The following is a 72,089-nucleotide window of genomic DNA, read 5'->3' as shown; positions in this document are numbered from 1 at the left end:
TTTATGCTTTTGCTTTTAGTGGGTGACAATAAAAAATCAATGGATTATAATTACAGGACCTTGAAGTTTAGTGTTGCCCCAGACTATAATGAAAATCTATTTATGGTATGACAACCACAGATTAGCAATTTATCTCTCCTGAAATAGCAAGGCAGTTTATTGTGTTGCTGGTTTGCTATCACTTGCAGAAGGGACCAGATAATGTGCCAGGTTGCCCCGTGAGTAATAGCCTGGTTTTATTATACAGGATAAATCAATCACATAGCTTCTTGCGTTGGCTTAATGAGGTTAGATTAGCATGCACAGAGCTTGGGAAATAGTTGTTGGTCAACAGCCTCCAAGTGCTGACAGAGGACCCTCAATGGGCTGAATCTGGAGTGAATACTCAGCAGTTTGCTTTGCAGGAGGGTGATAAGAATCTGAGACTTGGTTTGGGAGTTGGTTTTCAAGAGGGCAAGATTTCTTTTTCTTTCTTTCTTTTTCTTTTCTTTCTTTCTTTCTTTTTTTTTTTTTTTTTGAGATGGAGTCACCCAGGCTGGAGTGCAATGGTGTGATCTTGGCTCACTGCAACCTCTGCCTCCCGGGTTCAAGCAATTCTCCTGCCTCAGCCTCCCGATGAGCTGGGATTACAGGTGCCTGCCACCATGCCCGGCTAATTTTTTATATTTTTGGTAGAGATGGGGTTTCACTATGTTGGCCAGGCTGGTCTCAAACTCCTGACCTCATGTTCCACCTGCCTCAGCCTCCCAAAGTGCTGGGATTACAGGCGTGAGCTATGATGCCTGGCCAAGAGGGCAAGATTTCTAAAATACAGTTGAAACTGCAGACAACTTTTGTAGATGAGTAGATCAGTAATGAAACAAACAAAAAAACCCCCAAACAATAATTTTTTTTATAAAAGAACTGGCAGTCTTTGTCATTTCCCTTGGAATGATGGATTTACTTAGGATAGGACATACATAGAAGGGGAATGGGTTATAGAATATCATACTAGCTGAGGGCCCCAGAAGGAAAGCATCCTGCCTCTCTATGGCTAACATTGGTTGGGGTGTGGGAGTTGTTTTGGCACAATGTCTAGTGACTCCCTGTCTTTCCAAGCTCCGTTATGTCACAAGTGCCACCTTTATTGCTTGAGCTAGGTTCATGGCAGGGGAAAGACATTATAGTTCCCCTCTGCCCTTTGTACCCTGGCTTTTCTGTAGATGTGTTAGAGCCTTCCTTTGAATATCTTTCAGACATTTGCCAATAAGAACAAGCTGAAAGTAATCAAGACCTTCTGCCTTGGGTGAGCCTTCCTCACTACATATCTCTCATGAAGCTAATATCTTAATTTGCCCCCCTTCTGTGTGTACAACTAATAAGAGTGTCATGCATTGGGCCAGGCGTGGTGGCTCACATCTGTAATCCCAGCACTTTGGGAGGCCGAGGCGGGCAGATCATGAGGTCAGGAGATCGAGACCATTCTGGCCAACATGGTGAAACCCCGTCTCTACTAAAAATACAAAAAAAATAGCAGGGTGTGGTGGCATATGCCTGTAGTCCCAGCTACTAGGGAGGTTGAGGCAGGAGAATGGCATGAACCTGGGAGGCGGAGCTTGCAGTGAGCATGAGATTGTACCACTGCACTCCAGCCTGGGTGACTCAAAAAAAAAAAAAAAAAAAAGTGCCACGCATTAAAAATTAAGCATAAGGAGTTGTGTTGTGGGATCTGGAAGAGGGAAAAGTAGACTCAGAGAGAGGGTTCAGGTGAGGTACAATATTGGTATTCTCTATTTCACGGTCAATCATGTCTTGCCTTTTGTAATGAAGCCATAATCCCTAAGGAAATTCTAGACAAGGCAGATTTGAAGACTTTTTGCCTCCATAATGCATTTCATGTTTCATTTCAAATTTCTACTTTGTCCTTTCCATTAAGAGACTTAGACTTATCAGAAAAAACAAAGGTTTTAGTTCTCATATCTCAGAAGATAGAAATTTGTTGACATTGAAGCAGAAGGGGGATAACTGAGACATAAGAAAGCATGGTATAAAAGGGACCACGATGGTGTATCAGTCAGCATTGGTTGCATTAGGGTGTGGTAATAACCCTCAAAAATTTTGTAACTTTTTCATGTCAAATAAAACACAGATACAAAAACCCACACAAAACAAATATTTATCATATTATTAGAAAGCTAATGTCCCTGTAACCAGCACTGGGGTTGGGAAATAGAGCATAGATAGTCGCCCCAGAAATCCCTTCATAAGCTTTGTCCTTTCTCTTCCTTCAAAACTAGCTGTCTTCCTCACTCTTATGGCAATTACCCCACATCTTAATGGATTAAGACAATGAAAGTGTATTTCTTACACTCTGTATCTATCACCAGAAGCTGAGGTGATAGCCCGCTTGTCATTGTCATCCATATTCTGGGACTCAGGCGGGAACTTTCTGGAATATTGCCAGGGAGCATGGCAGAGGGGCACAGTGCATTCTGGGGGAATGCACATTGGCTCAGCCTGGGTAATGAGTGGTATACATTACCTCTGTTCACAACTCATTGCCCAGCACCAGTCACAAGGCCCCACCACATACCAGAGCCCAAGAAATGTAGTCCTGTTGATATGGTTTTGCTGTGTCTGAACCCAAATCTCATCTTGAATTATAGCTCCCATAGTTCCCATGTGTTGTGGGAGGGACCTGGTGGGAGGTAATTGAATCATGGGGGCGCGTCTTTTCTTTGCCATTCTCTTGATGGTCAAAAAGTCTCATGAGATCTGATGGCTTTATAAAGGGGAGTTCCCCTGCACAAGCTCTCTTTCCTGCTGCCATGTAAGACATGACTTTCCTCCTCATTTGCCTTCTGCTGTGATTGTAAGCCTCCCCAGCCATGTGGAACTGTGAGTCAATTAAACCTCTTTCCTTTATAAATTACCCAGGCTCAGGTATGTCTTTATTAGCAGTGTGAGAACAGACTAATACACCTGTGATGTGCCCAGAAGGTGGGGCTAAGGAGGGATCAGGAATATTTGGCAAATAGAAGTCTACCACAGTTCTGGAACTGAATGCTGGGTTCAAATGTTAGCTCTAGCAGTGGCTAGCTGTTGCTTTGGATGAGTAACTTAAAATACTCAGTTATGTCATTTTAAAAATGAGAGGAAATTCATAGGGTATGATATAGTTTGAATCTGTGTCCCCATCCAAATCTCATGTTGAATTGCAATCCCCAGTGTTGGAGGTGGGGCCTGGTAGGAGCTGATTGGATTATGAGGGTGGATTTCTCATGAATGATGATATGGTTTGTCTCTGTGTCCCTCCAATCTTGAATTATAATCCCCACGTGTCGAGGGAGGGACCTGGCGGGAGGTGATTGGATCATGGAGGTTGTTTCCTCCATGTTGTTCTCATGATAGTGAGGGAGTTATGAGATCTGAATGGTTTATAAGTGGCAGGTTCTCCTGCTCTCGCTCTCTCTCCTACTGACATGTAAGACATGCCTTGCTCCTCCTTTGCCTTCCACCATACTGTAAGTTTCCTGAGGCCTCTTCAGCCATGCAGAACTGTGAGTCAATTAAATCTCTTTTGTTTATAAATTACCCAGTCTCAGGTAGTATCTTCAAAGCAGTGTGAAAACAGACTAATACAAATGGTTTAGCACCATCCCTTTGGTACCGTCCTCATGATAGTGAGTGAATTCTCCTAAGACCTGGTTGTTTAAAAGTGTGTGCACCTTCCCCTCCGCCTTGATCCTGCTTTAACCATGTGAAGTACAAGCTCTTCCTTCTCCTTCCACTATGATTGTAAGTTTCCTGAGGCCTTGAGCAGATGCCAGCCAGCATCATGCTTCCTTTACAGCCTGCAGAACCATGAGCAATTAAACCTCTTTTCCTTACAAATTACCCAGCCTCAGGTGTTTCTTTATAGCAATGCAAGAAGAGGCTAATACGGGGCCCTTGAGATAATTAAATGAATTGATGTTTGATACAGTTTGGCTGTGTCCTTACTCAAATCTCATCTTGAATTGTAGCTCCCATAATTCCCACGTGTTGTGGGAGGGACCCTGTGGGAGGTAATTGAATCATGGGGGTGGGTCTCTCCTGTGCTGATCTTGTGATAGTGAATAAGTCTCATGAGATCTGATGGTTTTATAAAGGGGAGTTCCCCTGCACAAGCTCTCTTGCCTGCTGCCTTTGCTCCTCATTTGCCCTCTGCTGTGATTGTGAGGCCTCCCCAGCTATGTGGAACTGTGAGTCAATTAAACCTGTTTCCTTCATAAATTGCTCAATCTCGGGTATGTCTTTATTAATAGCGTGAGAACAGACCAATACAACGCTTTAAAGTCTTCGGGCATAGCCTGGCCATCATAATATTTACTGAGATAAAGAATGTTTAAACATTCCCTATTCAGGTAAGATGTTCAAGATTGAAAGAGATTCCCTCTGACCACTGTCTAAGATGGCGTGGGGGAAACAATCAGGTGACTTTTGCAGTCTGCATTTATGTACCCCATGTGTAAACATGAGGTAACAGAGTGATGGGCCATTCTTTGAAGCACCTTGGAGTCTTTCTATTTTCCACTCCATGGCCTATTAGTTTGAGGTGGGGGATGGGGGGAGGGAAGGAAAGACGAGACGTTCCCATTGCTAGATACCTCTGGGGTTTCTATTTTGTTGTTGTTATTGCTTCAGAATGTTGATCTTTCGCTCTTTTTTGGATGACAAGAAAGTGATTCATGTTCAAGAGGTGGGGTCCCATCCTCTGTTTCACTGACAGCGAAACTGTCAAAAAAACCATCCTTATAAACACCAACCTGGCAAATGAGACCAAGCCTCCATGTGGAAAATCAAAGTAAGGGATTTGGCAGGGAGTTGTAAAGATGGTTTGAATCAGAGGCAGAGACAGCCCTGGATATTGGGGTGGGGGTTTGGGGGCTGCCTGCACCATCGTGCCAAGAAGGCTGGGAGCTTGGGCCAGTGAGTTTTCATTCTTGGAAGAAGGCAGGCCCTATTTATGGTGGAAGCCAGATCATGGCAGGTCTCTGGTTTAAATTCGGCTCATTGGAGGGTCCTCCAAGCTAATTGGGAAGGAGCCGGCTGTATTTTCTTTCCTGCTTAATAACAAGGGGGAATTGCTTACAGCTCTGGACTTTATTAGGGGGGAATTTGACATTGTTTTGTTGGACAGAGGCTCAATCCAGGGAGCTAATCTCTCACACCTGTTTGGCTTTGTTAAAGCGCCAAGGGGCCCTGGCTTGTTTGCTATTGGTTATTGCAGAGACTGATAAAAAGGGAAGGAACAGACCAGAGAAAGGATGCAGATTTTCCTCCTCAATCTTAACTCTAAAAATCTAGACCTAAAGATGATACAGGTGCCAGTGACAGAGTTAATAAGTCCAATATCAGTGTATGAATTAGGTCCATTCAAAAACGCCAGTGCCCAGGTGTAGTGGCACGTGTCTGTAGTCCCAGGTACTCAGGAGACTGAGGTGGGAGGATCCCTTAGGCCCAGGAATTCGAGGCTGCAGTGAGTTAAGATCCCATTACTGCACTCCAGCCTGGGTGAAAAAGATCCCATCTCTAAAAACAAAAAACAAACCTACAAAATATCCACAAAGCCCCCCTCCCACAAAAACGCCAATGCCCTAAATACTTACAAAGTATCTGTCATTTGCAAGGCATGGTCCTGGGCCAGTAACCTGTGAGTTAAGCAGAGCTCCTACCCTTCTGGGAGTTATATGTTAGTCATCCCAAGAAAACATTGGAACATGTCTCAGGATTCTAGGAAGTTGGGACTCTCAGGAAAAGGGATTCCTCAAGGAACTGATACTGGCTCCTTGCCTGGGCTTTTTCTTTCACTGGAGTAATCTCCAACATTATAGGTTATTTCATAAGTCCGGGGAACCTGGCCCTTTATCCTTTGGGGGCAATTTTACCCTAATTAGTGCTCTTAGAATAATGATTAAGAGAACCTGAAGAAAATACAAGGTGAGCATAAGACACCTGGAGGGAATGGAAAATCCCTCTTCCTGTGGGATGAGCACGTGACAAACCCTGGGGCCTTCTGGTGACCAGTCACACACATTTTCTCTTCTTGCCATGTGAGCTTTGAAGGAGGAGTCCACCAATGCTGGAGTAAGGAGCTCTTTGAACAGCTGAAGGCATAATAAAAAGGTACTGGCTCTTATGGATTGAAGAGCAAGGTGTCTTGCACTTTGATTGGTAGCTCCATCTCTGGACTTGAGGTGTCTGGGTTTGTATTTCAACCAGGGCCAGGCCCACATCATTTGTGGGGCTCAGTGAAAAATGCAAATGTCAGGTCCTGGCCAGAAGTCAGCAAGTCATGGGTTCATAACCTCCATCCACAGTAGACTGGAAACCCCCAAGGGGATTGCAACTTCCATCCCAGGATGTGCTCAGAACCAGGACTGGGATTGGGTAGGTAGAGGCTCCCTCAGAGGTGGGATTGGCTGCTGCCTTCCCCATCTGGAGATATCACAGGGTATGCTTCTGACCCTGAGCCTCCATGGGTCTGTGCCCAGCTTTACCACTTACAAGCAGTAAAAGCTTGAGAATGTTACGTAACCTCTTTATGCATCGATTTTTCAGTCAAACACAGTCATGATGATGACAGCAGCTATCTCAAAGGGGTACGGTAGAACATTTAAAACCCTAATACACTTGAAGTGCTCAGAGCAGTGCCTGCCTCTTAACCAGCAGTACTGTTAACCATTATTATGGATGCAGATTCACCAGTTGCTTTGCTGTGGTAGGGTGTATGCTTGGAGCTGTATATTTTTTTCACCCAGTTCTTCCAAAGGGCCCCGACTTGTTCTCTTTGCTCTCTTGTAACCAGTGGCAGGATATTCTAAGATATCTTCTCCAGGCTTTAGGAGGAGACCCATATTAATATAGAACGTAGAATCCTCTGCCCCCTCAATAAACACACACACGTACACACATACACAGGCACACATAGTCATACAACACAAACACAACACAAACACACATACTCCCCTCAATAGCATTAAATGCTAAGGTGAGGTTTTTTTTAAAGGGCCTCAAGGAGATGAGGGTTCTTTGGGGGTGCTTAAGGGTCCCCATGAGCAGCAAACAGGAGTAACCAACCACTGTCATCCCACCATTCCCATTCAACTACAGAAACTTTTCATTTTCTCTGAGTTGTATTTTACTGTTTCAGATAGAATTTTGCTGGAAAACATAGAGTTTTGCTATTCTGAAAAAAAGAAGTATGAAAACCAGCACTCTAATCAATGATGCTGTAGGACCTTGACTCTGCCATAGTTATTTCTCTATTGAATTTGATTACTCTGGCCAGGGGTGCAGTGGCTGAAGTGGGCACACAGACAGTTCAAACCCTGGGCTCTGATATTAAATGCCCTTTACCCAAGGACATACAGCTAGTAAGCTTGGTTGGGACTGACAACATGGCTTTCAGATTCTCTCTCTCCCCACTGAACTGCCTCCTTGCTTAAACTGAGGTCTAAGAGGGATAGACCTTGCCAGAAGAGCTGTTCCAAAAAGAGTATTTTGACTTTCTCAAGAGAATCAGAAGACTTGGGTTCTGTTCTTGTCTCAGCCATTCTCCATCGTGTGACTTTGGGCAAACTATATAAGCCTTTTGAGCCTTAATATGCTCATCCGCAAAGTGGTACTATGGTACTATGCTCATGTTTCCCACAAGAACATTACGAGGCTCACACAATATGGTTTGTAGAAAAGTCCTTTTGGAAACTATAAAACACTATCCAGATGTGTGAAAAATTTAAGAGTGTACTCTTGCCTCCTTTGTTTTCTTTTTAATTAAAATTTTTTATTTGTATAAATTTAAGGGAAGCAAGTGCAATTCTGTTACATGGATATATTGAGTAGTGGTGAAGTTTGAGCTTTCAGTGTAGCCATCACCTAATAATATACATTGAACCTATTACACAATTTCTCATCCTTCACCCCCCCTTCCACTACCCTACCCTGCCAAATGTCCAATGTCTATCATTCTGTATTTCATGTCCATGTGTACACATTATTACCTTCCATTTATAAGTGAGAACACACAGTATTTGTCTTTCTGTTTTTTTTTTGTGCTGTTTCTTGCCTGTCCTTTGATGAGTCTTGTTCTTGGTGACCCTGATGAACCTTGTAGAGCAGGTAGAAATAGCTCATGTTGCTTCATTTTTCTACCAATAGCCTTGTTTCTGTGTTTTGAGATCTGCCTCTAACCCCAAGCTAAATGATGGATTAGACATATACATGCATGCACATATGCACATACTCCTATACCTCTATTTAATTATCATCCTATAAATTATTCAAATTACCCCCTTTCCTTACATATAGGTATGCTATTGGACAGTAGTGTGATGGTAATTTTTTTGAAATAGAGCCTCACTCTGTTACCCAGGCTGGAGTGCAATGGCATGGTCTCAGATCACTGCAACCTCCGCTTCCCAGGTTCAAGCAATTCTCCCACCTCAGCCTCCGGAGTAGCTGGGACTACAGGTGTGTGCCACCTCTCCCGGCTAATTTTTGTATATTTAGTAGAGACGGGGTTTCACTATGTTGGTCAAGCTAGTCTTGAACTCCTGACCTAGTGATCTGCCTACCTCTGCCTCCCAAAGTGCTGGGATTACAGGCGTGAGCCACTGCAGATGGTAAATATTTAACAACCAGCTCTCAAAAAAATTCATGTTTATGTGGACATAAGTTTACTATAAATTTTATTGATATAAAGGATGTGTAGCACACAATTTGCAAATAATTATAAAATATTAAATATCCTTTATTATAAATTCCATATACCTGCTTGATTCTCACAAAAGCATTTTACTGATTTTTTCTTTTGCAGTTGGTGAAAAAGTACAGTTCCAGCATAAGTGCTGGTTGATATTTTCACGTCTGTTGAGAAATGAAAGAATGGCAGGGCACGGTGGCTCAAGCCTATAATCCCAGCACTTTGGGAGGCAGGCAGAACACTTGAGGCCAGGAGTTTGAGACCAGCCTGGCCAAACTGGTGAAACTCTGTCTCTACTGAAAAATACAAACATTAGCCAGAGGAGGTGGCACTTGCCTGTAACCCCAGCTACTTGGGAGGCTGAGGCAGAAGAATTGCTTGAACCTGGGAGCCAGAAGTTGCAGTGAGCTGAGATCACATCACTGCACTCCAGCCTGTGTGACAGAGTGAGACCCTATCTCAAAAGAAAGAGAGAGAGAGAAAGAGAAAGAGAAAGAAAGAGAAAGAGAAAGAGAGAAAGAAAGAGAGAGAGAACCCCCACTACTTGGGAGGCTGAAACAGAAGAATTGCTTGAACCTGGGAGCCAGAGGTTGCAGTGAGCTGAGATCACATCACTGCACTCCAGCCTGTGTGACAGAGTGAGACCCTGTCTCAAAAGAAAGAGAGAAAGAGAGAGAGAGAAAGAAAGAGAAAGAGAAAGAGAGAGAAAGAGAGAAAGAAAGGGAGAAAGAAAGAGAAAGGGAGAAAGAAAGAAAGGGAGAAAGAACAAGAAATAAAAAGAAAGAAAAAAGAAAGAAAAAGGAAGGAAGGAAAGAAAGAAAAGAAATGAAAGAATTAAGATGTATATTGAAAGGTCAATTCTTAGTCAATCATGTAAGTGATTTCTTCTCTCAATCAAGGAGTAGTTTTTGAATACTGGAAGAACATTTCCTTAACTTTTTTTTGGTTGTTATTTTGCTACTCACAATGTAAAAACCCTTGACATGATTTACTTTTATGTTTAATCTGTATTATTAATATTTTCTTCATGCCTGTCTCAAGTCTAGACAATTGCAAAACTATAAAACCATGATTTATGGCATTTTTAGATTTCCATGGTGTCAGTGTTCCCACCACGGCCTATTTTAAGCTAAAAATGTGACATAATTGAAATAAGAGCAGGGTAGAGTTGCATGGCAGTCGCTAGGACACAGTATTTCCACCATATAAACACAGTAGATGTAAACAACCTCCAGAGTATAGGTAATAGCAAAATAATAAGGAAGTGATGAGCTCATTACCTTTGTTTTTAAAACAATTTATTTCGTTTTAAGTTTATAGATTTAACTTTTAATAGTGGCCGTGTTTAACAATTGGCTCAGAAAACTCTCATAAATTTAATAATTGGCTCCTGTGAGTGGGTGTGGAACAGCTCCAGAATACCACTGTATATTTGTTTTCCTCTTCCTCGTGTATCTGGAATTTTTCAACATTCGGAGAGAGTTATTGAGTACTTCTATGTGCTAGATGTTGGGGATTCAGTGACATGGTCCCTGTCTCATGGAGCAAATAGTCTTATTGAAAAACAAATAAGCAGTGATTTAGAGCAGTGGTGTAAGTGTGTCTTTGTGTTTTATTTACAAGAGAGCAGAAGTCCTGTTTGGTGTTAAGGTGCACACTTGTTCCATTCTTTTTTTTTTTTTTTGAGATAGAGTTTTGCTTTTGTCACGCAGGCTGGAGTGCAATGGTGCCATCTCAGCTCACTGCAACCTCTGCCTCCCGGGTTCAAGAGATTCTCGTGCCTCAGCCTCCTGAGTAGCTGGGATTACAGGCGTCTGCCACCACGCCCGGCTAATTTTTGTGTTTTATAGAGATGGGGTTTCACCATGTTGGCCAGGCTGGTCTTGAACCGCTGACCTCAGGTGATCCGCTTGCCTCGGCCTCCCAAAGTGCCGCGTGAGCCACAGCGCCTGGCCCCTTGTTCCCTTCTTGTTTCCCAGTTGTCTTGTACAGGTAGCTCTTTGTGTCAGGGTTTTCCAATTTTCTGACTAAAAATTCTTCCTCTTAATAAAAAAATTGGCCAAGGAGCATGACACTAAGGATGATGAGGTGCTGTCTTGAAGTTGCCTCTTGAAGGCTGACCGTATTAACAGGTGTGGCACCTGCCTCATTTGGAAGAAAGGCCCTCTAAACACCTTATGATTTGTATGGACCCAGAAATTCCTTTTCCTTCACTGTCAGAACTGATTCCCATGCCTTCTACCCTCTAACCTGGGCAAGTGCAAATTCTGGATCCCAAGCAAAAATAAATACATGAATAAAAAATTTAAAATGCCCACATACCCTTTGTTGAGAATAAAAGAGAGTTGATGTGAGAGGGCCTCCTCATTTTGTAGGTTCCCCTGAAATCAGAGGATTTCCAAGTGATGGTTACACCTCTGCTTATGTAAAAAGGTGTGGGGCTTGATTACTTCATCCAGACACGGATGCACCTGTGCAGGTACACGAGTCTGCGCCCACAAGAACACACACACAAGGAGAAAAAGGCTCCCTTCTTGTCTTAACAGAGATTGTTCACCAAAAAGGGTTAGCAGCGAGTTCTCTGTCATCAGGTGTAATGTCCCCTGAAATGACTTGGAAAAGTTTAATTATGTGAGTGCCTTATTTTCAGCTCCTGTTATCTTTTGAACTCTGGGAGGGTGGGGGGATGGGTTACCCCGAAGCTCAGGCTCTTTCTAAAGAGCCTTTGTTTTTCTGCCCAGGTATTAAGTTGGTGGCGCAACAATCCTAGGTACATTTGGTTCACTTTCCTCCGCCCCGGCCCTACCCCCAAGCGCTATCCTGGGTCTGAATGTGGGCCTGTGTTCTGGCCCACCATCCTCAGGCCTGTACAGGGGACCGAAAGAGAATGGGCCACAGGAATGCACCCAGAACAGAGCCAAATTGTTCAAGCTGTGTGAAGAAGAAAGAAAAAACGAGAGGAGGGTGCACGGGGAGGGAGAAGAAGAAAAGCTTTCCTTGTCGGTTCAATTTCTCCGGAGATATTTGGAGGATAACATCGTAATTTTTCAGGGAGGGGCTGCAGGGGGAGCAGAAAACGAGAGAGCCGAGTTTTATCGGCACAGTGGCCCATACAGAAAGGTGACATTTGAGAGAACAATTGCTAGGTTGTTTGGCCACATTTGCTTCTATGAATGAGGCTTAAGAAAAGGTGTCTTTGGATTGCTACTAATAGTCATCTTCATCATTCCTGCTCTCTCTCTCTCTCTCTCTCTCTTTCTCAGTTCCCTTATGAAATAAGGGCACACAGGTAATAAACAAAGCACTATAAAAGATCAGATTGAGGTATTCTGTGGGCTCATTCAATGTCTAGAGCAAGCTTTCTGCACTCCACTGCCGGTGCTTTCTGGTTTCAAAAGCAGCTTCGAGACTGAGGAATCGTAGGCAGGATTAGACTAAGGCCCGGGAGTTCTACAACCCTGTTGAATTTAAAAGGACCATGATCTTGGTCAGCTAAACCACACCCGATGGCCAAGGGGCCCAGGAAAAGATGGCAGGGTAGAGACTCTTGGACTTACTCATTTGGATTTTGGAGTTTTACCTGACTTGGTCAAGCCTCATGCCAGATCCAGGTGAGTAGCTGCCTGGGCTAAAAAGCTGTCAGTGGAATCTCGTTTTTGCCAACCTTGACAGATGATTCACTGTGATCCTTATTTCTTCTCTTTTTGCCTGGATGTAGGCACTAGGGGTGACTTGCAATCTCCCAGCAGAATCTGTTCTGGCCACCTGCTGGGGGAGAAGATGGCCAACCTCTACAAAGGAATTGTATTGATGTGTAGGAATTGGGGGAAGGGAGTTAGGGAGGATAATCAGCAATGGATTGATGGAGAGGTATGAATGACTCTTCTCCCAAAGGGCAGGCTTTCTTGCCACAAGTCTTCTTGCTCCTGACCAGGCCTCTATCCCCTGCCCTTGCCTCCTGTATACTTCTCCTTTGCTCTCAATCTGCATGATTCCACATAAGCAAACAAGGGAGCTGTTGGAAAGTGTGAAGGGCCCCTGCCTGGTTTCCAACACAAGAAAGTTAAGTGAGTGAGCAGCAGGCACGAGCTGTGGATTGGATTTCCTACAGTATGTTGGTACCCAGGGCGCTTATCTAGAAAGTTCATCCACATGAAGGTGCTGCTGAGCTGGGTTCCCACAGGCCGGGCCTCTGGGCTGACAAGTAACTAAAGATGAAAGGGGGACCCAAGGGTTTTGGGGCTCTATGTTTCATCAGAGCCTCAATATTCTTTACTCTGCTATTTGTTCTCCTTCTCCTGGATTACAATAATCATTACTGGGTATAATCAAGTAACAGACCTTAATGGAGTTATATCTGTTTTGCAGAGAGGAGTATGGGGTTTAAATGGGCTTGTGCCCATGCTTGTATTTGCACAGGAATGCCCACCCAAATGTGATATACATACTTCAAATATTTGCTTGACAAAGCCTTGAAAATGCCATATTGCTTATGGACAGTAATTGTATCAGTTGTTTAGTTCTAGGCATTCCAAGGAGAAAATTCTTCTAGTAGCTATATATTCCCATCTATCTTATGACCAGTGAATAATGCCAGAGAGTGGTCTGATGTATACCTTCTATAACACTAGATTCTCCTATATCTACACAATACATTTAGCCTCAGGATTTTAGGTACTTTCCAAATGACCCATTTATTATTATTATTTTTATTAACCCTCATTTTGTGAGTAGAGAAAATGAATCATCAGGGCTTTCGGTTGTCTTCCAATTATTACACAGAAGTCTTTCTGAGGTTTAAATCTTAGCCTTCCCAGATGACAGATTTGTGTGTACATGTGTGTTTAAGTGTATGTATTAGAATGTACATCATGGGAGCTGTATACAAACGCAGTGGGTATATCGCTTGTTCTGTTAAGGTGTGTGTATGAGAATAAATAATGGAGAATATTGAGTCATTGTAACTTGGTGACTTCGACTCAGGCTCTAGACTTTTCAACACAGACTTTTCTGATAGCCTGCTGTGTGAGAAATGAGGCTGAACGCTGCAAAGACATGGTATTAATTCGTAGGAACGGGGTTATTTTTAATACCTCATAAATGTATTTCATAGACACGTACAAAGTTTAACATAGGTCTTCCCAATAATGAACAATAGATGTTTGAAAGCTCCCCCAATTTGCCATTACATAGAAAATTACCTCTTTATTTGCTCAGCTTCGAGGCTTTTGTTTCCTTTGCTTGTGTTTCCTAAGCAGTATGAATTTCTCTAGAAATAAAAGAGATTTTTAATATGGCTACTCTAAAATAAATCAAGCCTCTGGTTTTAACTGTGCCAGGAACATAGTTGTGCCAGGAACTGTGCCAGGAATCAGTAATGGTTTGAAGATTGAAGGAATGATTGAATAGTTCCCTGAACTGTAGGTATTGATTTATGTTAACGTACACCTCTGTATTTATTTACACAGGCGTGTGCTTTCTTAAGTGGAGTAGTCAATTTTTTGACTCAGTTGACAAGTTCTTATCTTAATGTCTCATTTAATTGATCAGCGACTTAAATTCAGTCAGTTAATCGGTTGCTTTGGTATTATGTAAATAAATTTTAAAAACTTTGTATCCTTGAATTTTTCTTCTTTGTATTTCCCATCATCATCTATATTTAATCAATATACATTGAGTAGTTTAAGATAAGACCTCATTTCTCTGAGACTACAGTTTGAAATACGCGTGCAGTATAAGTCAGGTATACCAAATCCTGGAACAGAATTTAACTTCTTTTCTCATACTTCCTGGTGGGAGACCTTGAATGACCAGCAGAGCTAATGGTAGCACAGGGGTCAAAAAATTTATTCCTATAAGGTGACAGAAGGAAAAATCACATCGTTGCTCGAGAATTCTATAATTAATGCTAACTACAAGTCACAATCTATGGTTGTGTTCTAAGAAGCATTTTGCCAAACAATGCTAGGTGAAGCAGTTGCCAATGTTGTCTGGACCGGACATCTGCTTTTTACAGACTTATGGGGGCATGGGGACCTAGGGCTCAGACACATGCATTATTCACTGTTTCTTTCTCTGCTTATTAGCCTGGTGGGTAAGGGCAGCATTAACCACCGGCCCAGCAGCCTTCGAGAACACCATGGCAAAATTCAAGAAAACACACAGTCTTGTGTTTGGGGCTTTAAGAGACTCTAAGGTGACTTGGTGCTCAGGAGGATTTGAGAACATATTGGCTTATAGCCATTACTGTTGGCTAATAATTGCACTAATCTTTTCGAGGTGGGGGTTAGTATGCCCCCCTCCTTCAATCTCCAAGACAGAGAACAATGGGTGAATTGTATTTCTGCACTATTCCATGAGATAGGGTCGGGACTGCAACTGGGTGGATATAAGGTCTTCAGGGGATGACCCACCAGGTGTTAGCCCCAAACCATTGTTAAGAAACCCAGGACCTGAGCATTACAGCTTTGGCCTAATGATAGGGAAGCATTTCCCTAGCTGAGCCATTTCAACAGCAGCTGTTTTGGGGTTCTCAAAAGTATCCTTTGGGTGCTCAGAAGCAAGTGCAGTGCTCACTGGAAGAGAAAGGGGAGTGAAAGGGTGTGTGTGTTTGACCTGCACATGTCTGCACTTGTGTGTGCTGCCTTCTATCCATTTTTCGCTTGCTTAAAATTCACGTAGTAAAACCATTTTGTCTTCTTTAGCATGGATGACATTAAACTGAAATTTGGAATTGCAATGCCACGTGGAGATACCTCTGTAGAATGAATTGTGAATGTGTGTGTGTGTGTGTGTGTGTGTGTGTGTGTGGTTGGTGGTGGTGGGGGCCATATTTGTCTTTAATATTAAAGTCAAGTTATCAATTCTACTACCAGGAGTTAAAATAATCTACAAGATTAATGTATGCAGAGGGTATATCCTCTGATGTAGAAAGTATCATTTAAATGTAAAGTTGTGATAAGCATGCATCCTCTAATTTAGAAAGTACGTGCACAGTAAAAACTTATGCCTAGAAAGTTCCACTAAGAATTTCAAGGGTTCTTAGATCAAAGGGGCAGGTAAACGTCAGAATATATTTGTCACAGTTCGTTCTAATCTCCTTCACTTTTCCCAAAACGGGGCCCATGATCATTTTAAACATCCTGAGCCTACCCTTTCCTTTTAGGGAATTTCCACGGGCTAGTTCAAATGTGGGGCACTGAGAAAGCCGGGTCCTTGCCACATACTGACTGGGATAGTTGCAGAGCATTTTATTTCTCCTCTGCCTCTCCACCCAAGGTTTCCCTCGTGCCTGAGAGTTCCAGCCCTTTCTCCATCTGCTGCCTGTTAAGCAGCTGCTAGGTTCAGCAACAAGGAGGCTGGTGTGGCTGGTGGATGGAGAACACTGTTAGTGTAACTTGGCAGGAGGTTGCACGCTGGCACAGAGGGGCGGTGAAAACGAGAGGAGGTGAGAATGTCTCCACGGGGTGGGGGGCGGAGGACAGAGAAGGGGGACGACCACTAGGAGACCCACTGCCCCTGGTGGCTGGAGCTCATAGGGAGCGGCTGGTCCAAATTGGATACGGATCCAGCAAAGACACAATGTCTCCCCTCCCAGACCCCAGGAGTTCTCCAGCCTGCATTTTCCAGCTCCCCACGAACATTTCCAAATTAAAAAATAAAATAAAAATACGTGTGGAAAAATACAGTAAAAGTGACAGCGCCTTCCCGGTTTCCGACTGTTCTGTTTTGACTTCACAATCAGCCACACTGGAGCCCCTGAGTAGCCAGCTTAATTTGTCACCTTGAATTATTAACCGTTTCCCTGCCTCTCTCGGTGGGTGTCCTCCTGGCTCCTCGCCCTGGCTGGCTCAGTGACCTGTTAATCTTGTGCCCTTTGCTCGGGCTTATGGCTCTGCCTGGAGAGCCCTGTTTCCCTCTTGGAGTCAAATTTGAATTCATTTCACAGTCACCTCTCAGCTGGTTTTTGCCAAGTGGTGGCTGAAACAGAAGGGTGATGGGAAAATGCAGGAAAGAATGGCTCCAGAGGCAGCTCTCGCGGGGTCCCCGGTGTCCTTTAGAAGTTCAACAGTTCAGTCTATTTCTCTTGGTTAAGGGCCAAGAGGCAGAGGGAGGCTCACTTTAGAACCGGGATGATATAGAATGTAGTCTATTGGGAAGCAGAGGAGAGCTAATCCTGATACATTTTTTATGTCAGCAAAATTAGTATGCGTGGTATTCTATCTCTCTTTCCATTATCCCTCTGGTACCTCATACTTTCATGTCTCATGCAGGCTTGGGACTTTTTTGGACAATATCCCAAGAACACCATTATCCAATGTTCCCTTTTTTCTGAAGACTTACATACCCCTAATACCGTTCATCCTTGAAGGCTTGTACTTTAGGACATCCAACTTATGAATACAAGCAATGAATCCAAGTTAATGAATTCTTTGGGGGAGCTACTAGTTTAATGTGTTACTCAGAGTACTAAGGTGTCTTTTAGAAACAAATTTAAAATGTATTAAAAATTCTTTTTTATTCTTATAAGATGTAAATTTTCTTATATTTAAAGAGGTAGTATGGTTGCATGAATTATAATTCAAAATATAAAAATAAAACCACCTCCCCCAGCAACTCAGGTCCTTTTCTAGAGGCAACTGCAATGATTAGTTTATTGCTTATCCTCCCACAGATGTTTATGCACATATGGGCAATTATAAAATCTCTACTGCTTTTGATTTTTTTAATTATTATACTTTAAGTTCTAGGGTACATGTGCACAACATGCAGGTTTGTTACATAGGTATACATGTGCCATGTTGGTTTGCTGCACCCATTAATTCGTCTTTTGTATTAGGTATTTCTCCTAATGCTATCCCTCCCCCAGCCCCCCACCCCATAACAGGCCCCAGGGTGTGATGTTCCCCACCCTGTGTCCAAGTGTTCTCATTGTTCAACTCCCACCTATGAGTGAGAACATGTAGTATTTGGCTTTCTGTCCTTGTGATAGTTTGCTCAGAATGATGGTTTCCAGCATCATCCATGTCCCTGCAAAGGACATGAACTCATCCTTTTTTATGGCTGCATAGTATGCCATGGTGTATATGTGCCACATTTTCTTAATCTTAATAATTAATTATTAATAAATGCTATACTTTAGACTAGTTTTACATTTAAGGAAAAGTTGTAAAGATAATTACAGAGTCTCCATTTACTGCATCATTCAGTTTTCCCTTTTGTTAACATCTCATAGTTTTGCGGTACATTTGTCACAGCTAGGGAACCAACATTGGTATATTAGAATTAATTAAATTCCACAGTTTATCAGGTTTCACTAGTTTTACCCCAGTGCCCCTTCTCGGTTCCAGGATCCCATCTTAAATTTAGCTGTCACGTCTCCTTAGACACCTCTGATCTGGGACAGTTTCTCAGACTTTCCTTGTTTTTGATGACCTGGACATTTTTGAGGAGGGCTGGTCAAGTATTTTGCAGAAGGTTCCTGAATTTGAGTTCGAGTGATGTTTTCCTCATGGTTAGACAAGGGTTTTTGAGACAATGACCTCAGAGATGAAGCGCCTTTCTCATCATGTGATATCAAGGGTATGTACTTCAGTATGACTTATTGCTGATGATGTTAACCTTGATCACCTGGCAAAAGTAGTGTGTGTCAGATTTCTCCAGTGTGAGGTTACTTCTCCTTGCTTCCATACTGTAATCTTTGGGAGAAAGTCACCAAATGCAGTCCAAATTCAATGAGTGGAGAGTTACGGTCCCTCTCCTTGTGGCCCCTTTAATTTTCAACAACATGACAACATACCCTACAGGCTTTACGTTTTTGTTTGAAACAACATATTTTAGAGATTGTCTCATGTCAATAACTCAACAACTTCCATATTTTCTATTAATTTGCATTTATTCTATGGATGTATGAAAACCATAATTGAGTCAACTAGTGATGCCATTTGTGACAGGCATTTAGGTTGCTTCAATATTTTGGTCTTGTAAACAATGCTGAAATAAATAACCTGGTACACACTCAAGTATACCTGCAGAATAAATTTCTGAATGTTAAATGGCTACTTAAAAAGGTGTGATTTGTAATTTCTTTTCTTTTTTCTTCTTTTTTTTTTCTGAGACGCAGTCTTGCTCTGTTGCCCAGGCTGGAGTGCGGTGGTGCGGTCTCAGCTCACTGCAAGCTCTGCCTCCTGGGTTCACACCATTCTCCTGCCTCAGCCTCCCAAGTAGCTGGGACTACAGACGCCCGCCACCACGCCCAGCTAATTTTTTTTGTATTTTTGGTAGAGACAGGGTTTCACTGTGTTAGCCAGGATGGTCTCGATCTCCTGACCTCGTGATCTGCCCACCTCGGCCTCCCAAAGTGCTGGGATTATAGGCTTGAGCCACCGTACCTGGCCTAGTGATTTGTAATTTCATGAGCTGTTGCTGTATTGCCTTCCACAGTCAATTTATAATCCCTCAGTATTATATAATCAGGAAGATTCAGTGGATGGAATTTTGGGTTGGTGGAGGACATATTTTTTAATTGGTAGACCACTGAGTGCTTTTGCAAATCTCCTTAAATCACATTACAGCAGGAACAACTATAGAAAATACAATTATTTAGGAGCAACCTGATCTGTGAGCTAATTTAGTGAGTCGAGCCCAGCCTACATGCTGAAGAGCTCACATGCCTCCTACCTAGTTCCTTAACTAGGTTTTCCCTCATGCCCATTTTGTCATACTCTTGAAACCTTCCTATCTTTGCATAGAACATTATTTTTTCCACTCCCACCTTCTTCCCCAACCAATCATGTACCTGTTGAAAGTTTGTATCTTGGCTAGGCCTATGTGACTCATTCTTTGCTATTGTAGCACAAATTCCCTCCATCTACCTTATATTTATTTGCACCGGTATATTGCTACATTCAGCCTCTTAAGTCATTGTTATATTGAAGACACTTTTGCCTCACATGTACATTATGAATATGCCAGGGTAAGTTGTTGTATCTTCTCTTTATTGTATCATTCCCCAAAGGCTCCTGAACCCAATGTGAAGAGAGTCCACATTGCTAGTAGACTGTTGGCTGCTCCTCTTCTCCTCGGTTCGCCTCCATCACCTGCTACAAGAGTCACCTGGGAGGAAACCATGGCTGTGAAGATGTCTGCCTATCCCTGGCTTCTTGGTGCTGAGACTCTTTCCTGAAAATAACTTGAGAGGGACAAATATTTTATTTGTGGCTAAGTGATAATTTCACAGGGGTAGTGAGGAATAGCTATAAAGATTACCAGAGAGAATTGAAATTATCCGAAACCATTGGAAATCACAGTGGAGTAACTTTTTTTTTTTTTTTTTTGAGACAGAGTCTTGCTCCGTCGCCCAGGCTGGAGTGCAGTGGCACGATCTCGGCTCACTGCAACCTCTACCTCCCGGGTTCAAGCGATTCTTCTGCCTCAGCCTCCCAAGTAGCTGGGACTAAAGGCACGTGCCACCATGCCCGGCTAATTTTTCTATTTTTAATAGAGATGGGGTTTCACCATATTGGCCAGGCTGGTCTCCTGACCTCATGATCCACCTGCCTTGGCCTCCCAAAGTGCTGGGATTACAGGCGTGAGCCACTGTGCCCAGCCCAGAGTGGAGTAACTTTGGGCCACAAAGGCATCGTGGATGGTAGGGACCGTGGCTTCTCTGCTGTGTTGGTGCTGGCTGCCTTGAATTTATTTACTGCATCCAGGTGGGCTGGCAACCGAGAAGGTTCTCCCTCTTGGCCATTCTGGTATTACACTAGCTGTTTAATCTGTTCTGGCTGCTATAAGAGAATACCACACATTGGGTGGCTTAAAAATAACATAAATTTATTTCTCACAGTTTTGGAGGCTGGAAAGTCCAAGATCAAGGCATTAGCAGACATGGTATCTGATGAGGTCCACTTTCTGGTTCACAGATGAAGCCTTCTCTCTGTGTTCTTATGTGGTGGAACGGATGAGGGCTCTCTCTGGAGCCTGCTTTATAAGGACATTAATTCCATTCATGAGGGTTTTACCCCTATGACCTAATGATGCCTCAAAGGTCCCACCTCAAATTAATATGATGGTTAGAATTTCAATATATTAAATTGGGAGAAACACAGATATTTAGACCATAGCACCAGGTTTTTTTTTTACTTTTTATTTTTTTCTGTAAATCCAAGTTGAGACAGACATACTCTGCTCTAATGTAGTTGTCTTTTGTCTAAGTCTCTGAAACCTAGCCTTCCTGAGATCAGAACATTGAGAAAGTCAGACATCTTGCCTTTGGGAATGGGCTTATCATTATTATTATTATTTTGTCTAGTGAAACATCCTCCATTGCACTTCTGCTTTCTAACCCTTTTAGCCCACACACACATCTATGGAGATAGTTTTTTCATTTGGTTCTTACTCATTCAATCTGTTTAAATGATGGGATTTTAGAGTTAGTAAGGTGTCTTGGAACCCCAAAGGAAAAGTCTCTCTCAAGGTCACAAAGCTGGTTGCAGAAGTCCAGGGTCATCTCAGACAGGTCTCTAACACCCATGAGTTAGTTTCTCTCTATCAGACTCCCTTATTTACTGAGTATCAAATAATAATAACAACAATAGTGATTAATGGCTGGCATTTACTGAGTACTTTCCATGCACCTATGATACGATAAATGATTTCCATGTATTGTTTTCTTTCTTTCTTTTTTTATGTTTTTTGATAGAGTCTTACTCTGGCACCCAGGCTGGAGTGCAGTGGTGCAAAAATCTCAGCTCACTGCAAACTCCACCCACCAGGTTCAAGCAGTTCTTCGGCCTCAGCTTCCCGAGCAGCTGGGATTACAAGCGCCTGCCGCTGCGCCCAGCTAATTTTGTATTTTTAGTAGAGACAGGGTTTCTTGGCCAGGCTGGTCTTGAACTCCTGACCTTGTGATCCACCTGCCTCGGCCTCCCAAAGTGCTGGGATTACAGGCGTGAGCCACTGCGCCCGGCCCCCATGTATTGTTTTCTTATAATCTCTCTCTAAGTCAGGCAACTATCATTATCCCCGTTTAGCAGATGAGGAAATTTAGGAAACAGTGATTAAGTTACTTGCCCAAGATCACAGGGCTAATAACAGGTGAAGTCAGGACAGTCAGATTGCTGAGTGTTCACACTTATCCTTGCTATGATGCCTTTCTGTGCTACATTACAGAGCAAAGTGGCACATGGAATGCAGGAAGGACATGGCAGAAACAGTCTCAGCCTTTGAGGGTTTCCATTATAGCCCAGGGGGCAAGATGTGGGGATAGGGTTACCTATAAAATACAGAACATCCAGTTACACTTGAATTCTGGATAGACACTGATTTTTTTTTCTTGCGTCTAAGTATGTCTCAAATATTGCCTGGGGCATACTTATCCTGAAAACCGTATGTGTTGTTAATCTGAAATTCAGATTTCACTGGGTATCCTGCATGTTTATGTGTTCAATCAGGCAAGATTTTATGGGGAAAATAAAGCTTACATGCTATACACTTTTCCTTTTCCTCGACGCCAGATGATCTTCTCTCTGTTCTCTTTTCCTTCTTCTGCACCTCTTGCTATTGGGCCCCTCTCCCTGCTGTGTGCACTCCTTCCAAGATATGCAACCTTGGGACACAGCAGCAGGTTCTAGAGCTATGTACCAGGCTGCCCAGCAGTCAGTGTGAAACCATTTTCCCTTCTCCCTGGGAGCTCAGCCCTGGGGTGTGCCCTGTAACGCCCGAGGCCTTGACGCTTCTGCGGGAACACTCTTCCTCTTGGCTCTCTCCATTTGCTCCGCTTAACCTGTACACCACCCCAGACATATTTTACCAGGGTTCCCACCCCGTCCAGTCCAGTCCAGTGGCTTGCACTGATTTGCATCAGGTCACTTGGTATTCATTAATATTCACCTACATCCCTGAACCCAAAGGGAATGAGGCAGCAAAGGAGCCTGGCTGCTTCTTTGTTCTCTCTCTGAGATAGGCTTTCATGGGAATCGGATGAGCCGTTGGGGTGGGGTGGGCGGCTGCTCTGAGCACACTAGCTGCAGTCACTGCCTGTGTACTCTCTGGGATGGGGGCGTTCCACCGGCTATTTTAAGTCCAGACTGGTGAATGTTGGGTTCCCCTTCGTTTACCTAGGCTTTCAATATTTTCCCTGGTACACGTTAAGGCGGTCACAGAATGTGGGAAACCAGGCAAGGGAAAAAATTAATGCAGTGTGATGATGCCCCTGCTAGCTGCTGCTAGATTCCATGGAAAAGATGGGGGGCTTGCTATCTGTGTCCACGGAGGCCTCCTAAAGCTGTTAGCTGTGTTGGCACCTGCTCAACTCCAGAGATGCTGGAAAAAGAAAACTGGCTGCAAACTTGGTCCGCAGCCTGCCTGGTAGCCCCAGCTCCACCCATTCCCGTGGAGTGGCTTTGCCCACTGTGAATGCCCCTTTATCGTCAGTGAGCGATAATGACTTTTCAAAAATACTGTGTAGGCCTTGTGTCCCGGATGCCTGTGGCATGAAGGCTCTGCTTCCCTTTCAAGGGTGTTGGCTTAAAAACTCACCCAGAAACCTGAGAAAAATATCTCCACTTGGCAGCTCAGGAGGCTGACACCAACCACCTTCTGTGTTTCAGCCTGCTGGCCATGAGCTAACTAGCGGACAGTTATTATAAGGGAAGGAAGCAACTTCAGTACAGAGAATTATGCAGCAGGCAAATGATAGTTATCTAAAATCCCACAGGGAATATTCCCCGTGTCACTTATTCCCCGTGTGACTTATCTAAAGTCCCGCAGGGAAAATCCCCTGCATGGTGAGGATTTAATTAAGAACCTTCCCTGAGCTGTAGATTGGCTTTGCAGGAATGTCCCCCCCTTGGCCTCCTGCAGTCTTAACCTCTTGGTTAGCACTGTGTCATTACAGCCTATAGTGGAAATCAAGTCCTCGTGTGGGTCTGAAGTTGGGTGTGTAGTTGGGTATTGGTCTTTCCCATGGGTCAAGCATTTGTTAAGTGCCTACTGTGTACTAGGCACTCGACAGTCACGTAATGCTGTGTACCTTATGTCTATCAACCTGCATTCACAACAACTCTGTGTGGTAGGTGTCATTGGATCTGCTCTACAGATGCCATCTTCAGTAGCTTGACTATGGTCACCAGACAAGATCAGCTTGGAAGACCCTCCTGTGCAGTGTCTTTCTTTACACAAAGGCTCCAAAATAGCAGAACTTTAATCTTGAGCATGCATTTTTCCACCTAATTGCAGCTTTTCTCTGGAAAAATAGGTCATACACAGAGGTGATGGGTCCACTTGAAGATTTTTATTTTGGTCATTTATCACACATTAGCAACTGAGTTCTATTCAGATACAGGTAATATAATTTTATTACTTTTTAGTGACTGATATGGTTTGGCTCTGGGTCCCCACCCAAATCTCATGTTGAATTGTAACTTTGGGAGAGGGATCCAGTGAGAAGTGATTCGATTATGGGGGCAGACTTTTCCCTTGCTGTTCTTGTGATAGTGAGTGAGTTCTCACAAGATCTGGTTGTTTTAAAAGTGTATCACTTCCCTTTTCACTCCCTCTCTCCTGCTGTGCCATGTGAAGATTGTGCCTGCTTCCCTTTCACCTTCCATCATGATTGTAAGTTTCCTGAGGCTTCCCCAGCCAGGCTTCCTGTAGAGCCTGTGGAACCATGAGCCAAGTAAACCTCTGCTCTTTATAAATTATCCAGTTTCAGGTAGTTCTTTATAGCAGTGTGAGAACAGACTAATACAGTGACATCAAGTGAAAAATGCCTCAACCCAAAGCTGTTGTCTTCCTGTCATATCTGAATGGGTTCTGTTGACTGGAGGACCACTTACATCCTCAACTGACCAGAAGATAGAGATGGTTCAATGTGGTCTCCAAATTGACTCACACTGGTCACTGAGATGTCAAAGGCAAACTCTTCTATTAAGAGTGTGAAATGCTCCATGTGAGCTTTTGTTCCTGCAGAGGTAATGCCCAGTGTGCGCACATTAAGTGTTGCTAACTTACTGGTGGAAAGTGAGCATTGGGAAAGTGCTTAGAGTCCTGATGTTTGACTCAATCTAGGTAAAATCATAATCACGGTTTTATTGATTGTTTGGTCCTCAGGGTGATCCTAATCACTTGCCCTCCATGAATGTTACCCTCCCTAACTGTGGTGACTGTGGGCTAGCCCTCATTTGGAGAGTCCCGAGAGCATGTATAAGTGAAATATCTGTTATTAATATCAGTTATGATTTTTAATTAAGTTATTGACAGCCCAAAGGATCACAGCCTTCTTGTAATAGGCAGACCCTCTCCCTGCCTGGAAGACAGGAGTTAGCAAAGCACATATATCTAGAAAAAAAATTATATTCTAGTTCTTACCTCAGAAGACATAAACCCAGTTTCCTGGAAAGTATGGAGAGATGGCCAACCCCCCAAACCTGCCTGTCATTCTTCCTCCCATGATGAACATTTCATATAACATTATGCAGATTTGGGGGCAAGTTGGTTGTTTACTTTTACTGCTTAAGCTTTTGCCAAGCTTTCTATGTGTTCTTTATATTGCTCATCAAAGGCCATTCATTCCATACCATTTCTCAAGAACCTGCTGTGGACAAATCCCTATGCTTGGTGCTCTGAAGGACATAGATGGTGTCAAAGATAAACAAGGGAGACTAAATGACCATACTAAAAACAAGCCAACAACTGTAAGGCAACAAACAGACTGTACAACCATGGTACTGACACTGTATCGCAAACCATATGTTCTTCTGCTAAAACAATCAATTAATGCTCCTAGAAATGAATTAGAATAATACACTCTGTTCCTGCAGATGCCCTAGTTTGCTGAGGATAATGGCTTCCAGCTCCATCCATGTCCCTGCAAAGGACATGATCTCGTTCCCGTTTATGGCTTCATAGTATTCAGTGGTGTATATGTACCACATTTTCTTTATCTGCTCTATCACTGATGGACATTTGGGTTGATTCCATGTCTTTGCTATTGTGAATAGTGCTGCAATGAACATACACATGCATGTATCTTTGTAATAGAATGATTTATCTTCTTTTGGGTGTATTCCCAGTAATGGGATTGCTGGGTCAAATGGGGAGGGAGAGCATTAGGAAAAATAGCTAATGCATGCTGGGCTTAATACCTAGGTGATGGGTTGATAGGTGCAGCAAACTACCATGGCACACGTTTACCTATGTAACAAACCTGCACATCCTGCACATGTACCCCTGAACTTAAAATAAAAATAAAAAAAGGTACATTCACTACTTCATTCCAATATTCACTCAACAAGTACTTCTTGAGGGTCTTTCATGTCAAACTTCTGCATTAAGCCCTAAGAAGAAAGTAGAATGGTGAAAGATAAGCTCCCCACTTCCAAGAGCTTGTAATTAGGCCGATAGGAGAGATTACAAGTAGGTCTTTCTTATATTGTTATTGTATAGGATAAATAAGGAGTCTGTTGTTTACAAGGAAATTTATGTTTGAAATGCAAACACACAGGTCAAATTCAAACAGACATCACTCTTTTTTAGGCACTCATAGATTAAAAATGTATGAAAATTTAAAATAAGAGAGAAGAAAGTTTGACACTAAAGTGAATGATTTTTTAAGCATTTCTCTGTGATAAGATCTCCAATTGATGAGGAATGTGTAGATGCACAGGAAGGGTATGGTCATGGAGTGTATTTCTTCAGGGCAGCAAACCCTCCTGTGTGGCTTAGATTCAAGGCAGCTTTAGTAGAACCTGAAGGTGACAGACATACCTCCAGGAAACAGTGGGGCTTAAGCAGAGTGGAAATAGGGAGAGAGGAAGTCCACACTGAGGTGGGAATGGAGGACAGGGAAAGATTCTCCTAATGTGAATGGAGGAGCAAAGCTGTGGGGTAAGGAAAGAGAAGGATAAAGGGAAGGAATAAATGTAGGCTATGAGTGCTAGCTAGACTGAGGGCTTTTGTTTTCAATCAAAACAAACTTTTGTATAGGTCAAATCTGTGCATGATACAAAAATCAAAAGGTCCAAAAAACATATTGTACAAAAATTCAGTCCCCTCCTGGTCTTAGCTCCTAGCCATCCAGTCCCCTACCCCACAGGCACCAGTGGTGCTTCTGGGTATCCTTCCAGGGATAGTATGTGCGTTTATTCCAGCACTAGAACAGTGGTTCCCAACCAGGGGTGATTTTACCCTCCAGGGAACACTTGGAAATGTCTGGAGACTTTTTGATGGTGATGATGGAGAGGGTGGTGGTCTGTGGGTGGGGTGCTAACATCTGGTGGACAGAAGCTAAGGATGTTGCTAAACATCTTATAATGCACAAGACACATACAATCTAGTTAGAAAGGTTATAGAGAGGAAGGAGATAGACTGTCAACTGCCCATACTATTAGGCACTTTGACATTTTTAATTTAAAATATAACTTGGAGACCTTTTTATTTAATTCAACACACACAGAATGGCTTGTATGGATGTAAAATACCGAAACACAGACAGCTGTCTTTGTAAAGCTCCATAATATTCTATTATATGGCTATGCCATAAATTTCTCCCCCCATTGTTGGACATTAGGTTTTTTCTCACAGTCTTCTGCATTATTCTGCACAGCATTAGAGACAATGCTTTTACATTCACTTTTCTGTAGATCTGGAAGTATATTTGTTAAGATTAATACCTTGAAGTAGAATTGCAGGATCAAGGAGGGTGTATGTTTGAATTCTGATAGATATTTAGACTAATATTAAATTTGCCATGATTAGTGTTTTTTTTTTTTTTTTTTTTTTTTTTAGAAATTACACCTGCCGTTCTTTGTTTTAGTTGTCTGGAGATGTGTTCTGGTACTGTGGGCAACAGAAGCAGATAGCACAATGCAGTGCTTTGTCAACTTATACAATCTTAGGAAATACTTAGGGAGCTTGTTAAAAATATAAGTTATCTGCCCCTCTCCCTACAGCAAGAAAATTAGAATCTTCAGAAGAGGGGTCTGGGAAGCAATGTGAACAAAGCCAGGAAATGTGGGCAACTGTCAGCATGACAAGGCAATGTCCCAGATGTTGATGTGGGGCTCAGGGTAGATGTAATTCAGAGTCATGGGAAAGTGACAGGAAATCCTTATAGCACAGATACTTGGGAGGGTTAATGAGCTGTGTTAGTTTCATCCTTGGAAGTATTTCACAAAATCCCAGCTTCTTCCTGTTGGGAAAAGTTAGGCAAGATCTGCACAGAGGAGGCAGGTGGCCAGGTATGGGGGTAGGTCGAGGGTTGGGAGGTGGCAGTAGATTAACAGACCTCTGTTTCTTTTCTCATTCATGTACTGCGTGACCCTCTACCTATGTTTTATATCAAAAGTGTTCCTCTTTAAAGGTTAGGCAATATCTGTATGATGCAGGTGGCCAGGTATGGAGGGTAGGTAGAGGGTTGGGAGGTAGGGGCAGATTAACAAACTTATGACCTTCTACCTATGTTTTACATCAAAAGTGCTCCTTTTTATAATAATTATGCCAGCTAATGACTATAGAGAACTTTCTGTGCCTGGCCCTCTGCTCTGTTGTTCACATATATTGCCTTTACTTCTTATAATGATGTGATATAGTAGGTCACTTCTTATTTCTTCATTTTGGATATGGAAACTGAGGGTCCCCAGGATTAAGTGATATGCCCAAGTTAATCCATTCTATCAGTAGTATAGCCAAGGACTGAAATTCAGGTGGGTTAGATTCCAAGACTATGATCTTTGCAAATTCACTGCACATACTTTTAAAAAGGGAGTAGGAAAAACCATAGAATAAACAAGCCAATATGGAAAGTCTATTTACACATTTTTACCTTGAAACTAATGAAACATTATTTTAGCACAGAAAGTAAAATTTGCATTTAGCGTAAAGATAAAAATAGGAGATACAGAGATGCCATATTGTCAGCTGGCCACTTCCGGACCTCCAGAAATCTTGCTTCACTTTTCTCTTAGCATTTATTTAGTTAAAAACTTTGAAGAATACTGTACTCTATTCAGTCGCTGGCATTCACCTCTCAGTTTTACACTTAACATAAGACATGCCATGAAAAACATTAGTACCTTCAAAACAGCGTGGTATCAAAACACGTAAAGCAAACACTGTTAGAATATGCAAGAACAATTTGGGCAGAAAACACACTTGCAAACCTAAACAAGCACCAAACCACAAAAACAGCAAATGGAGTAACTTCTGTTGAAAAGTTCTCCTTCTTGAATATCTTTTTCCTTCTTTTCTCAGGTAAAAATGGTGCTACCCTTGGAAATCCAAGAGCAGCTTCAAGAGTCAACTACACTAGCAATCCCTAAAGCTGGAGAATTTATGCCCATGGAAAAGTCTGTAGCGTTTTGCAAACCATGAGGCTGAGGAATAGACCTAGTTCCTGCGGCAGATCAAAATGGTAGCCCCTTTTCTTTCCATGAAAAGAATTTCTACGGAGACAGTAGGTTTCCCATTGGATTGTTGTCAGATGATTGACCTTATCTCTTTTCAACCCTTACTCTCAGAAAGATGCAGAAATGCAGCAACTATTGCAGGGATTCCGTGAGACAAAGGAGCTGTCTCCATAGCAGGGTGATGTTGCCTTTAGTAATAATTATAGTGATAAAAATATCATGTGATGTTCATGGAACAATGCCAAGCACTAGAACAGTGGTTCTCAACCAGGGGTGATTTTACCCTCCCAGGGGACACTTGGAAATGTCTGGAGACATTTTTGATGGTGATGATGGGGAAGATGGTGGTCTGTGGGTGGGGTGCTAACATCTGATGGATAGAAGCTAAGGATGTTGCTAAACATCCTGTAATGCATAAGGCAGTGTCCCTAACCTCGAACAAAGAATGATCCCTCACAAAATGAAAAGAGTGTTACGGTTGAGCAACCTTTCAGTAGACTGAGGCTTTTACACATATTTAGCCTTCAAAATAACCCTATAAGACACAGTTATTGTCCCCACTTTACAGATGAGAATATTTAAGCTTGAAGGAACTAGCTCCAATTGTTTGGACCTTTGAAGGCTCTCAGATTTCTTTGTTAAGATCTATTTGGTTCTATGGCCATAGCAGAACATTTAGGTTTGTTCAGTCGCTGGGAACTGGTTCCCTCAAATGTCAGCATGGAAGTTATTCAGCTCAAGCTGACCCAGTCCCTCTTCCATTCTGCTGACTAACAGCTGGTGGCTGGAGCTGCGGGGAGAAGATATTATATAATGTCTACAAAAGTGATGAAAAGTTGATTTAACTGCTAAGATAAACAACCAGCAAGATAGAATTTACACTGATTTAAAAATATGTTTGCTGAGCATAATATCTAGACTGCCCCCCACACCCTCTGTTCTTTATTCCTGACCTCTGATACTGCTGTGGCATGTGCTGTTGAGAAATCAGAGGTCTCAATGCCATGAGAATCAGACAAGAGGCAATCTCTACACTGCAACCATATACAGAATTAGGTCATTGAATTCCAAGAGTATTGGGTCCTTTGGAAGACAACTCTGTTATTCTTTTTTTTTTTTCCTTTTTGATAAATGCCTAGCTCCTTTTCAAAATATTTCCGACAGGAAAATCAGACTTTTTCTTTTGAATCATTTCTCTGCATCTGGGTTGGATGTTGACTACTTCTTCTCTTTCCTCTGCTATTTTTCTATCCTTTTCGCTATTTTTTTCAACCTTTTTCTCAGTTGTTTCTATTCCCTTCTTCTCCCCTCTCCTTATAATAGCTCCCACTGTGCACCAGGCAAATCAGTATGGTTGGGTCAATAAGGGCAAAGACCTCTTTATAGTGGTGGGGAGGCACCAACTTTGAAGTCTTTTGTAAATGAATAAAAACTCCCTGAAATTTTTTGAAACCTAAGCTGGTTACAACAGGGTACAAATATAAATAATTTTTCCCCTCACAATTTTCAAAAACTTTCTAACTAGCTATCTGCCTTATCCTACTGCTCATACACATTTAAATGTTATTATCACTTCAACTAACTGATTTCAATGAAACTCAAAATGCATGTACCCTAAAACCTAAAGTATAATAATAATAAATAAATAAATTAAAATAAAAAAATGCATGTTAATTTAACAAACATTGATTAATCATGTATTATGGGCCAGGTTGTATATTATGGGCTGTGAGAGGTAGCAGGTTGAATATGTTGTAACCTCTGCCCTGTAGGAACTTAACATTTTGGTGGGGAAAATGAGTAAATAGACATCCAGTTGTCACTATAGGTTGAAGTATTCATTATCAATTGCTGTAGAACAAATCACCCCAAAAACTTTGTGGCTTAAGATAACACACATTTATCATCTCACAGTTTCTGTAAGCCAGGAATCCAGATATGGTTTTACTTAGTCTTCTCATTTCAAGGTTTCTCATAAGCCTGCAATCAAGGTGTTAGTATAATATCTGTGGTCTTATCTGAAACCTCAACTAGAGAAAGGTTCACTTCTAAGCTAACCCATATGGTTGTTGGGAGTATTCAGTTACTTGACAATTGTTGGAAGGAAGGTCTCAGTTTCTCACCAGCCATTGACTGGAGGCCACCCTCATTTCCTTGCCACATGGGCCTCTCCAACACTGCAGCTTGCTTCTTCAAAGCATACAAGCTGAGAAGGCAATTGAGAGAGGCTGTGAACAAAACAAAAGTTACAGCTTTGTGTAAACTAATTTTGGAAATGACAGCTCATCACTTGTGTGTATTCAATTGATTAGAAGAAAACCACTAAGTCCAGCTCACATTCAAGAAGAGAGTATTACATCAGGGCTTGAATATCAGGAGGGGAGATGATTAGGAGCTGTCTCAGAACTGCCTACCTATAGGGTTTAAGAGATTATTAAAGAGAGGCTCAAAGAAGCTGTCATTTGCTAGGCGCAATGGCTCACGCCTGTAATCCCAGCACTTTGGGAGGCCGAGGTGGGCAGATCACGAGGTCAAGAGATCAAGACCATCGTGGTCAACATGGTGAAACCCTGTCTCTACTAAAAATACAAAAATTAGCTGGGCATGGTGGTGTGTGCCCATAGTCCCAGCAACTCAGGAGGCTGAGGCAGGAGAATCTCTTGAACCCAGGAGGCAGAGGTTGCAGTGAGCCAAGATCGTGCCATTGCACTCTAGCCTGGCAACAGAGTGAGACTCCAACTAAAAAATAAATAAGTAAATAAAAAGAAGCTGTGATTGTGTGAAAGCAGGGAGTGGTAAAGAAATCTTATTTTTAAAAGGAGATATGTTTTACTCTACTGATACTAGACTGCTCTAGAAGGTTTGCATCTACCCAGTGATTTGTGGAATAATCCCAGACCTCCAGAATTTGCGATTGGAGTGTTGGTGGCTAACTACTTAAGGTATTATGTCTCTAGTCATGATGAAACATGAAGCCGCAACAGTGTCCCCAAAGCCACATTTATAGTTGTTCTATTCAGGCTCTGTCTCAAGGAATTTTTTGTAATCAAAAGGTCATTCAGTTGTTTATAGTTGTTATTACAGTTGACTCTTAAACAATGCAGGGACTAGGCGCCCCAACACCCCATGCAGTCAAAAGTTGGCATGTAACTTTTGACCCCCCAAAAACTTAACTACTAGTAGGCTACTGTTGACTGGAAGTCTTATTGGTAACAGAAACAGTTGATTATACAGGTTTTGTATGTTATATGTATTATACACTATATTCTTACAATAGACTTAAGAAAGAAATGTTATTAAGAAAATCATAAAGAAGAGAAAATATATTTATTATTCATTAAGTGGAAGCAGAACATCATAATGGTCTTCATCCTTATCGTCTTCACATTGAGTAGGCTGAGGAGGAAGAGGAAGAGGAGGGGTTGGTCTTGCTGTATCAGGAGTGGCAGAAGCAGAAGAAAATCCAAGTGTAAATGGACCTGCACAGGTCAACCTATCTTGTTCAAGGGTCAATTGTACATTTAAATGCATTTTTTGTATCAGTTAATGCTAGATAGTTAAACTCAAGGATGAATTACCTTTGAGGGATTAGATAATAAAGCTCAAAAATTAGTAAGATTTACCTTTGAGGGCTTCTCCTCTGTCAAGACCAGGAGTTGAACTATGCCCTTTGGGTTAAATCTGTCCCCATGTCATCTGTTTTTGAATGGCTAATGAGATTAAAAAAAAGATAGTTTTTATGTTTTTTAACGTTTGGAAAACAAATAAAAAATATTTTATGACATGAAAACGATATGAAATTTAAATTGCAATGCATATAAAGTGTTATTGGCATGGAGCCATGCCCATTTGTTTCCATATTGTCCCCTATAGACTGAATGTCTGTGTCCTCCCGGAATTCTTATCTTCAAATCTAATCCCCAATGTGATGGTATTTGGAGGTAGGGCCTTTGGGAGGTGATTAGGTAATATTGTTTTGCTGTGTCTCCACCCAAATCTCATCTTGAATTCCCATGTGTTGTGGGAGGTAATTGAATCATGGGGGCAGGTCTTTCCCGTGCTGTTCTCGCGATAGTGAGTAAGTCTCATGAGATATGATGGTTTTAAAAATAGGAGTTTCCCTGCACAAGCTCTCCCTCTTTACCTGCTGCCGTCCATGTAAGATGTAACTTCCTTCTCCTTGCCTTCTGCCATGATTGTGAGGCTTCCCCAACTACGTGAAACTGTAAGTCCATTAAACCTCTTTCTTTTGTAAATTGCTCAGTCTTGGGTATGTCTTTATCAGCAGCATGAAAATGGACTAATACATTAGGTCTTGAGGGTGGAGCCCCCATGCAGGGGATTAGTACTCTTATAAAATAGATCCCAGAGGGCTCCCTTTTCCCTTCTGCCATGTGAGGACACAGAGAGAAGACAACATCTACAAACCAGGAAGTAGGCTCTCGCCAGATGTGGAATCCACTGGAGCCTTGACCTTAGACTTCTCAGCTTCCAGAACTATGAGAAATAAATGTCTGTTATATATAAGCCACTCAGGCCACAGTATTGTTTAATAGAAGCCCAAACAGACTAAGACATCGTCTATGGTTGTTGCAAAAACAGCAGACTTGAGTAGTTGCCACAGAGACCATATGACCTACAAAGCCTAAACATTTTTACTATCTGGCACTTTTAAGAAGAACATTTGCCCCCTTTGGTCTAGAGGAAGATGGACACGCAAACAAATGATTATTGCACTGTGGTAAGTGGTGTACTGGCCTTACAGACAAAAGACATCAAGGAGCACAGAGCAGGAGTCTGCAAACTTTGTGGAGCTCTCCTTGAGGATAAGTAGGAGTTTTCCCAAAATGGGAGGAGAAAAGAGAGAAAAACTGATCTCAAGAGTTTGACCCATTTATGCCTAGTGTTCCATTATTGGAATGCCAAGCATGTGGGAGTTATTTATATCCTACTGCTCAAGATCATCACCAAGATCTGATTGCAAAAATTGCAATCTCAGGCATAAATGGGTCAAGCTGGTAATCACATACTCCTTAAAGAGTGAGGCACTCCCTGAAATCGCTGGCAAAACCCTGTGTTTATGTACATATGTGTGCTTTTCCCACCTTAGGGATAGAATTTATCTCTTTCAACAGGTTTTCAACAGCTTAAGAATCACTACCGTGGGCGGACATGGCAGCCCATGCAAAGTCACAAAGGTGTAATGTAGAGAACAGCACACTCATGGGGTCAACAGTGAGATCAGCGAGAACACAGAACAGATTTCTATGGAGGAGAGTGGGAAATGAGGCTAAATAAATGTCACCCAACATCAGAGGGAGTACCCAGGATGGGGGGTGGGGCAGAGGTCTGAGGCTGATTCAGTATAGTACAAAGGACTAATTAGTACAAGGATAGTGAACAACATCAAGTTAAACAGATGTGGACTTTGCTGTCAGGTGGCTACTCCATCAAATGCAGTTGGTGGACAGGCAAGAAGAACCCAGCTAGCCTGCAGAGAGGCTGTGGGTTGGCTGTTCATTGTATTAAGAATAGAAGGGCTGACCAGATGGTCAACTTTTTTTTTTTTTTCTTCTCTTTGCTTTTTAAAAATTGATCCAAATATTTGTACTTATTTATGGGGTACATACTATATTTCGTCACATGCATAGACTGTGTGTAATGGTCACATCTGAGTATTTGCAGTGTCCATAACCATTAGTCTTTATCATTTCTATGTGTGGAACATCTCAGGTCCTTTCTTCTAGGTATTTTGAAATACACAATACCTTGTTAACTATAGCAAATAACCAGCTCTTTAATCATTCCTTGGTCAAATCTCCATTTCATACATCCCTGCAAACCAAAACAACATTGACTAAATCTGCCTCTGGCCCTGTGAAAGGCCAGCCAAACAGCAAGAGGCCAGCGCAAGACATAGCTTCCTCTTCTAGAGCTGAGACTTCACTTTTGATTGTACTGTGGAGCACATAGAACAACATCGAATTCCCAGGTGATGGGAGGGAGAGTTCCTAGGACTAGGGAAACAGAGCCTATGGATGTGAGGTGTGTGAGGAGGTGGAGTGGGGAGGTAATGGTTTTCACTGGATTCCTTTTTATATTTTATTTAGATTAAGTTCTGCTCAGCAGGGTGATTTCTTAATTAGAGCTGCCCAGCCAAGCAGACCTCCAGCTCAAACCCCTGTGCTGCCTTCTAAGGTTTCATGAGGGACCTTGTCCTGCCTTATTTCCTGAGTTCTAATATTTGAATAGTATGCAGTGGATTTCAATGGGAGGAAAAGACATGTAATTTAATCATCGTTATTAGATTTTGCCTGTGGATGGGGAGAGGAGGGGGAAGCAGGAGGGACATGGGTCCTTTCTTCGTTAATTTTCTTTTTCTCTACCTTTCTTCCAGTGGTCAAAGGAGGAGGAGGATCAATGGCCTTTTTTCCTCCGCCCAACCTTTTTTTTTTTTTTTTTTTTTAAACAAAGAAGCAAAGTGAGAACATTAAGCCCGAAAGAGAACTGTGTTCATTGCAGGACTTTTTGAGGTCTGGTTAAGCCATTTATATAAAGAAATTACACAGTTCCTCTTTGGTAACCTCAATCCTGAGAGTTAGTGTGACAGGCCTACAGCTTTTTGTTCTCTTCATCACTCCAGAAGTTGCAGACTGTGCTCAGCAAGACCTCACAACATGGAGGAAAATTAAAGAGATAAATGGTCCATGGAGTATTCCCTTACCCCACTATAAATTGACATCATTTTGTGCACAATCCAGGGAGAAGAGAAAGAAGACCAGAAGCTCGCAAACCATCCGAGAGAAGGAAGGGAGCTTTGTCATGTTGCCATCTGAGGCAAGTATACTTGGGATGGGACAGGCAAGCTGAATAGGAATGAAAAAGAGCACTTGGTCAACAAATACACAAATCTATTAAGGTTTTTCAAGAAAGAGAGACAAAATTCAGCATGATTCACCAAAAAGAAAAAGAAAAAAATTATGTCCAGAACTCTCCCAATTGTCCTGCTAAATACACACACACACACACACACACACACACACACACACACCAGCCTATAATCCCCCCACCTCATGTCCCTATCCTGTTGATCTTTCCTCACTTAAAAATTATCGGAAAAGAATTTATTCATTTGGGAGGATTCCAGGCACTACATTTATGTTGAGTTCAGATGAAATGGGATCCAGACTTTTCAAACCGTACTGTTTTACAGATAAAACACAAAGGCAGAACTTCATTATCTGGAGACACTGCCCTTTCTTTTTTCTCCTGCCTTTTGTTTCTGAGCAATTTTAAGATTGTTTGGAAAGTATCATAACAGGGGCAGAGCGTTTTTTTACCACATCTATTTCAGGAGGGTTTTTAATACAGAATAATAAAATTATTGCTAAACAGATGGAAGAGTTTTACTAAAGCTAGAAAAGACACTTTTGCTAATACACCCTATAGGCTGATCTCAATTCTCTCATTGTTAAGAATGCTTGGTCTAAGAGAGTCTTATTTATGTGCCAAATGGCTTTATTAAATCATTGTATTAACACAGAAAAAGTCCTACTACAATGACTGTCTCTGTGTGATCAAAACTTGTCCATGATCCTGCTGATAGCCTATTTATTCTGAAATTTAAAAAGGTAACATTCCACTACAGCCTAATGTTGGCCAAGTTTTACAAAATTCATTATAATATGGCTGGAAGGGTTACTATGTCCCAGCCAGGGAAGGCCTAAGTTTTATCAGGGCAGTAGTCCCCAGACAAAAAGAAAACTGAAAAAGAGACCTCTCATCCACTCATAGAAATTAATCCCTGGCAACATTGTAATAATTTCACCTGTAGAAATACAATGGGTCTGTGATTTCTACTTTGATTAATAAAAAAACAAACAAAAACAAACCAAAACCCAGGGTAATCTCAGTGCTTTGGGAGGCTGAGGCAGGAGGAACACTTGAGGCCACAAGTTTGAGACCAGTGTGGGCAACATAGCAAGACCCTGTCAATACAAAAAAATTAAAAACTTAGCTAGGCATAGTGGCTTGTGCCTGTCATTTCAGCCACTCAGGAGGCTGAGGTGGGAGGATTGCTTGAGCTCGAGAGTTTGAGGCTACAGTGAGCTATGATCATGCCACTGCACTCCAGCCTGGGTGACAGAGCAAGACTCTGACCCCTCCCTACCGCCCCCCGCCGACCAAAAAGAATCCCAGTGGCAAATTCAAAGGCAAATTAACTGCACTGGTGAATCCAGGACTATGGCATGTGAAAAGAGTTTAAAAAGCCAGGAGAAGCAAAGTTTGTTGTATACTGGATTTTGAAACCGAATTAAACACAGACACACAAAATTTTTGAATGTAAAATTAATACATGTTGATTGTAGAGAAAAAAAAATCACTCCTAAGCCTACCACTGAGAAAGCATATTTGTTTTGGCTGCCCAAGATTTATTTCTGCCTTCATGTGGAAGCAAGCTTTAAAGGCTCTGTGTTAGGGCATAGTCTAGAAACATGGGGCCCCATGGGCACCAGGAAAACTTACAAAGGGAAGAGATGGAACTGGGAGGGTTCAAGCTACCAGTTCCATCTCTCCATGTTTTAGAGAATTGGGGCACTAAGTCAGCCAGGTAAGGTCAGGTCAGAGGAGGGCCCGGATGAAGCCTGAGACGCAGAGGGACAGTGCATGAATGGAGACCTTGGGTAGCACCAACGTGTAGTGGCAGAGGTGGGGTGGATGTGGCTGATGTCAGGGAGAGAATGGGGAGCATGCACAGGGCTCAGTCCTATACATACATTGAAAATCCTTTAGCCTTTCAAAGATTATTAACCCAAATCACCTTTCTTGCTTACTCCAGATGCCTCAGCCTCTGATATAATTGCTAAGTATCTGCTGTGTTAAAAATAAACATTTGAGAATCAAGGTTGATTTTTCTCTTTTCTTTTGAATTGTAATTGCGATGTACTCATGGCCTGCCATGACGTGAGGTCTGGCTTAGATTAGCCCCTGGCTGAGAGACCCATGCTAATTTAGTGCCTGCAATTATGCCTGCCTCTAATCGTGTTCTGCTCTTTGTAGGATGTGCCCTTTGCAATAGAAGCAACGGTTATGCTGGGTCATCTACACTTTCTTGCCCCAGGCCCCTTGTGACACACATTGCTGAGACAACTGGCCAGGATTAGGGGTATGATCTGTGACCCTGAAACAGAGTGAAATTGATTGGCAATGAGGGATGAGGGGGGTGATCCTATGAAAATTATAAGCACCGTAAGTATTCTAATATCTGACCCCTCACTGCCATGGATGTGCACCTGCCTCCCAGCCATAAAAATGCTTCCAATAAAAGAATCAAAAACGAAAACATGCAGAAAAACTTTTATGTATGAGTGCATTTGTCTGAGGTGTCATCCAGCCGTAGCTTCAGAGTAGGGGTGTACATGTCAATTGAGAATGATCAGCCTTTGCTTTCTGTCTGCAGAGGCTGGCAAAGGGGAAACAAGCTGCATAGTTTAGTGCTGGCAAAATAAACCACTATGCAGTTATAAACAAGAGTCGGTGGGTGAGTCGAAAGATGGGTGGATGGGTGAGTGGGTGGCTCCTCTTCCTGATGTATAAAAACAGAACTCCTAGGTTTGGGGTTCATGTTACAATTGGACCCCAGGAAAACAGACTATATATTCAAAATAATTCTAAACCAGTTTTAAAATATAAATTAAAAACTATTTTCCCTCTAGCACATTTAGATATTATTATTTACTAAGAGAAAGAAGAACAGGCTACATGCCATCTTGGATAGCTCCCTCTTGCTCCTAGATTCACAAATGATACCAGGGAAGCCACTGCTTGCCTCTGTGCCTTTGGGGAGGCAGGGGTTGTAGGGGGAAGTCTGAAAGCTCACCATCACGGAGCTCCAACTCCTTCTTCCTGAGATGGGGCACTTGGCTGTGAAGCCACAGGAGGCTGGAGGGGTAGAGGCTGGGGGCAGGAAGAGGAGGAAGTGAGGAAGGGGGCGATGGCCGGGAGGGCTCTGGGAGAGTAACCAATTCCTTCACTGGGGGCAGGCGGGAGTCTCCAGGGTCACTATGGGGCAACCTGTGAAGGGAAGGGAGGAAAGGGATTTCCGGAAGTCTCCCGCTCTCCCTCCTGCCTGCTTCCCTCCTTCCCCTAGCGGTTGATTGCGAGGAGCAGCGGAAGGAAGGATGTATCAAACCGAAAGAAGAAAGAACCCCTGCCAGTCGCCCCCATGACATCCGACTCTGAACGGCAGCGATCTAGAGGCTGCGGCGTGTTGCAGATTAACAGCAGCGAGGGCGGGAGGCAAATCAGATGCCGCAGGAGCTGACTGTTTTCTTTAGCCCTGAGAGCTGACTGTAGGCACAGGTTGCATATCAAAGGCAACGGGAATCAGTCTGTGGCAATATTACATCAGGTCCTGGACTGGTGGTGTTGTTGGTTGGGGGGGTGGGCGGTGGGGTCCAAGTCCTAAAAGATGTCAGTCAAACACCAGCTGAGCTTCTAGACCTCCTTCTGTGGCCCTTCTTCTGAGCAAGTATGCAAATAATAATACAGTCAGGCTCTATCTCCTGCAATTAGCACAGGGGAGGGCTGAGTAACTGGGAGGACTTATCTTGTAAGGCCTTGAAGTGTAACTTTTATTTTGTTTTGCTTGCTTTCCCCCTGCATAGAAATTTCCCCTAAGGGAAGGGTGGGTCTAAACTACCTTTAAAATGAGTTTTCACTCCCTGAACAAGGCTTGTAAAAGCTTGAGAGAAAATGCCAGGGGAAAGCATGGAAACTTTCTGGGGATAAACTATGGGCCTCCACCTTTGCACATAATCAGGGGACAGCCACTAACCCCAGTAGCTGCATGCTTTCTGCCACCTTCATGTACCTGAGCAAAACTTCGAGGACATGTTTATGCTGAATCTCCAGAGAGAGTAAGAGAAGCCCAGCTTGGGGGAAATGACTGAATCTTGATTACTTAGGATAAAAAGAGATCAATTTATGGTAGGACTATCCACCTATTTATGTCTGCACATTCATCAGGTTTGCCTAGGAAAGGAGTCTGAGAAAATGTGTTGGAATTGGGCACTTCTGATGTCTATCCTACTCCTTGCCTTGGTTGATAACACTTTCTTCAGTCCCCAGATCTCATTTTAGGAAATGAGACTTGTTATCAGGCGTCCTAGAGCCTCCAGATTTTTCTGAGTCTTTCTGTGTCTGCCGGCACCATTGACATTGTTACTATTGCTGGTTTTCCTCTTATATTTTCTGTGAGAATGCTTAGGAGCTTTTGAGAACTGGTGGCCACCAGAGAGGTTAAACATTATAAACAATATAAAGCAAAGGAATCTTAGTGTGCTGTCTTTGGGGTGTGTCATTGCTGTACAGCTTCTCTTTTTTTCCTAAAAAACCGTAATCATCTTCTGTGGTGGGAGGGGTTGGAGGTGAAGGGATGGCTCGTTGAGGTGGGGGCAATTTGTGCTATACCTGTCTCTGACAGTCTTTTAATTTTTCATTCGTCTATGCAAATTTATTGTAAAAGAGGTATGGCTTTTTCATTCATTCACTCATTGACTTAGCCATTCAACAAACATATATCCAGCACATGTCTTGAGTAGGACAAGGCCGAACACTGTTTTTAAAAGGTATGTTTCTGTAAAGATGCACTCTTCCCTGACCACCAGCCCCTGCCAAACCTTTGAGAGAGTGTCTCTGAGAAAGACTGAGCAAGGGAAAAATATCCCATTGGAAGGGAACTCTTGTGTCCTCACCCCTCCTGAGATAGAGGTGATTAAGGGCGTCTTCTAAAGCATTGAGAACTGTTAAGCTTTCCTTAAGGGGGTGAGGGATATGACTTTTGAAAATAATAGTAAAAACAGTTTATGTGGGGATAGTTTATAAGAGTTCACAGAACTCTTTCACGTGCGTTACTAGAATGAGTGTTGGGTTGAAGATTAGGCAGACATGCTCCCAATAATACTTTTGAAACACTGGACACATGGTGTGTTTCACCAAGAAGTTAGCAATTGTTCACAGTTGTAGTATCTGTGACACATGTCCCAAATGATCAGATTAGTTAACGTGACCAAAGAGGAGAGGATTGACATCTCTTTCACTTGGTTCCATCTCCTTATTTTGTCACTCAACCTAGTGTGTGTGGTCATCCGTTCACAAAACAAAACAGAGATGAAAAACCAACTTAAAAAACCAGGGCTGGGTACGGTGACTCATGCCTGTAAACCTAGCACTTTGGGAGGCCGAGGCAGGCGATCACAAGGTCAGGAGATGGAGACCATCCTGGCTAACACGGTGAAACCCCATCTCGACTAAAAATACAAAAAATCAGCTGGGCGTGGTGGCGGGCGCCTATAGTCCCAGCTACTCGGGAGGCTGAGGCAGAAGTATCGCTTGAACACGGGAGGCGGAGGTTGCAGTGAGCCAAGATTGCACCACTGCACTCCAGCCTGGGCAACAGAGTGAGACTCTGTCTCAAAAAAAAAAAAAATATATATATATATATAAAATATATATTTATTATATAATATATATAAAATATATAATATATAAATGTATATTTATATATAAAATATATAATATATAAAATACATAGAATATATATTATATATAAAAAGTATATATAAAATATATAGAGAGAGAGTGATGATTTTAGGGAACAAGTCTGATTTCAGGATTTTGGGTTGCTTCTGTTCCTCTGGGTGTTTTCTTGGACCCAGAGTCAACATTTAAAACAAAACAAAACTAAAACACCTACCGATTCTCAAGTTTTGACCCTTGTGTCATTTATCATCAGAAGTCACGGGATGCACAATTATAGGACCCAGGATTGAGTTAATCTTTGAGGGATAAATTGTGGCACATTCTGTTTTTGAGGGCTGTTCCAAATCTAAATATCTTTGTCAGTGATTTATGATCTTCTGTGATTGTTTATTTAGTTTCCTTGGTCAAAAAAAAAAAAAAGGCAGCTTTTAGGGTCAGCCTTCTGTGAACAGCGGCTGGACATCTCAACAGCCTCAGCCCAGCCTTGGGCTTCTGCTGAGATGCAAGCATAATGACCAGGAATGTGATCTATCCCCAGACAGATGGTCAATAGCTGGAAATACTACTCCCTCCTCGGTTACTACAATCTAGGGGAGGTTGAGAGGGAGGATCAGCAAACCTGGTTGATCTGAATGGATTTCCACTCCACGTTCAAGCATTTTGGGTTTGAGAAAACCCCCAACACTTCGAGCCCCAGGCATTTTTTCCATTAATATTTTAAATTGATGTTCATGTCAAGGGAAATTTAATACGTAGGTTTCTGATTCATTTACACTTAACTCATCAAAATATTGTTCTGTAAGAAGTGATTGGTGTCCAAGAAATCTTAAGAGCCTTTTTATAAGCTTTTAAACTTCTTTTAAATGTTAAGAAACAGAAGTTACAGTCTCCCCAATGTAAACAGGAGTGAATCCCTGGTTGAGGGGGAGGGAAGGCGGGAGGGTGGAGAGAGTGGATATAAGGCGCCAAGACACACTGACCTCAGTCCTTGAGGGACAAGAAAGTGGAGCCCAGGACTTTCCAGTCCCCACCTAGCGATCAACGTCTCACCCACGGTCACGGGAGCAACTGGTGGTTCTACTTTTTTGAATTCTGAAGGCAAAGGCAAGCTTTTTTTAGGGGTCCTGCTGTTGGCAGAGAAAGCTCCCAAGAGTTCTGCAGAGAAGAAGGATATAGACTCCAAAATTTTACTTCCAGGCAAGGCCTCCCCCCACCCTCTTTTTCCCCTTCCAAGAAAGTGCTCATAATGTATCCTTTCATTTATAATTTTATGAAGGTCTCAATTGAACATGTAAAGAAAGTGGAAAAATTCTAAGTTGCCATGGATGTTTGGCATTTTTCCTACTATACTAAAATCTACTTTCTGCCCCAAGCAAAATGGTTTCAGAGATTCCAATAAAAGGGGGTGGAAGACAGTGAGGGCAGAGGTCTGGAATCAGATCCTTCATGAAATGTATTTGTATTTTAATTATTTGAATATGATCGACTTCTGTTTCACCCTATTTCACTTGGCTTCCTGTGGTAAAATACAGCTCCTTTGCATTTCATAAAGCTTGTAACTTCTGTAAATGAACACTCACGTGTTTTATCTTGTTTTACTCATGCTTCTACAAAATGATAAATGTAGCAGAATTCAGCATCTGTGGCTTAGGTTTGTTTATTTGTTATATATTGTTTTTATTTTTCCTCTTTTGTTTTCTTAGAAGAGGGAAAGCTTGAGAATAAATCAGCAATGATAAAAATTTTGTTCTGTTTTTGGAGTTTTAAAAAATTCTCATAATTTTAAGAAAATGCAGAAAGCATATTCAGAAAAGGAGCCAAGGAAAAATGTTAGACACCACTTCAGATTTATCCAATATAATATTTACGAAGTGGTGGCTTTTTTCTTGGTGTAAGTTTTAATCTATTGGTATTAGCAATATCTGCTTTTCTCCTGCCTTGCTTTACACAGATTCATGATTTTCTAAAAACTGATGTTTTACTCAAATTGAGGTAGGTTCTTTTCTACTGTCTTACATAACTTTGGGTGCATAGACCAAGATTATTTATACACTGTAGAAGTCGATGGTATTAAATCCACTCAAGAAGTAAGAGAAGTCAGAGGCTAAGTCACGAAAAACCTTTGTCAAAAGACTGTAGGGTGAATGTGGTTTTTGCATCCAATGCTTTACCTGTGGGTCTAATATAGATTCTGTGCATTCATCTTCTGCAGGGACCATTTCAGTAGAGCCTTTTAAGACACATGTTTTGGAATGCAGTCAAATGCGTGCTGCTGTATGACCAGCCTATTTGGTAAGGATTGCCCAAAACTTCTGTCTTGTCAGATTTAGATGTGGAGATTTTTTTGAGGAAATTGCATGTAGAAATTCTTCCATGAGTTCTGATAGGCACATGAAAAACATGCTTCTGAAAAACAGGTAGACGTCTGAGTACTTTGAGACACTCATCTACTACTATTGTTGAAGTGTTTCTTTTTTTGAATAAAATTTTAAATAGTATTACTATTACCCTAATTATACTATTGTTTATTTCACGGTTAAATTCTTTGCATCTTTTTTTTTTCTTTTGAGAAAAAGCTAATGTGACGTGTATCTTCATAACTGCTATTGCCTTTTTAAAAATCTCTTTTTAAATGATGAATTTTACAACATCCCTGAAAGCTTAGGTTTGAGGTGTGTGCCTCTTACTAACATGAGGTATCAGTGCTGATCTCTAATGTTGCTTCTGTGCTACTTGAATTATCAGTTGGCAAAGCAAATTCTTGTCCATGGAGGATAGGGCTACACATATCTTCAGCAAGTTTTTAAATTTTTTTCTCTGTTGAGTTAAAATTATGTAAAAAGAAAAATCAACTGATGTTAATAATGCTGACACCTATTAAATAATTACTTTGGTTTTGTGATCATTCCATTTAACTGTTGCAATTGCCCCAATTCGTAGCTGAGAAAACTGTGACTTTAAAAAGTCATGTGATGCAGATATTGATTAGATAAACCAGTACGGCTCCTTGCAGTGCTGGGTAACTTGAGCATGTTGGCTGGATGATCTCTTTGTGATGATGTTTGTGTTAACAGCCCAACATTAGAATGGGGACTTAATTGACAAACAGAACGGTTTACATTTTCTTTGAAGTAATATGTTTTAAGTTAGAAGAATAATTTTTATACCCAAAGCCACATTTTCTCATGTTAATTGTGTAGGTATATTTCTAGTTATTATTTGTTCATTGATACAGTCACTTAATGAATGCTGACTCTTAGCTGAATAAGGCTGGAAATAGGCAAGGCACCTGGCTTTGAGTATATAATCAAATAGGGGAAGTAATACAGAAATAATTAGAAAATCATGTAAGAAGGTCTAATACAAGTATTTTACAAAACAACTAGCTTTATCATATAACTTTCAACGTGAACATGACTTCCTAGTTAGGAAACCATTTTACCAAGAATGCAGGAAGTTAAGCCTTCATAATATTTACAAACACTCCAGAGTTAACTTTTTTTTTCTGCCTTGTAAATATCACCTCAAGTATTTGGTTTTGCCACAAAACATTAGATAAGCCCAATTTAAACTGTGATTCCTAATTCTGGAAATATGCAGATGCTACTAAAAGATAAGCTTCATTTTCAGTTCCCTCATGGCTGTTAGTCACCAGAAGAAGGGAGAGTCAATTTCCAATTTATTTCCAATGTTAAAACCTTCATTTTGAACATTGTTTTTCATTCTAGTTATAGCTACATCTTACCTCTTTGCAATGGTGGGAGACCCTTCCCTAAATTGCCCTCTTCTTTATGGACTGTTAAACTAGCAGAAAGCACTAATTAAATGATCATTAGCTTGAGGATGATTGATTACACTTAGATTTACATGTTGCCTTTTATGTTCAAAGAACTACTTAAGCATCAACTAATTAATCTGCAAGTGAAGAATACTTCCAGCATTACTCTATAATTAGACAATCTCAGGAGGAAACCAGAGGATTTCAAAGGGGAGTCAGATGGTTTTGCAGACCGCTACATCATTTATTTTTTCATCACTCAGGTAAAATGGCCAGACCTGAATCCAGTTGCCAACTCATTATTCTTATTTACAAATAAGTTCATTTTTAAAAGGCCAAAGTTGTATAACAGATGAGGAGTTGGAAATAAAAACAAATGAATAACCAAAAGTATTGCCTTTCATCTCAGCTGTTTGGGTTATTTTTAACACTTTATTTCCCATAAAGAGTGAAATTAAGCAAGTCTGTTTCATGACATGTGGTAGACTATCCTTTCTCTCTTTTCTTTCCCAGCATACTCTTATTTGCAAGTTATTGCTGTATATGTGTGTGTTTGTAGGTAGATAGAGAATTAATACTTCTTTTGGACTTTGGTTTCCTAGGTAATAAGAATTTGAGATAGGACAGATCCAAAATATATATGATGGGGCTGACAAACAGAATTTTATAAATATTTTTGGGAAGCAAATGTTTGTGATCATAAGAATGATTGACTGATAGAATGTTGGGAATCTGTTTGGTGTAATAATGCATACATTGAAGTAGAGTACATCTTTATAAATTCATCCCCAAATTATATTTAAAACCATAATGACTTTTGCACCAACCTAATACACATAGCAAGGACCTTGAATAGTAATAAAAGACAATCGTTTTACTCAGGCATCTCATCTGTATGTATAGGTCAGTAGGCCAGCTCTGACCTACACATACAGATTAGGTATGATATTAAAATGATACTAAAATGTCAAGCCTCTGTTGGTCAGATGGCTGTTTATCAAACTTTCCTTGAAGCATAAGCAGTCTTCTCAGCTTTACAAAATAGAGGGATGTAGCAATAAGCAAATTCAGTTCAAGTTTCTGTTTTTGGTTGGTTTCAGATGGGCTTGTGTCGAATGCTAAATTTTCCCTAATTCAGCAACTAGCTTGTATATGAAAATTAAGTGTTTCTGGGGGAAACTGCACCATTTATTTTTTTGAAAGCTTATAGCTATGCATTGACTTGTATTAACTTCTCTCCCCCAATTCTTCACAGTAAATTAAAGTGATGATCTGTTTTTAGGTTAGAATTTGCTAAGTGAGTGTCTTTGGGAGCCGTCACTTAATTTTCTCACTAGTAGTATGCAGTTTCCAACCTGTCAAGGACAGCCTAGATTTACCATGCCACACAGGCATTCTGATACGAAATTCAAAAAGTTGGGATTGTTAGAAGAGCTAGAAAGCACAGATTACACTCAGTTGGACAAGGATAAACAGAAAGCATGCTTTTTTATGAAATCGGAGATTAAATGCGTTGATGGAATCAAGCCTAGACAGCCACATAAGCCAGAGTGGAAAATTATAGACTAAAATGCATCTGATACTGAAGAGAATGACTCTCTCCAAAAGCCCTCACTTTTTATTTGATTCAAGGAGTCTTTATAAGCTCAGCAAACTCTAAGATTTTAACAAGAAAAACAAAAGCCTCCAAACAGCATGGCTTTCATCCAGCGCTTTTGTGATTTACAAATGACCAGATTTAAAACTTTAATCATCTCACACCTAGGGATTTTTTGGATTTGTTTTAGTTTGTAAGGCATGTCCACAGACAAAATGACTCACAAAACCCAGAATCAGTCTAAACCCCCAATTGGCCCTATTCCTCTGTCAAATCAAGACAGTGAATTTTGCCCTGGGATTTCAGAGTGTCCCCAAGTGGCCCTTATATTGACGCAATGTTCATCTTGCAGCTATAATCACTGGTTTCTTTTGAAGTGTACTTAAGCTCTTGCTTAAGTAAATCCATTCATGGACAATTATTTAAGAGAATGGAAAATTCTTTGTTCACGTGAAACCTTTCTTCCTGAGCTTCCTTATAACTTGAGGTGATGACTTCTTTGGTCGACTCAATGCCGTGGTTCCCAGTCTGTGAGCCTGTTTTATAGAGGCAGTATAACAGGTGATGTGAAGCCTTGATATACATTTGGAAGGCATGTGGAAGCTAAGAAAGTGGCCTTTGAGAATCCCTGGTCACTTCTGAAATTGTAATTCCTAGGAAGTCACTGGAGCTAAGACTTCTTTTTAGAGGGAAACAGAAAAAGAAAATAATAGGACTATGAAGATCAGGTCTTGATCCTTTCAGAGTTGCTAATGCTAATGTCACTGTTCTTCTTTGTTTTTTTCTTCCAAAGATAGAATGACACTAGTTAGAAAAATAAAAGTCTATTATTTAACATTTCAGATTATGCCTCCAAATCCTATGGAAGTATAACAACCATAGAACAGACAACACCAACAGCATCAACAACAGAGAAACTCAGTCCAGAAGGATATGAAACCCTTTGTAGTAAAGCAAGCAACAGCCGTGAACATTTGTGTACATGTGTCTTTATGGTAGAATGATTTCTATTCCTTTGAGTATATACCCAGCAATGGGATTGCTGGGTCGAATGGTTCTGTTTTTAGCTCTTTGGGGAATCATTACACTGCTTTCCACAACGGTTGAACTAATTTATACTCCCGCTGACAATGTGTAAGTGTTCCTTTTTCTCTGCAACCTGCCAGCATCTGTTTTTTTTTTTTTTTAACTTTTTTTATAATAGCCATTTTGACTTGTGTGAGATGGTATCTCATTATGGTTTAGATTTGCATTTATCTCATGATCAGTGATGCTGAGCATTGTTTTGGTATGCTTGTTGGCTGTATGTATACCTTCTTTTGAAAAATGTCTGTTCATTTCATTTGAAAAGTTTCATTTCATTTCCTTTGCCAACTGCAGCACTATTCACAATAGCGAAGATAGGGAATCAACCTAAATATCCATCAATGACAGATTGGGTAAGGAAAATGTGGTACATATACCCCATGGAATGCTATACAACCATAAAAAAGAACAAGATCGTGTTTTTTGCGGGAACATGGATGGAACTGGAGGCTATTATCCTTGGTAAACTAACACAGGAACAGAAAACCAAATACTGCATGTTATCACTTATAAGTGGGAGAAAAATGAGGAGAACTCATGAACACAAAGAAGGGAACAACAGACACTGGGGTCTACTCGAGGGTGGAAGGTGGGAGGAGGGAGAAGAGCAGAAAAAATAACTATTGAGTACTAGGCTTAGTACCCGGGTGATGAAATGATCTGTGCATCAGACTTCTGTGACACAAGTTTACCTATCCTGCATATGTACCCTTGAACCTAAAAGTTTGAAAAAAGAGAAAGCAACAGCTAACTTAACCCATTCACTGATGTGCTACAACTTTCTCCCATAGGAAGATGCTCTCCCTAGCTAGTATCTTGTAGTGATTTAAAAGCACAGGTTGAAAAATCCCTACTTGCCTGTCCAGACTTGGGACTCCTCCGACTTCAGTTCTTTCATTTGCAAAATGGAATTGAGCACCTTCCTCGTGGAGGGTGACCAGCAGTCCTAGCTTGCCCAGGACACTCAGTTATAGCCAGTGATATGGTTTGGCTGTGTCTCCACCCAAATCTCACCTTAAATTGTAATAATCCCCATGTGTCAAGGGTGGGGCCAGGTGGAGATGATTGAATCATGGGGGTGGTTTTCCCTGTACTGTTCTTGTGGTAGTGAAAAGTCTCACGAGATCTGATGGCTTTATAAATGGGATTTCCCCGGCGCAATCTCTCTTGCCTGCCACCATGTAAGAAGTGACTTTGCTCCTTTTTTGCCTTCCACCATGATTGTGAGACCTCCCCAGCCACGTGGAACTGTGAGTCCATTACACTTCTTTTTCTTTATAAATTACCCAGTCTTGTGTATTTCTTTATTAGCAGCATGAGAACACATGAATATAGCAAATTTCCAGGGAACCCATCAGTGCTGAGAAAACTGATACATTTTATCACCCTCTATGAGAAAGAAATTAGAAAATGTGTGCAATATATATAACACAGTGCCTGGCACATAAGAAAAGCTCAATTTATGTTAGCTACTATTAAATGGATTGGAGGGGGTCAAACTTGATCTTCTTCACCCCACCGCAACATATGCATTTTATAAAATAAGAAGGAAACACAACGTTCCATGACCAGCTGTCAGATTGGGTCACAATCTTCCTGATGACCCTGAGGGACTTGGAGCAGTGTGTAATCCATCCAGGGTGGAGTGTGGAGTGCAGACAGGATGGGAATTGAACAGCCACATGAACAAGGGCATTTTGTTTTTCTCATTTTCTCTGTGCTATGCTGATGTGGATTTCATCTCAGCCCAATTCTTCCTATGGATATTTTCAGTCCTAAGCTTCTGAGGCCCCACATTTTCAACTTTATAAGGTTGGTGCAAAAGTAATCACAGTTGCCATTAAAAGTAACAGCGGCCAGGTGCAGTGGCTCCTGCCTATAATCCCAGCACTTTGAGAGACCGAGGTGGGCAGATCACGAGGTCAGGAGATCAAGACCATCCTGGCTAACATGGTGAAATGCCGTCTCTACTAAAAATACAAAAAATTAGCCGGGTGTGGTGGTGGGCGCCTGTAGTCCCACCTACTTGGGAGGCTGAGGCAGGAGAATCACTTGAACCTGGGAGGCAGAGGTTGCAGTGAGCCTTGATCACGCCACTGCATTTCAGCCTGGGTGACAGAGCGAGACTCCATCTCAAAAAAAAGATAATGGCAAAACCACAGTTACTTTTGTACCAACCCAATACTTTTCTTCATCATCAAAATAGCCAACACATGCTCGACCTTTTCTTTCTCACAGTGATCTTTAATCACTTTTTAAATTTTTACATGTATTAACTCATTCAGCCTAATAGCAACCCATGAAGTAGCAACTGTTGTTTTCCCCATTTTGCAGATGAGGCCACACAGACACAGAGATGGAGAAACTTCCCCAGGGTTTAAGAGTTTAGTTGTCAGGAGACAAGATGCAAATCAAGGTGGGCTGATCTCCTTCAGTCTTACTTTCCTCACCTGTAAAATGGCCCAATACGAACTGCTCACCTTGTTCATAGGGCTATTGAAAGAATCAGATGATTTGGTGTACGGGAAAACACGTTGTTAGTTTTCAAGTGTTAGGCAAATATGCCCTCATTATTTTTTCATCACACTTTTATTTGCTCACTCGTGCTGTATAGTCTGAAATGACAAACATCTTGAGAGATAATAGGATTGCCCCGACGAGGTAGATCCTTTCTGTAATCAGGGACAGAAAGCCTTATTTCTTTGGAACCCTCCCCTTGGGGATGAAACTTAGAGCAAAGAATTGTCCCAAACTTAGGTCAGTGATGGCCCCACCTTTCCCCCTCTTTCAAATAGCTCTTGTTGCTACGAGACACAAAACACAAAATGAGGTCCCCGGCATCACCTTTGCTCAGCACAAAAGTGGACCGTGCCGCTTTGAAGATGGGAAACAGATGATAAAGTTTAGGCAGGTATTGAGTTACCATTCTGCAGCCTCAAACTGCAAACTAATTAGAATTCAGGCCTGTTTCTAAGAAGCCAACCAAATAACGATGTCCTTAGAACACATAATAAAAGGAGCTGATCATTCGAGCTTAGGTTTGCTTTGGATGAGAAAGTTCAGCAGAGACGGTCTGTGCGCACTGTGCAAACTGTTCACTATTCTCCAGTCCCTGTTTGCACACACCCACATGACACTCACTCTGATTAATGAAGGCTATATATGCACGCTGACATCGGCATTGGAGCTCCAGAGGCATTAGAAATTTCCCCAGGTGTAGCTAGTTTATTTTCAGGTGTGGACAGGATGGTCATTAAAAACAGAGCCAGATTTGGTCTCCTACCTAAACTCAACACCTCCTCTGCCCCTCCCCTGGCAGCATTTTTATGCCTGTGGAGCCTGTCTTTTCCTTGTTGGGCATGCAAACCTCTCACTCATCAGAGGCCCAGAGTTCTTTGGAAGCCTCGGATATGTCAGTATCAGTAAACTAATGGAAACCAAGTGTTCACAGAATGGCAAAAACCTGGCATCCTAAGGCCCCAGACATGTCTTGCCATAAACGGGTCTAAAGCAGAGACTCCTTGAGTCCTTCCCTCTTCATAGTAGGTTGTTGGCCACCCTGCTGATTAACTGTTGATAATGCTATTTCAAATGATTCCATTCCTAAACATGAAGCTCTCATTCTCCAAGGGCAAGGGAAGCAGCTAAGATTTATTGAATATATATTAGGTGCTATGCAATTTAATAATTTAATGATGAGTACAATGATTACATCACCTGCTGTGTATTCGGTGCATAGACCTGCTAAGAGCTCTATGTTGACTGATTTATTTAATCCTGACCCCAAGTTGGGAGGTAGGTATTGTCATCTCATTTTATGGAAAGGAAACCCTTCCTCAGGAGGGTTGAGTAATGTGTCTGCTGATGGTCAGGAGTGGGTTGGGAGAGCCACTGTACTTGGCGTACTTCTTTTCCTCCCCAGAGTACAATAACCTGGAAAGATAGGAATTATGGTGCCAATTTTTATAACTAAGAAAGCTGAAATTTAGAGAGTTTGAATAAATTTTCTAAAAACGTGTGACTGGCTGGTAAATGACAGCAGAGAGGAGATACTCACATAGTCTACGAAAGTCAGTGTATTCTGCTGTGCGTTGCCACAGGGCAGAGTTTCTAAGGGGAGAAGGGTTAGATTTCCCAATAGTCAGACCAGGTGAGGTGCATACTTAATGTACCACATCATACCAGAAGCATAAAAAAGTTTTTAAAAGAATTTGGTTATTCATGGAAATGCCAAATTATCAAAGTAGTCATTAAGGAAACCGAAATCTTTTGGACTTCTCGGTTAGGTATTTTATATTTTTGTATCTTCAGTAAAAAACAGTGTCAAAATCTCAGTGGCTGAAAATAACCAAGATGGATTGTTTGCTTATACTACATAATCACCATGTGATATGGTTAGGCTTTGTGTCCCCACCCAAATCTCATCTTGAATTGTAAGCCCCATAATCCCTGTTTGTCAAGGAAGAGACCAGGTGGAGGTAATTGAATCATGGGGTTGGTTTCCCCCATGCTGTTCTTGTAATAGTGAGTTCTCAAGAGACGAATAGTTTTATAAGGGGCTCTCCCCCTCCCCGCCGCTGAGCACTTCTCCTTCCTACCACCTTGTGAAGAAGGTGCCTTGCTGCTTTTTTGCCTTCCACCATGATTGTAAGTTTCCTGAGGTCTCCCCAGCCATGCTGAACTGTGAGTCAATTAAACCTCTTTCCTTTATAAATTACCCAGTCTCAGGCAGTTCTTTACAGCACTATGAAAACAGACTAATACACCTTGGGTCAGCCAGCAAGAGTATGGGATGACAGGGTAGGGTAAGGTGGCTCTGTGCCACTTTGTCCTCATCAGGGGAAGCAATATGGAAGACCTTCCACCAACTGGAATATCCCTGGCCTCAGTGGCATAGAGGAGGCAGCATGGGAAGGTTTGCATTGACTCTTAGTCTTCTGCCTGAAAGTGTCTCCTTTCTTGTTGATGTTCCCTTGGCCAAAGCAAATCTCATGGCATACCTGACTTTGAGGAGATGGGGAGTGGCTTTGCCCCTATGTGCATGGAAGAAGAAAAACCAGCATATTGAGGAACAGCCTCACAATCACCATTTTGCAGATACACAGGTAGTGGGGTGAAGAAGATAGTAATTTTTTCCAGTGCTCAGAGCCCTCAAATGTGTTAATCCTTTCCAGACGGGGAGGAGGGAAGGCTGGTAGCTCCCCCTTGCATTTGAATAAATGCAAGCAGTAAGACTACACAAACCTTTCTCCTTCTCCAGACCCCATGATTCCTACACTTCTCCTTCAAATGTCCTACCTTGATCCCAACTAACAAGGATCGGTCTTCTCACTGCAATAGAAGCTGGGTTTATGGCCTTTCCCACCCAGAGACTCAGGTCCGCTTTCTTAGGGAGTTTTGTACGCAGCCTTGACTTCTGGATTGTCTTCAGAGTGAATCCTTGCTGCTCTTGGCATGAAAACAGCTCCAAGCATGGAGCTGATCCTCTGCAGGGCGATCACCCTGGCTGTTAGCTTCCCTTCCTGTCCCCTCTTCCCCAGCCCTTGTTGACCATCTCTTCCCATGCAGCATCTGAATCCTGGGGAGCAGACTGAGGGTGGCCACTTTGGAGCCAAGGGGTTCTAAAGCCTCCCAATTAAAAGATGCCAAGTGAAACTTAGGAGTCATCTGAGGGTTTCATCTTTTCTCACTAACTTATAGGACATCCCTCTTTGCTTCAAATGCCTCATTATAAAAGCCAGCTGCCCTCCCAAGGAGCAATCTGCTGTCCAGTCAGCCACAGTCAGCTCACAATGCAGCCTGGTCCCCAAGGCTCCAAGACCACCTCCCTCGGGTCCATATCACTAGCTTTTACCAGTTTCATCCTTTTTGGGATGAAAGGCTGGGTCTGAAAGGTCAGTTCTGATGAGCCTAAGCTTTTTAAATAAAGTCACCTGAATTGCTCACTCCTTTATTGCAGTCATCCTATGGCCTGGTTTAGCTCAGACATACTCCCAAAGGAATAACTTTGACATTTCTTTAAAAATTTGCTGCAAACTGAGCTGTTTTCAAAAGTAAGGTCTGATTTAAAATTAAAACAAAACAAAACAAAAAAAAAGACCTTTTCCTTTTGTGGTTCATTATCATCTTCTACATTCCTCTTTCTTTTTCTCTCTCTTAAAACTAGAAGTATTTCACCCTGGCTTGCCAAATGATTTTTATCTCAGTAGAAAAAGAACTCGCCATTTCCTGAAAATCTACCACTGCCCCCATCTCCTTTTTAAAATACATTTTGTGCTGGGAATCAAAGTCAGGTAACTTGATAAGGAGTTAATGAACACAAATTAATTCTGTCTGCATTTAAAAGAGGGACAGCCTGGCCTCACAGTGTTATCTTACTTGCTTTTCTGGACATGACACTTTCTGGTTGGAAAATCTAGGTACTTGAAGGAAATAAATAAAGGCATACTATTTTCCCACTGGAGTAAGGCGATTATGTATGTGTAAATTATTCAGATAATTTTGGGGGGTGGGTGGGAGAAATTTCATTCCAACACATCTGGCTAATTGCAAGTAAATTGTCATTTTGACCCTCTGTCATGTGGACAATTTGCATTAAATCTCGTGATAGGGAATGGGAATTTTAAATAGTGTTTGTGTGACAGCTGCAAAAACAGTATTTTAATCATCCTAGGTCTCTCCTTCTGGAACAGGCTTGTACAGCCACAGAAGAGATCTCTGACCTTCACTCTTCTCCTTTTTCTAAGGCTTATGTTCCCAAGGACAGAACACGCTTACTCCATAATCTTTCTGGACTTGGAGAAAGACTTCCTAGTTTGAGGAAATATGTGTTTTTCAAAGCTGACAACATTCTATACTCTGTACCACTATTGAATGATGTTGCTTTGAAAGTGACATAGAAAAAAGGGAGTATGGTGGGGGGGGGGGATAAGAGGCCACACTTTATTTTTATTATACTTTTAAGTTCTAGGGTACATGTACACAATATGCAGCTTTGTTACATAGGTATACATGTGCCATGTTGGTGTGCTGCACCTATTAACTCGTCATTTACATTAGGTATTTCTCCTAATGCTATCCCTCCCCCTGCCCCCCACCCCATGACAGGCCCTGGGGTGTGATGTTCCCTGCCCTGTGTCCAAGTGTTCTCATTGTTCAATTCCCACCCATGAGTGAGAACATGCGGTGTTTGGTTTTCTGTCCTTGTGATAGTTTGCTCAGAATGATGGTTTCCAGGTGCATCCATGTCCCTGCAAAGGACATGAACTCATCCTTTTTTATGGCTGCATAGTATTCCATGGTGTACATGTGCCACATTTTCTTAATCCAGTCTATCACTGATGGACATTTGGGTTGGTTCGAAGTCTTTGCTATTGTGAATAGTGCCACAATAAACATACGTGTGCACATGTCTTTATAGAGGCCACACTTTTATATCTGGTCCTGTTAACTCATATAACTGTCTCAGGGCAGTGCTATGGAGATCACTGTTGTGTGGTGTATGGCAGGAGTGACAGCTGGCTGTCTAGGACTGCCAATGTCATACTTGAGGATTTGCTCTTAGTACTGGCTTCCAAAGAATATCAAATCATAATGTAGAGATGACCAGAGGTGAAAAAGTGACATCCCAGGAGACTTGTGTAGCTTCTTCTGGCCAAAAAGAACTAAATAAAAATCAAGACATTTCTCTTTTTTTTTCCTCCTTTTCTAATTCATTATTAGCAGCTCTTTCTAATGATGTTAGCTAGTGGGTGATGCTAGAGGAACTGGAAGGTGGAGGGAAAGTTGGAGATGTGTCTGATACCACTCCATTTCTTTGTCCAAGTGCACTTTCTCTCTTCCCTTTATTTTCCTCATTGGAGAATGAGGCTATGCTTTTTTAAAAGAATCGGATGAATGTCTCAAGTCTCTCTTCACCTACTTTCCAGGTTCCCTGCTTCAGGACAGTCTGGTATTCATGGAGTTACCATCTCCCAAGAATGGAAAGCCTCTTCTTCATTTACCAGTGGGGACATATGAGAGCATCATTTTCATGATAAACAAATTCAGGTTGAAGCAAGTTAAGTGACTTTCTTCCAGTGCAAATAAAAAGTATTATTGGAGGCTGGGCATGGTGACTCACGCCTGTTGTCCCAGCACTTTGGGAGGCCGAGGGGGGTAGATCACGAGGTCAGGAGATCGAGACCAGCCTGGCTAACATGGTGATATCCCGTTTCTACTAAAAATACAAAAAATTAGCCAGGCGTGGTGGCACGCACCTGTAGTCCCATCTACTCAGGAGGCTGAGGTAGGAGAATTGCTTGAACCCAGGAGGTGGAGGTTGCAGTCAGCCGATATCATGCCATTGCACTCCAGCCTGGGCAACAGAGTGAGACTGTCTCAAAACAGAAAAAAAAAAAAGAAAAAAAAAGTATCACCCCAATCAAGGCCAGGTTTTGGGTCTTCCTTAATTCCTAATATGTTTCTATATGAGTTAATTGTGTTTTACTGTATGCTATTTGCATGTACGTAGAGTATAACTTATCAGTGGAAGGTTGACCTGCCAGGAATCACTTTGTGCAACATCTAGGACTTTTGAAAGGACTCACCAGAAATCGAGAATGAATATAAACAAAATAAGATAATTTTTGTTCTGAGTAGCATCTCTCAGAACACAAGGCCAGAGTATAGCTGTCCTCAAGAAGTGATGAAACTAGGCTCGATAGCTTATAAATACACTCCTCTCCATACATTGAAGCTTGTGTGTGTTCGCACACTCTTTCTCTTTGTTTCTTTCTTTCTTTTTCTCTTTGTTTTTTTCTTTCTCTCTCTCTTTCTCTGTTTCTCTCTTTCTCTCTCTTTTCCTCTTTTTCTCTCTTCTCTTTCTCTCTCTCTCTCTCTCTCTTTCCCATTGATGCAGCTTCCTCCACACACTCCTTGGAACTTAGGCTTGAGATAAGTCTAAAATAAGTACTCAAGAAATTATGCTAACTTAGATGGAAAGTCTCCAGCTGCATATTATTTTTATATTAAACATTCTATTGAAATTTAAACAGTAAAACCAAAAGACATGATGGTGTCTCTTTTTTACAAATATTCTTTTCAACAAAGGTGAATAATTTACCAAATTTTCTTTAGCATTGCATTCTTGGTGAGACCAATTATAATAAATGACTTGGATTATTTCCATTTATTTGTTGCCACTAACATTTGGGGAATGGATTTGTATTTGTGTGCATGTGTATAGAAGTCTGGGTAGTCCTTGAAGAATTTATCTTAAGTTCAGCTAGAGATGTAAAGGCTCTGGCAAGCTAAAATGCAATTATTAGGCCAAAACCAAAATATCAACAGGAATTTCTAAAGTGAACATTTCTCATCAATTGTATTTTGAGGATATTTCCCTAATCATTTTGCTTCTTTATGGATCTCATTCTAGAAAGTGGAGGATGTGCATTCTACTTCTTTATGATCTCAGCTGAAATGTTACATACATGATTTCACCTTTTTAAGGGTTCCCTCCATGTGTTGGGTAGCTATCTATCAGCTCCAGCAGAAACCGCCTGAATCTTTCTCCAGCTCTGGATGTTTTTAATGAGGTGACTTGGAATGGGGATGGTCGGGTCTTGCAACCCAGCAGAGTACAAGAGTTATTGGCCTCAGGATTCTGGGGTTTGAGGTGCTTGGTCAAGAATGACAGAGGGTTGAGGTGCTTGGTTGAGAGGTGCTTGGTTGAGGTCTCTTGGTTGAGAGACAGAAAGGGGCAAACCCAGGACACCAAAAGGATAATGCTGGCAATGCTGGTGGAATTCAGATGGGTGGGGAGTGGGGAGGACTCCAGTGTGTGCCAAATAAGGCTCCCTTAAAATAACTGGGCAGTTGCCTGTCTTGAGTTCCTGGATTCCATTCTCAATATGCATGCTGAATCATTTCATTTTCTTCCTAAGGCTTTTCAATTTGCATTCCAGGATTACAAATTGATTTTATCTGCTAAGGCAGACTCAGGCCTGTTGGTACCAAAGTTATTCGATGTTGCCAAGTGGCCATGAGATCTTCAGAAAAGTGCAATAGAGAATTACTGAAGCATTGATTTGTCATCTAAGCCGAAATTCTCCTTCTCCCAAGTATCTAGCTCTCTTTGGAGTTTTTTTCTGAGTTATCGGTGAGTCAGACACCCAGGATTACCTACTGATGATGTGACTTCAGCTATAAATAATCCAGATAAGTACCTATATTCCTTTTCCATGTGCTAATACAACATACTTTCTTGTAGCCTATTTACCAAATGCATTCTCCTTGAATTCCAGCCAGTTTTCATAATAAGTAAGAATTAAGGTTAATGACATGAAAAAATTAGGATAAGACAGTAGAAGACTTGAAATCAAGTTTCTGATTTACTAATAACCAACTATATGACCTTAGAAAAGCCATCTAACTTTTCTGAAGGTCTGAGATGTTCATTGGGAATTGGATGGGCTAAGACACTGTGTTGGAAAGCCAGTGGAAGGTGCCACTGATTTCTATGTCACCCTTGCTTAGTTCTTCTTTTTGCAAATATTTTTTTAATAAAAGAGTTAATCACACTCTAGCCATGATATGGAGGTGAGAAGGTATAATCTCCTAGGGGCAATGGTAAATACAGGTAACCTAGAGATGGGATTTAAGATTGCCCTATCACAGCAATCTATTTCTTCCCTAACACTCATCTCCTTCCTAGGCTATTCTTGGGCTTCCTTGACATTTATTCATTTGGATGAACAAATGTCTTTCTCTGGAGCCTTCTGTGGTTGCCTGTATTAGTTTTCTATAGCTGCCGTAACAAATTACCGTAAACCTAGTGGTTTAAAACAACACACATTTATTATCTCCTAATTTCTGTAGGTAAAAAGTCCAACATGGGTCTCACTGGGCTAAAATCAAGGTATTGGCAGGGCTGTTTCTTACTAGAGGCTCTGCGGAAGAATCAAGTTCATTCAGATTGTTGTCAAATTCATTTCCTTGCAGTTACAGGATGGAGGCCCCTGTTTCCCTGCTGGCTGTCAGCCGGGTCACCTGCACCCATTGACACCTGTCTCTCTTGCTCCTTCTTCAGAGCTAGCAAGTCATATCAAAATTCTCATTTTGACCTCACCTTTGGCTTCCTCTCTTGCACATACCTCTGCCTTCCTCTTCTTTTAAGGGCTCATGTGATTACATTGAGCCTACCTGGATGATCCAGGCTACTCTCCCTACTTTAAGGTCAGCTGATTAGCAACCTTAATTGCATCTTCAAAGTCCCTTCACAGAAATACCAAGGTGAGTGTTTGAATAACCAAGGGACAGGAATCTTGGGATGAAGAAAAGGATCTTTATAATCCTTTGTATTGCACCATCCTACAGGGTATATTAAGCCATTATCAGTCACTAACACCTTTGTGGAATTAGCCTAATGGGTGGATTTCCAGCATTACTACCAGCTAAAAGGAGTATGATGATTCTTTTTTAATTGCTACATGAGAAATTACATGGGAGATTAATTACTTCAGTGTTTGAGATGGTCAGGGGTTAGAAATTTTTGGCAAGAGCACATGAGGGCAGTGGGGTTCTAAGCTAGGTAGCATAGAGGGAGAAATTTTCCCTAGAGAAAAACAAAATGAGAGAATTTTTCCAAAGGGAAAAACAGTCATTTACTTAACACTGCTCTGATATGTTTGAGGTTTAGAAGTACCTCCTGATTTATAAATAATAAAATGCTATTGAAACATACATTGTCTTCATTTGAAGTATAGCTTTTAAAATAGCTTTTAAAAAGTATAGCTTTTTAAATAAAAATTCAGTTTAAGAAAAAACTGAATTTCTTGAACATTTGAGAAAATATTTGAAGACAATTTGCATGAGCTGGGTATAGAAGAAATCCTTTTCTTCTCCCTTTTCCCTTTCTTAGTTTTAAAAGTTGAATTCAATTACAATTTAATCCTAGCCACATGAAATGTACTCTTTGTAGTATTGTGCAAGTAGCTTTATAGATACAGATAATGTTAGCATATAATATCTGCTGCTTCAAAATATCTGCAGGGGCAAAAATTTACTGCCTTCTTTGGTGATATAACATACATAAAATATGCATAAAGATATACTTTATGTATATTTCTATTTGTCCATATTTCTACCTACAGAGACATATTTCTGTCTCTCTCTCTCTATATATCTATATATATCTATGTATCTATATATATCTATATATATCTATATATCTATATAATCTATATATCTCTATATCTATATATATCTATATATCTATATATCTATATATATCTATATATCTATATATCTATATATCTATATATCTATATATCTATATATATCTATATATCTATATATCTATCTATATCTATATATCTATATATCTATCTATATATCTATATATATCTATATCTATATATCTATATATCTATATATATCTATATATATCTATATATATCTATATATCTATATATCTCTATATATCTCTATATATCTCTATATCTCTATATATCTCTATATCTCTATATATCTCTATCTCTATCTATCTCTATCTCTATATATCTCTATATATCTCTATATATCTCTATATATCTCTATATATCTCTATATCTCTATATCTCTATATATCTCTATATATCTCTATATATCTCTATATCTCTATATCTCTATATCTCTATATCTCTATATCTCTATATCTCTATATCTCTATATCTCTATATCTCTATGTCTCTATATATATCTCTATATATCTCTATATATCTCTATATATCTCTATATCTCTATATCTCTATATCTCTATATATCTATATATCTATATATATCTCTATATATCTATATATCTATATATATCTATATATCTATATATCTATATATATCTATATATATCTATATATCTATATATATCTATATATATCTATATATATCTATATATATCTATATATATCTATATATCTATATATCTATATATCTATATTTCTATACATATCTATATATCTATATATATCTCTATATCTCTATATATCTATATATATCTCTATATATATATCTATATATATGTCAAAGTCTATATAGTATATGCCATGTTATTATATGGACATAAATACAAGACTTTGCATTCTTGAACAAAAGCAATTGCAATATTATGTAAGTATTGCACAAGTAACTGCAATATTGCAAGTTTTATTTTCACTCAGATTCCATTATTACACGACTCTTTTCTTAATTCCCCTTGGAATGGATGTAGGTCTCATCCAAATACCCAAACAGAATCACTTCCTAATTGCAAGTCCTTTCTACAGCAATGGAAAATATATTCTTCTTACATGTTTGTTTTGTGGTCATCAAGGTTTCCCATCCACCGTCTTTCTGTGAATTCCCTTTGGGCTTAGTTTGGCCCAAAGGAGTGTTTGCAGGAGTGACTGGAAGACAGGCTCGCTTTTGATAAAGGCATATCATTTCATCAGGTTTGACACATTCAGAATCCGACCCACTCTCAGTACCTGGGGTTTTTCAAATCATACATTAATCTGTGTCAAGTTGACTATTGTCCGGTATGTTCAGGCCCTTGACTGGAAGTAACAGGGCTGAGAGAGAAAAGAAATCATATCCTGTCAATAAGCGCTGAAAATATTTAGTGTGGCAAGCTCTGTGTTTTCTTTCTTATGAAAAGCTGATTAATATTCAGTGGTTGAAGGTTAATACCCCATTCATTTTATTCACTTTACATCCTGCACACAGCAGTGACTGTTCCAATTTCAACCCCTAATTCATACAAATCTGGTTCCAATCAGGAGATTAGTAACTTACTGCCTAAGCAGAAACAAATCACACAATTGCTAAGCTTATCTTTCTACCCATGCACAGACACGTACATGTGCTTGAAATGGACTCATTCATGGGCAGATGCAGATTCATACAGACAGCAAAGCTTCATCAATGTGGATATAGCTAGGAAATTTCACTTGCTGGCACAGCATGTGATAGGGACAGATACATGAAACTGACACGAAGAAGGCATTGTCTACATATATTCAGATGTGTCCAAGTCTTGAAACTGATTCAATAATTGTGCCCCTATTATGTCCTCTATATCACAAATATTTCTGTACTGAATCATATTTTAAACATATTAGAATGAGTCATTATTAAGACTCCCTACACTTTGTTCTTTCGCAGACTATGGCTTTATTCTGTGAGTTAACTACCACAGCTCAGTATGTTTGTTTACAAATTCATTTTTATGTTCAAAGGGTTTCCATACAATTGGACACCACTTTTTTTAAGGAGGTGAAATTGCAGCAGGATGAACCTGACAGTAATGATAAGCAAAGTTTTTCTGATTATATACGTAAAACTTCAACACAAGTCATCAAGGTAGGAAGACAATTCACATTTCCTGAATATTTTTTGAAATCATATTTCACTTGTCTGGAAAGGATTAAGATCAGCCCTGCAGAGGTCTGTTCTGAGGCTCCTTGTTTAGCGAGTCTGTGATTTAGGGATATCTGTCCATAGTCATTCTGCAGGAAAGATGAGGGTAGGTGGGCATCTGTACTCAGGGTAGGAGGGAAGGTAGGGTAGGTATGTGAAGCGGTTTGCTCTTTAGATGATGGCACACAGAAGTTGACTTAAAGAATGAATCATCACAGTGACTGGCCATCAGATGGCGAGAATAATGGTGATTGTTTTATTGTTTTTAAACATTGTATTTATTTTTGCTCAACACATATGTTGTGCTGCTACAAAACGGACACAGTGAGACTAAAAATGTGTCTCAGTATTTCACACTACCGATGCTTTATTTAGGGGACTTGATTTTGATTCCTTACTAAAAAGGATGTTTTGCAAAGCCTTGGAGAGGTGGGAATGAATGCAATGCTAATACAGCTTATTTGAAAGCCTAAAATCGATTCATCACCTAGAGACCTCTAGGATTTCATCCTCCTTTCCTTTCCTTTTTGACTCCTGTATTACAGAAAAAGGCAAAGTGCCAGTTTTAGAGCTTACAAAACAAATACAAAAGCAAAAAACCCACAAAAATCGCCACCACCATCACCACTGAACAACCCTTCTTAGAATCGTATCTCTTTCACTTGCTTGTTAAATGGCCTTGACTTCTCTGAGCCTCTTACTCTAGATGGAAGATGAAACAATGCAAACACGATACTTAGAACATCACAGGACCTCAATGGTGGCTATTAATTACAGGTTTGATGTGAGGACTATGAATTGATATTTGTGAAAATATTTGGAAATCTATGCATTGTTAAATTATGCATCGTTACTATTTCTTGGTGCAATTATATATACGTTTTTTAACCTTTAAGTTCAGGGGTGCAAGTGCAGGTTTGTTTCATGGATAAATTTGACTCATGGGGGTTTGTGGTACAAATTATTTTATGACCAAGGTATTAAGCCTTGTACCCTTTGGTCATTTTTCCTGATCCTCTCCCTCCTCCCACTCTCCACCCTCCAAAAGGCTCCAGTGTGTTTTATTCTTCTGTGTCCGTGTTTTCTCATCATTTAGCTCCCACTTATAAATGAGAACATGCAGCATTTGGTTTTCTGTTCCTGTGTTAGTTTGCTAAGGATAACGACCTCCAGCTCTATCCATGTCCCTGCAAAGGGCATGATCTCATTCGTTTTTATGGCTGTGCCGTATTCCATTGTGTATACATACCACCGTTTCTTTATCCAGTCTGTCTTTGGTGGGCATTTAGGTTGATTCCATGTCTTTGCTATTGTGAATAGTGGTGTCTTTATAACAGAATGATTTATATTCCTTTGGATATATACCCAGTAATGGAATTGCTAGGTCTAATGGTATTTTTGTCTTTAGGTCTTTGAGGAATCACCACACTGTCTTCCATAGTGGTTGAACTAATTTACACTCTTACCAACAGTGGATAAGCATTCCTGTTTCTCCATAACCTTGCCAGCATCTGTTATTTTTTGACTTTTTAATAATAGTGGAATCAGACCTGTATTAGATGGTATCTCATTGTGGTTTTGATTTGCATTTCTCTAATGTTCAGTGATATTGAGCTTTTTTCATATGATTGTTTGCCACGTGTGTATCTTCTTTTGAAGAGTCTGTTTATGTCCTTGGTGCAATTATATTTCAAATAGGTGGGTTTTTACCTGTCTGTGTCTACCTACTTGATATGGTTTGACTATGTCCCCACCCAAATCTCATTTTGAATTATAGTTCCCATAATCCCCAAGTGTTGTGGGAGGGACTCCATGGGAGGCGACTAGATCATAGGGGCTGTTCTCATGATAGTGAGTTCTCATAAGAACTGATGGTTTTATAAGAGGCATTTCCCCCCTTCACTCTGCACTTCTTTGTGCTGCTGCCATGTGAAGGATGTGTTTGCTTCCCTTTCTGCCAGATTGTAAGTTTCCTGAGGCCTCCCCAGCCCTGCAGAACTGCGAGTCAATTAAACTTCTTTCCTTTATAAATTACCCAGTCTCGGGTATTTCTTCATAGCAGTGTGAGAATGGACTAATACACTACTCTCCCCAACCAAGCTTCAGCCCTAGCCTACCACCTGCTGTGTTCTCTTTGAATTGGAGGAAACACCACCACCTTCATTTTTAGGTAAATTTTAATCATCTTATAGCTACTGCTAAAGGCCTGGGTCAGCAAGCGCCTGAGGAGCTGGGGAAGTTTCTATCAGCAGGAATTGCAGTTCTGATGAAATTCATAACATGCCTGTCATACAGTGCTTGAGAATATGGAGGCCCAGATCTCAGATTAATACCCAGAAAGCCACATTTTATTCATGAATGCCAAATCACACTAACCTGGGGAAGTCCTTGGAGTCTTAACTGGGACTTTCCTGACCACTTTCTGACCTGCACCATCTTTTTTTTTTTTAACTGTGGTAAAATATACACACCATAAATTTATCATCTTAACAATTTTTAAGTGTAGAATTCAGTGGAATTAAGTACATTTACATTGTTGTGCAACCATCACCACTATCCATCCGCAGAACGCTTTTCATCTTGCAAAACTGAAACTTTGTACTCATTAAACACTAATTACCTATTCCTCTTCCCTCAGCCCCTGGCAGCCGCCACTCTACTTTCTATCTCTGTAGATTTGTCTCCTCTCAGTACCTCATATAAGTGGAATCATACACTATTTCTCCTTTAGTGACTTATTTCATTTAGCATCATGTTCGCAAGGTTCATCCTTGGGACATGCATCACCCCTTTTTGCGTGAGGAGGAAGTGGTAGCTACACCCCTAGAAGCATTTAGCGGGTGTCGAGGAACCAACACATTTAGAGTCTCCGTGAGGTCACTGGGTACTGACAACAATCCAAGGTGAGATATCAATGCTAGCCTTACTTGTAACTGGTGATGATAAACCACGATCAGTAGCTCTTGACATTCCAGGGGTTCTGAAAAGAATTCTAGGAGACAAGGACTCCCAGCAGAAAAGCACATGCCCTCAGCTCTTACGTGCAGTCACTACATGGAAACTTGTGATAGGGTTTCTCACTGCAGAGGAAGGCTCACCATAGCAGCACTTTCTCTTTTTATTTCACAGATGCCATCAGGAGGGATCTTTGGCTTGGGGAAACACTATTTTCTCTTCCTGCCTTTGGGTGACTGTACAAACTTAAAAAAAAAAAAAAAAAAAAAAAAGAAACCCTCCAGCTTCAGCACAGCTCCACACAGGGTGTCTAGCCAAAATGCAAAGTTTTACCACAGTGCACAAGCAGACAGTGTTTTTCAAGTGCGGGAACAGAGTGAGGTGCCTTTCAGCACCTTTTTCGGCACTTCTTTAAAAAATGATTTAAATTGGAGGCAATAGCACCAAATGCTGAACATCTGACACGCAGACAAGACTTAATGAATCATACACTTTAACAACATCACTCTTCTCTAGCCACTTGACTTGGCATCCATGGTTGTTGGTTTTTTCTCCCCCACAAAAACATTTGTTCTGCAGACCATTTGCTTGTTAGAGTGTCCTGGGCAACTCTTCATATTCATGGCAGGGAGAACTGGCCCAGGAAAACCTGTAGACCTGAGTTCCTCTTACAGTCCTCTCTCTCTCTCTGGATCTGAATTTCAGAGGGAAAGGACAGCAGTGCTCCTTAGAGACTGGACTTAGAACCACCTTTGGTCTATCCCCAGCTTAATCTCTTGCAGAATATTCAAGTTGCACAACCAAATGTTTTCAACCCTACAACATCCAGCACCATCATGACTGATTTGAATCAAAATACCAAAAAGCACGTCATTTTGTGGGTAGAAGAATTCTAATTCAGAGGAAAAGACAATAATTCTGAGTATTGCGTTGGAGTGAATCATTATCCTTGGTGTCATAAATTAAACCTCACTTGGCGGAGGATGGTAGTATAGCTCATAGCTTGCTGATAATTGCCAAGGGCACAGGCAGAGTGGACAGCGGCTGCCCAGCTTTGACAAGGATTGTGCATCAGTGTCTCACCTGCCTTTCTGATGGGTAACTGTCTGATCATTATTCTGCTGGCACTCAGCACCATGGGCAGGCAGGATGATGAGGCCATTCCTTCTGTGACTGCAACGCATGCAAACAATTTAATCTTCCACTCCAATTCTTAATGTAAATGTTTAATATAAACCTGATGTTAACATGATGTACATGAATTTACTGGCAGGCAAAGCTGGGATTTACATTATGCTGAAAATCAGATGTTCTTTACAGCCGGGGTTGGGAAAGCCCTTAGAGATGGCAAAGATTTCTTTTTCAATGGCAGGTGTACCATGCCTATGGCATCATGGGGGACCAACCACTCACCAGTGCTGATGCTGTGACTAGCAGTTAGAATTTAGCTAATGTCAAAAGAGTACAATGGTTCAGTAAAAATATGAATTTCTATGTCTAAAATTTTCTGTCTTCCTCTGACACAGAAAATGTCCACTCTTGGCTGTGTGTGGACATTGGATGATTATTGGATCACCCCACACCCAAATCCAATAATTTCTTTGCAGACTGTTCCATGAATAACAACCTAGACTCTAGACCACCAGCTGACAAACTAAAGTCCGTGGGCCAAATTAGGCCCACAGCCTGTTTCTGTATGGCCGCAAGCTAAGAATAGTTTTTACATTTTTAAATTGTTGGAGGAAAAAAACAAAATATTTTATGGCATGTAAAAATTATATGAAATTCATATATAAATAAATAAATAAAGTTCCATAAATAAAGTTCCATTGGCACACAGCCATACTCATTCATTTATGTACTGTCTATGGCTGCTTTTGCACCACGATTGCAGAGTTGAACAGTGGTCACAGTGACTATAAGCCTACAAAAACTAAAATATTTACTATTTGTCTCTTCACATAAAATGTTGGCACAGCCTTGCTCTAGATAGCCCATACACTATGACGCTATTGATGATAACAGTAGCTAGCAACTGCTGATTGCTTTTTTGTACTAGGTGTGTATATTGACTGCCCCATTGGCACATGTAGTATACAAAATCACTTTTAAAAAATTAAGTGTTTACAGCATTGCCATCTACCTTTTTCTGCTCCTCTAGATTTAGGCTCTTCCACATGTTAATGCTTATTGGGAAGGAGATTTGTAACAATCCTTCAAAGTTTACCATATTCCCAGATGTTTGATGCTTTATAAATCAGGTAAGTATTTCACAAAACTGGCTGATCATCAGTATTACCAGGGGATCTTAAAAGATGCCTGTGCTGGCCTGGTGCAGTGGCTCATGCCTGTAATCCCAGCACTTTGGGAGACCGAGGCAGGTGGATCACCTGAGGTTAGGAGTTCGAGACCAGCCTGGCCAACATGGTGAAACCCCGTCTCTACTAAAAATACAAAAAATTAGCTGATGTGGTAGCACGCGCCTGTAATCCCAGCTACTCAGAAGGCTGAGGCATGGGAATCGCTCAAACCAGGGAGGCAGAGGTTGCAGTGAGCCGAGATTGCACCACTGTACTCCAGCTTGGGCAACAAAGTGAGACTCCATCTCAAAAAAAAAAAAAAAAAAACCCGTGCATAATGAAGCAGGATCTGGGGATGGAACCCAAGACTTTTGCGTGATTTTTGTAAGTCCCACCAGTGATGCTAAGAATCAGCCTGATTTGGGAACAGCTGGATAAGCTACAGTCATGCACCATATAACAGCTTTTGGTCAATGGCAGGCTGCATATACAATGGTCCCATTAGATTATAACGGAGCTGAAAATTCCTATCACCTGGTGACACTGTAGTCATCATGCGATAAGATATTCCTCACATGTTTGTGGTGATGCTGATGTAAAGAAACCTACACTGTCAATAATATAAAGCTCTAGCATGTACAAGTACGTGTGGTACCTAATACTGAATAGTGACAATAAATGACTGTTACTGGTTTATGTATTTACTATACTATGCTTCTAACACTATTTTAGAGAGTACTCCTTCTACTTACATTTTTTTAAAAAGTAAGCTGTAAAACAGCCTCAGGTCCTTCAGGAGGTGCTCCATAAGGCAGCATTGCTATCACAGGAGATGACAGCTCCATTCATGTTATTGCCCCTGAAGACCTTCCAGTGGGACAAGATGTGGAGGTGGAAAAGAGTGATATGTATAACCCTGATCCTGTGGCCTAAGCTAACGTGTGTGTTTGTGTCTTAGTTTTTAACAAAAGTGTTTAAAAAGCAAAAAATAAATAATTTCAAAATAGAAAAAAGGCTTATAAAATAAGGACATAAAGAAAATATTTTTGTACAGCTATACAATGTGTTTGTGTTTTAATCTAAGTGCTATTACAAAATAGTCAAAGTTTTAAAAAATTGGAATGTTTATAAAGTAAGAAGTTATAGTAAGCTAAGGTTAACTTATTGTTGAAGAAAGAAAAATTTATTTTATATATTTTTTTGAGACAGTCTCTCTCTGTCGCCCAGGCTGGGGTGCAATGGTGCAATCTCGGCTCATTGCAACCTCTGCCTCTCGGGTTCAAGCAATTCTCCTGCCGCAGCCTCCCGAGTAGCTGGGATTATAGGCATGTGCCACCATGCCCAGCTAATTTTTGTGTTTTTAGTAGAGATGGGGTTTCGTCATGTTGGCCAGGCTGGTCTTAAACTCCTGGCCTCAGGTGATCCACCTGCCTCAGCCTCCCAAAGTGCTGGGATTACCGGCGTGAGTCACCGTACCTGGCCCCAAAAAACGCTTTTTTAAAATAGATTTAGTGTAGCCTAAGTGTAGTGTTTATAAAGTCTATAGTCATGTACAGTAATGTCCTAGTCCCTCACATTCACTCACCACTGACCCACAGCAACTTCCAGTCCTGCAAGCTCTGTTCATGGTAAATGACTTATACAGGTGTACCATCTTTTTCTCTTTTATACCATATTTTACTGAATCTTTTCTATGTTTTGATATGTTTGCATATACAAATACTGGTCATTGTGTTACAACTGACTACTTCATTCAGCACAGTAATATATTGTATAGGATTGTAGCTTAGGAGAAATAATTCTCAGAATGGATCTCTGTCATTAAATGACACAGAACTATAATTTTATGTTTCAGAGAGATATGTCATGTATTGTAGATAGCAGCTGATTTGAAACTCCTTCAGAGAAGCTGACTTCCCTTTATTAAAAAAATCTCTAGCCTTTCAGTTTATGTATCTATCTATCTATCTATCTATCTATCTATCTATCTATCTATCTATCTCTATCTATCTATCTATCTATCTATTATTATTATTATTATTGTTATTTTGAGATGGAGTCTCGCTCTGTCGCCGAGGCTGGAGTTAAGTGGAGCGTTCTCGGCTCACTGCAAGCTCCGTCTCCTAGGTTCACGCCATTCTCCTGCCTCAGCCTCTTGAATAGCTGGGATTACAGGCACCCACCACCATGCCCGGCTAATTTTTTGTATTTTTAGTAGAGATGGGGTTTCACCTTGTTAGCCAGGATGGTCTCAATCTCCTGACCTCGTGATCCGCCCGCCTCGACCTCTCAAAGTGCTGGGATTACAGGCGTGAGCCACCGCGCCCAGCCTTCTATCCCTTATTGAAGTAGCAAGATAGGACCCTGTATACAGAGTGCCTAAACCTAGTAACTTGAATGACTAGATAGCATGATTCCTGATGACATGTATTGACTCACTTCCCCTCCTTATGAAAGAATTCCCCTATGCAAACAACATTGCACCCATAGAACACTGAATTCTTAGATGAAGATATTACAGCAGCCTAGGACTTATCTCGTTAGAGCACTCCAGCACTCCTGTTCCCAGCCAAATTTTAACTAGAGAGCCACATTGATCTTAATTGAGAATGAAATTTTCTACCTGGTCTTAGTGTAACCTCCTAGGAAGGTGAGGTGAAATTATCAGCAAATTCAAAATCTGCACTTTTATGATGGGAACCTAATTTTTTCCTCTAAGCTTTTAGGATTAATTTCTCTAGTTTATAGGCTGTATGGAAATGTCCCAAAGTCCCTTTGGCTCCCTGAATGAAATAATTAGCTGCACATGCTATCCAACACTCTTCTATACTTTGGCCCCTCATTAGTTTCAAATCTCAGTTTAATTTCCAGGAGAAATAGGTCAGGGTTTCCTGAGAGTTAGCAATTGAATCTGGCTGACTGCAGGGGGTCTCATATCCAGACTGCCTTTTTCCTGATTCTCCATCCACCTTTCGCCACCTTTTCCCCCCAGTCAGATCTCCGTAAGATGCAGTTTTGCTGCCTCTTGTGTGTGCAAATGGGACAGACCAGAAATTGTTTCCTGAAAACCAAATGCTTCTATTTGCTCTCTTTCTAATTGCTCCTGGAGTTTGATTTGAAACCAGTAGCTTTCTGGCATAGGTTTTCTTAAGTCTATCCGCGGTAAATTGGTGCAACCCTAGAATCAAGTGGTTAAGCTGTTAACTAAGAAAAATGATGCGAATTCATGTCATTTATTCATTTGATGTGAATGATACGTAAATACCAGGATTTTTTTTTTTTAACATTGTAAACCAGAACTCTATGGTTAGTGCTTTTTTGGTTTCAACCTTCATATGCATACTGTGGGTTTCACCAGCCTAGAGAAAAATGAGAGGTTAGATCTCATCAGGGCGTTTTGAATACCATTTTCAGCACCAAGTCAAGTACGTAGTAGATCTTAAATAAGATGAAACTATTTGAAGATAACACTCTGTTATTGTTATAAAGTTTCAGGTTTTAAAAACTACTTCGGTTAACTCATATATTACTCTTCCCGGAAATGTAACAAAATGAAACGTATATTCCATATATTCTATTACTTTGGGTAAAAGTTCTCAAAGTTCTTCCCTGGATGATTTGTTAGCTCAGATGTTGGATTGATTAGGTTACTTTTAAAAAAATGTTTGTTTATAGAGACAGGGTCTTGCTATGTTGCCCAGGCTGGTCTTGAACCTCTGGGCTCAAGCGATCCACCCACCTTGACCTTCCAAAGTCCTGGGTTTACAGGCATAAGCCACCACACCCAGCCCCAATTAGGTTTTCACTGATGACTTTGGACAAATTAATTTCTCTGATACTTATTTTTCTCATTTATAAGATGGGAGTAGTAATACCCTAAACTAGAGGGTTCAAATGAGAATGAAATAAAAACTTATTTAAGTACAGATTTTGGCACACAAATACGTTTCCATTCTTCTGTACCCCAACTCCCTCCATCCCATGTCTTCATTCCAGGAAAACAAAGTTTTAATGGGAGACTTCTAGGTAACTTTACCCTAAGTTATGCATTCAATTCCTTGGAATCACCTCTGCTCCAATTTACTTTTGTATGATGGCTTAAAGAGTTGGGTTATCACAACTGTGTCTGGGCAGGTAAACCCTTGTTAGATGGGCTGAAAGCAGACTGCAGATAAACTGGGCTGAGTTCTCCCATATACCTATTTTCATGAGTCACATGCCTTACCAAATCTTTCTCTTAAATTGTTAAAAAAAAAATTAATGTGATGGCTAATCCAGGATGGTGTTT

At 41.0% G+C, this 72,089-nt stretch overlaps 3 long non-coding RNA genes across 3 annotated transcripts; 2 read left to right on the top strand and 1 right to left on the bottom strand.

Moving 5' to 3' along the window:
- Positions 1–12,060: 12,060 nt before the first annotated feature.
- Positions 12,061–35,762, top strand: LOC103892891 (uncharacterized). The gene is made up of 3 exons (XR_657060.2): positions 12,061–12,336; positions 32,529–32,602; positions 35,531–35,762. It is a non-coding gene; the product is annotated as an uncharacterized LOC103892891 (long non-coding RNA).
- LOC129051103 (uncharacterized) lies at positions 32,757–39,271 on the bottom strand. Its single transcript, XR_008515151.2, has 3 exons — positions 39,014–39,271; positions 33,562–33,630; positions 32,757–32,843 (listed from the first exon to the last, which is right to left on the bottom strand). It is a non-coding gene; the product is annotated as an uncharacterized LOC129051103 (long non-coding RNA).
- Positions 39,272–43,591: 4,320 nt separating this feature from the next.
- On the top strand, positions 43,592–48,022 carry LOC103892890 (uncharacterized). The gene is made up of 3 exons (XR_002912030.3): positions 43,592–43,968; positions 45,566–45,717; positions 47,895–48,022. It is a non-coding gene; the product is annotated as an uncharacterized LOC103892890 (long non-coding RNA).
- Positions 48,023–72,089: the final 24,067 nt, after the last annotated feature.

The sequence above is a fragment of the Pongo abelii genome, chromosome 19 (genome assembly GCF_028885655.2).
Source record: "Pongo abelii isolate AG06213 chromosome 19, NHGRI_mPonAbe1-v2.0_pri, whole genome shotgun sequence".
NCBI classification, from domain to species: domain Eukaryota; kingdom Metazoa; phylum Chordata; class Mammalia; order Primates; family Hominidae; genus Pongo; species Pongo abelii.
Note: the sequence above shows the minus strand (reverse complement) of the source record. Positions and strands in the feature narration are given on the sequence as shown.